General features: G+C 38.2%; 4 protein-coding genes, 1 non-coding gene and 1 pseudogene across 9 annotated transcripts in view; 1 reads left to right on the forward strand and 5 right to left on the reverse strand.

The window, feature by feature from the left end:
* Window positions 1-6,680: 6,680 nt before the first annotated feature.
* LOC126598426 (uncharacterized) lies at window positions 6,681-12,857 on the reverse strand. Its single transcript, XM_050264796.1, has 16 exons — window positions 12,073-12,857; window positions 11,416-11,537; window positions 11,235-11,320; window positions 11,096-11,131; window positions 10,728-10,824; window positions 10,600-10,642; window positions 10,405-10,505; window positions 9,970-10,034; window positions 9,338-9,834; window positions 9,167-9,254; window positions 8,937-9,068; window positions 8,148-8,713; window positions 7,780-7,918; window positions 7,628-7,696; window positions 7,388-7,531; window positions 6,681-7,195 (listed from the first exon to the last, which is right to left on the reverse strand). The coding sequence occupies exons 1-16, from the start codon at window positions 12,288-12,290 to the stop codon at window positions 7,082-7,084; spliced, it is 2,517 nt and encodes an 838-aa protein (XP_050120753.1). The 5' UTR covers window positions 12,291-12,857; the 3' UTR covers window positions 6,681-7,081.
* A 27,260-nt stretch (window positions 12,858-40,117) lies between these two features.
* TRNAL-CAA (transfer RNA leucine (anticodon CAA)) lies at window positions 40,118-40,201 on the reverse strand. The gene has a single exon. It is a non-coding gene; the product is annotated as a tRNA-Leu (tRNA).
* A 310-nt stretch (window positions 40,202-40,511) lies between these two features.
* LOC126600504 (uncharacterized) lies at window positions 40,512-43,747 on the reverse strand. The gene is made up of 4 exons (XM_050267075.1): window positions 43,321-43,747; window positions 42,918-43,073; window positions 41,985-42,056; window positions 40,512-41,756 (listed from the first exon to the last, which is right to left on the reverse strand). The coding sequence occupies exons 1-4, from the start codon at window positions 43,471-43,473 to the stop codon at window positions 41,088-41,090; spliced, it is 1,050 nt and encodes a 349-aa protein (XP_050123032.1). The 5' UTR covers window positions 43,474-43,747; the 3' UTR covers window positions 40,512-41,087.
* Window positions 43,748-44,676: 929 nt separating this feature from the next.
* LOC126599067 (potassium transporter 3-like) lies at window positions 44,677-48,353 on the reverse strand (annotated as a pseudogene).
* A 1,177-nt stretch (window positions 48,354-49,530) lies between these two features.
* Window positions 49,531-55,002, reverse strand: LOC126599917 (calcium-dependent protein kinase 1-like). 5 transcript variants are annotated; one of them, XM_050266391.1, is made up of 9 exons: window positions 54,224-55,002; window positions 53,312-53,455; window positions 52,703-52,855; window positions 51,915-52,030; window positions 51,557-51,724; window positions 50,917-51,044; window positions 50,706-50,805; window positions 50,075-50,172; window positions 49,531-49,917 (listed from the first exon to the last, which is right to left on the reverse strand). In XM_050266391.1, the coding sequence occupies exons 1-8, from the start codon at window positions 54,906-54,908 to the stop codon at window positions 50,089-50,091; spliced, it is 1,578 nt and encodes a 525-aa protein (XP_050122348.1). In that variant the 5' UTR covers window positions 54,909-55,002; the 3' UTR covers window positions 49,531-49,917; window positions 50,075-50,088. The 5 variants fall into 5 exon arrangements, with proteins under 5 accessions (XP_050122348.1, XP_050122347.1, XP_050122345.1 ...); XM_050266390.1 differs by having other exon boundaries at window positions 49,531-49,924; XM_050266388.1 differs by having other exon boundaries at window positions 50,050-50,172.
* Window positions 55,003-70,713: 15,711 nt separating this feature from the next.
* LOC126599510 (aluminum-activated malate transporter 9-like) overlaps window positions 70,714-72,089 on the forward strand; it is a 4,198-nt gene continuing 2,822 nt past the window's right edge. Inside the window, exons 1-3 of the mRNA XM_050265899.1 lie at window positions 70,714-71,261; window positions 71,823-71,963; window positions 72,083-72,089. The exon at window positions 72,083-72,089 is cut by the window's right edge and continues 269 nt beyond it. Coding sequence (XP_050121856.1) covers window positions 70,952-71,261; window positions 71,823-71,963; window positions 72,083-72,089 — 458 coding nt within the window. The 5' untranslated portion in view covers window positions 70,714-70,951. The remainder of the gene's footprint in view (window positions 71,262-71,822; window positions 71,964-72,082) is intronic.

Genomic DNA, 72,089 nt, shown 5'->3' on the forward strand with positions numbered 1-72,089 from the left:
GGAAAAGACAGGGAAAAACCATGATATGGGATACTCTTGCTCTGGTGTGGCTTGTTTGCAGAGGTATTATTGGGGGGGAAATAAGCTAAGTATTTCGAGAGACTCTGTTGAGAGTGCCCTATCGAATATGAAGAAAAGTTGAGCATTTTTTTTATTTGCAGGTCTGCCTGGCTGTGGAGGATGAAGGTCGACATATATAAGAATTGTCCTAACAGGGAGTAGTAACGCTATTCCTTTACCCTTCTCGGTCATAGCAATGTAGTGGGAGCTGCAAGATTCACGTGTTTTAACTTTGTCAGAGCACTTTGAAAAAGTGGTATATGGTATTTGGAAAGTTGATGTTGCGTGTGAAGAATACAGACAAGTTTTATCCAAGGAAATCTACCTCTCGAAGTTCAAAGAGCAGTGCCTCTTCGATTTTCGAACAAGCAATCTTGTCGGGGATCTGGCTCTCGAGATTCGGAGAACGGTGCCTCTTCGATTTTTGAGAAAGCAATCATGTTGGAAGTCTAGATTTCGAAATTCAGAGAGTGGTGCCTCTTCGATTTTTGAGAAAGCAATCCTATTGGGAGTCTGGCTTTTAAGATTCGGAGAGCGGTGCATTTTTTATTTTTGAGAAAGCAATCATGTTGGGAGTCTGGCTCTCGAGATTCGGAAAGCGGTGCCTCTTCGATTTTTGAGCAAGTAATCCTGTTGGGAGTCTGACTTTCGAGATTCAGAGAACGGTGCCTCTTCGATTTTTGAGCAAGCAATCTTGTTGGGAGTGTTTTCTCGAATGTGAGAAAAGGTTGGGCATTTTTGCCAGTCTGCCTTGCCACGAAGCACGAAGGTTGACACACATAGGGACTTTTCAGTTATCAAGCAATGGTGTTGTTCCTTTACCCTTGTGGGTAATAGTAAGGTAGCTAGACCTTCAAATTTTATGTGTCTAAACTTTGTCAGAGATCTTTGGCAAAGTTATCTGTGGTACCTAAAAAGCTGATGTTACGTGTGGAGATTGTAGACAAATTTTACTCAGGAAAATCCATTTCTCGAAATCCGGAGAGTGGTGCCTCTTCGATTTTTGAACCAATAGCCCTGTTGCCCTTTCTTTTATATGGGCACCAATTGTGTGCAAGAAGTACGTTCATAGAGTTATTGCTTGTAGGAATTTTTCCCTTATTGTTCTACTTCAGAGATTTATTCGACCTCATTCCTCCTTTATCATTTTTGAAAATGTCTGGCCTATCCAACTAACTTGAACTTTGGTGAAGAGGCAGCCATGCCTCCTCAAGGCAATATATGGCACCTATCCTTCTTATCCCCTACTGGTCTTCTTACCGTTGGGGACTCTGTGATGAAGAATGATATGACCGCTGCGGTGGTGGCCAAGAACCTTCTCACTCCCAAATATAACAGGTTATTTTTTAAACGGTCTGATGAGTTAGCTGTTAAGGATTCTCTAGCTCTCAGTGTTCAGTGTGCAGGTTCTGTGTCTAATACGGCCCAACGCTTATTTGCTCAAACCCACCAAGTTGAATCATTAGCATCTGAAGTGATAAGTCTCAAACAGGAGATTAGAGGCTTAAGCATGAGAATAAACAGTTGCACAGGCTCGCACATGACTATGCTACAAACATGAAGAGGAAGCTTGACCAGCTGCAGGAATCTGATTGTCAGATTTTACTTGATCATCAGAGGTTTGTGGGTTTGTTCCAAAGGCATTTATTGCCTTCCTCTTCTGGGGCTGTACCGCGTAATGAAGCTCCAAATGATCAACCTTCAGTGCCTCCTCCTTCTGGGGTTCTGCCCAGTACTGAGGCTCCAAATGATCACCCTCCGGTGCCTCCTCTTTCTAAGGCTCTGCCGACTACTGAGACTTCTCCTGAGCAACCTTTATAAAGACTCCCTCTTGTTTGTTTATTTTGATTCATGTATATGTACATATTTGTAACTTGTTATGTTAAATACACCAAAGCCTTCTTCACTAAGTTCTTTGAATTTTTTCTTTTGTTGAAGTTTTATGAGTGAAGCATGTAGGTTAAGGTAGTGCTCCCTTAATTTCCCGAGTGAGGAAAACTTCTCGGATGGATACTTGAAAGATCCAAGTCACTGAGTAGTCGTGAACCTTCCAAGTACCGAAGTGTAGTAACATATGTTAGGAGTCCCCCAAGTCTCCGGTCGAGGGAGTTGACGAAGGAGGTGTCTTGCTAGTAGCCAAGTTTCCAAAGTAACAAAACTTCACCATTTTCCTTTCTAAGTGGTAGCCCAAAACTCCTCCTTCATATATATTTGTTATAAAAGTTGTTAGGCCCAAAGAAGATGAGGCTTAGGCAATTTTTTTTGTTTTTAATTTTCGAATTTCCGAAAAGAAAAAAAAAATATATATATATATATATATTTAAGCTTTATAGGTGAAGCTTTGTAGGTGAAGCTTTGGTGTTGAAACTTTGTAGGTGAAGCTTTGCTGTTGAAGTTTTGTTGGGTACCATGAATTGATTTTGCTTCACACTATCTTGATCAAGAGTGTGTGAAGCTTTTGTAGGTGAAGCTTTTGTGTTGAAGCTTTGTAGGTGAAGCTTTGGAGTTGAAGCTTTGGAGTTGAAGCTTTGTAGGTGAAGCTTTGGAGTTGAAGCTTTGTAGGTGAAGCTTTGGTGCTGAGCTTTGGTGTTGAAGCTTTTGTAGGTGAAGCTTTGGAGTTGAAGCTTTGTAGGTGAAGCTTTGGAGTTGAAGCTTTTGTTGGCACCATAAATTGGTTTTGCTTCACACTGTCTTGATCAAGAGTGTGTGAAGCTTTTGAGAATTGTAGTTGCCCTCCATTGATGAAGCTTTTGTTGGCACCATAAATTGGTTTTGCTTCACACTGTCCTAATCAAGAGTGTGTGAAGCTTTTGAGAATTGTAGTTGCTTTCCATTGATGAAGCTCTTGTTGGCACCATAAATTGGTTTTGCTTCACACTGTTGATCATCAGTGCGTGAAGCTTTTGAGAATTGTGGTTGCCCTCCATTAATGAATCTCTTAGTGGCACCATATATTGGTTTTGCTTCACACTGTTTTGATCAAAAGTGTGTGAAGCTTTTGAGAATTGTAGTTGCCCTCCATTTGTTGAAGTTGTTGAATTTCCCAATTTCCTTTTTTTTTCTTTTTTTTTATGGGGAAAATTAGAAATTTTAAAATATGGAAAAGACAACATATACAAATTTTGCTTCTACACTGTTGAGCAAGAGATTGTGATGCAAGCCACACCTTGTAGTAGTCGAAGCTTTGGATGAACCATATAAATTGAATTTGCTTCTAACAGTCTTAATCAAGAGTCTGTGAAACTTTCTATGAGTTGTAGTGTTTGCATTGTTACAGAGGAAAAATGTCTGAAGCAGATGCAAGAGGGCTGAAGAGCTTGATCTTCATATACCATGCACTGAAGCCATTGTTGGCTTGCAATAAGACTTTGGTGGTGACTATAACTCTTGTAAGGCATAAGTGCTCCCCTAGTTGAGTTGTAAAGCTTGAGGGTTTTTTATTATTTGTGAATGCTAGGAGTTCACATGTACAAGTTGTACCACTCGTTTTCTGGTTGGTGGAATGAATGGTGAGTTGCTTTCATCACTTGGTTGGTGGTACGAAGGTGAGTTCCTTCATCACCTTTCATCACATTTCATCACCTGGTTGGTAGCACGAAGATGAGTTCCTTCTTCACCTGGTTAGTGACATAAGTGGCAAGTTGCCAAATAATATTAGAGTACAAGTTGTACATTTCATCACCTGGTTGGTGGCATGAAGATGAGTTCCTTCTTCACATTTTATCACCTGGTTGGTGAGAATAAGGGCAAGGTGTCGAGGCACATTGTAGCAAGTGTCGAATGACACAAAGTTTGTTGAACTCTTTCGAAGCACAGTTGGCTTATGTATGGATGTATTGGAATGTATGATGTTTATGTATGAATGTGTTGGAATGTATGATGTTTATGTTGATTGACATAAGTGATGCTTATGAATGTTTTGCTATGCATGAAAGGATCCATGCTTTGGATATGTGAACCATGTTGGTTGTAACTCTTAGTATCACATACTTTGTGTCAAAGTACGCATATTGAAGCTCTGAGTTGGAGTACAGGGGTAGGTCATCATAGACCAAGTGTTCCAGTGCCAGGAATGCAAAAGACTCAGAAGAAGTTGTCTGAATTCCCTCTTCTTTAAATATTTGTCGAATGGCTTGTGTGACAAAAGATCTCAAGCGGTTGAGAGTCAAAACATTTGTAATGTGTATGCCTTCTTATAATAGCATTTCCTTTAATACCTAGTCCTCCACTTTGAAAGAGTGAGGCTTGGCCCCATAGTCATAATAGTCGACGGTACGTTCACCCCTAGTTATCTTGATACGAACTTTTATCCCTCTTGTTGTAATGGGCTTGCTGAGAGTAAAAATCCTTCCTCTTACCAAAAGACAAATACATTTGGTGACTTAGCAAGTAGCTAAATGAGGCAGGAGATGATGCAATGGGTGTTTGAATGGCCAAGATCTCCTCACTTGGTAGAACTTGACTTCCACTTCCTACTTGTTGATAGGGGTTAACCATATGGGGGTTCCTTTGGTATGTCCTTGCTTCGGCGGAGACGTGGTTGTAAACCTGTGCCATCACCTCAGAGTAAGTCTTCCAAGTGTTGGCATTGATCATGTACTTGAAGAAACAATCACGTAGGCCTGCCGTGAAGGCTTTGAGGGCAGTCTTGTCATCTGCCTCAGCGCAGCGAGAATACAATCATGTAGGCCTCTTGTAGTGACTTGTCCGGCTTCTGGTGAATAGTGTACAAGTCATCTGTAGAATGTAAGCGATCGGTCTAGAAGATGTGTTGAGAGACAAAAAGTTTCCTTAGTTCCTCAAATGAGTTTACTGTCTCGAGTGGAAGACGACAATACTAGTTTAGAGCTCCGCCAAAAAGGATGGAAGGGAAGAGAAGGCATCGCTATTCGTCGGTGTGTATCTGATATGCCATGGTGGACTTAAAGTGGTTAAGGTGTTCAATCGGGTCCTCCCTTCCAGTATAGAGTTGTAAACCAAGCTTTTGTTTTATCTTCGCTTGAAGGGGGTGTCGAGGATCCTCCTTGTGAGAGGGCCAAGCCTAGGTTGGTTCCAGTCAGGTATCTCGGCCTGACGTTCGGCCTTCAACTTGTTTACTTCTTCAAGGAGCTGTAAGACAATGGGGTCCTAAGTGGAGTCATGTACCACTGGAATTTTCTTCCGTAAGTCTTCATCGTCTCTTGGAAGTAGGAAGGTTTGAGCAAGAGCGTGTGATTTTTCCGTGGACTTGCCGTACTGACTTCTAGGGCGAGTTTGTCGGAATACCTTTGAGTCCTCTGTACCTTCATGTTCCTCTAGGACCTGTCTTTCCTTCCTTAGATGGGCAGCTGGCCTAGGTCGTGGAAGGGGACTGAGTTTTTCACAAACCCTTGGGTTATTGATCTTCGAGCTTATGTGAAGGGGATTTTCTCGACGTTGCTTTAGGAAGTCTCGGCAGTCACGATAAACGACTTTCGATCATTCCAACCCTTCTGCAAGGAGGTGTCTTCCTCCATTTCTTCTGCTTCGAGTCGAAGCAGCTGAGTTGAGAGAAGTCTCATGTTGATCAATATTTTGATGATTAGCACGCTCCTTATCAGGGATACCCATGTCGAAGAAAGGTGACCCTCTGTGTTGGGGGGGTTCCCAGATGATGGTTGATGTCTACAAGGGCAACAAGCTTGCGTGTTTGAGTACACCTAGTTTCGTGGAACGTCTCGAAAAGCTTCTCATATTGTTCTTGGAGGATCTCATTCTTTATTGCTATCTTGTTGTTCTGAGCCTCCATCTCTTCGACTTTAGCTTGAAGAGCGAGCTTCTTTCCTTTGTTCTTTCGTTGCTTCACACTAAGTGCAAAAGGGGTATCATTCTGTGTGCCGTGGCTTCCTTCTCTCCCTATGTTGGAGAGGGATGCCTGGTCAAAAGAGAGTACGAATGGTGGAAACCAGCTTGACACAGCTAAAGAGAGTGGGAATAAGTGTCTTTCCCATAAACGGCGCCAAATGTTGATGCATAAAATCAGTGAAGACTTTCGTACAACAGAAAGTGTCAAGTTTGTGACCTTCGCTAGATTGCTTCAGTCACTAGATAAGTATGTAAATGGATAGAGACAGGGAAGCAAACACAAGATGTACGTGGTTTACCCAGATTGGCTACGTCCACGGAGTAGAGGAGTTCTCATTAATTGTGAAGGGCTTACACAAGTACATAGGTTCAAGCTCTCCTTTTGTGAGTACTAGTGAATGATTTAGTACAAATGACATTAGGGATTATTGTAGGAGAATGATCTCCTTTTATAGAAGAGAGTTTCTAGCTTTGTTTTGGTCTTGACACGTGTCATGCTATGATTGGCCTTTGATGTTGACACGTGTCGCCCTATAATTGGCCTCTTGGTGTTAACACGTGTTGCGCTGTGATTTGACTCCTAGTTGGAGGGAAACTCTTGTTGATCCTTGACGGTATAACGTTGACCGGTGCTCAGTAGTTTTGGGATTGGTTAAGTATGGTACAAACAAACTCGCTCGCGGAAAGCTAAGAAAAATTACTCAAATTCAATGGGAGGGGGAATGCCTAAGCCACACAATCATGTACGTCTAAAACAAATCAGTAAAATCAGAATGTCCACAATTTCTCTGCAGGAATTTAGCAACAAAGAAACAAATGAAGAGAAATTAAGCTGTACATGGTTACATACATCTAAACACTCAGCGGCGTTCCGCCTATTAGTATTACATATGAAAACAGTAGTTCACAACAATCCAGACACTCGTTGTCACGCCTTATTCCCAGAATTCGGCAGCAAGACAAAACACAGTTTATATCCGAGCATTCGTTCACAAACCACAGGCGAATAATACAATTAATACAAGATTTGGTCTCTTCCACATCCTAATACAGCCTCACGGGAAATGCTTCAGTCAAATTCTGTTTGTTAATGTTGGTCACTCACTTATCCGTGCCAGGACGAACTGAAGGAAGAAGAAGGGTGATCACTGATACTCAAAACTAACCGTGGAAAATGTACAAGTTTTTACCGCCAATCTCATAGAAAGTAAGTTAGCTTCTCTTTCTTTCGCGATCCCCCTTCCCCATAGAGATCGTTCCACTGCTTCAATTCGTTCATCATGGATCCCTCAGAGGCAAAGCTAGCTGCAACCTGCATTCCCAAGAACAACAAATAAAGCTGATGTTTGAATAGACGAAAAAAGAAAAAATCTGAATGGCAACCCCTGATGCGGCAGTAGGTCGGTGAAAAAATTCAAGTACATGGATAGTGCATGTAACAAAAACCAAAGTGGATCACTCCAAGGCGAAACAACTCGAATGGAAGTTAAATTGGTGAACATACCTGATTCTTCGCCTGCTTGAAGTCTTCCATGTTTAGGGGCCTGAGGGTGATGACTCTTTCCTCTTTAGGTTCTTCTTCTGATTCTGGGACAGCTTCTGGATTCCGTTCTCCCAAAGCATCTTGTGCAGCTCTCTTCTTTTTATCCTAAAAACCAAAACATAAAAGTACACAACGATAATCTATCATTGAATTTTAGTCACTCCAGCATAGAAAAAGCGGTCATGATTTTAACTTTCTTACCAAATCCTTTTTGCTCTCCGCCTTTATTAACCCCCTAACTGGCCGATAGGCAGCTGTTGTACACAAGTTCTGCTCAAAGTAATATCAGTCAATCAGACCTAAGTATACACACAACTTCTTAAACTACAGAACATATAATCAAACATGCTGGCCTTAAGATCACTTCCACTAAACCCTTCAGTCATAGTTGCAAGCTCCTTGAGGTCTAGTCGTGCTTCCACCTTCTCTTTCAACAACAGAGTTCTCAAAATCATTTCTCTGTTCTCCACAGTCGGTAGCCCCACCAAAATTCTGTTTTAACACTCAGTGTTATCATAAGGATAAAAAAAAATAAAAGATCGTGTGAACAATTTTCATGTTGCTACTTCCATTGATGGCACCACTATATCTCGCTAACATTCACTGCAAACTTGTTTTATCAAATTTGTCTTGACAATGTCAGTTTGTTATCCTGAACTACATAATGATAAGGTTAATTAACAGAATATATGACAGCATTAAAAGTTATAAAAATGCTTACCTTCGTTCAAAACGCCTGATGATTGCTTCATCAAGGTCAAATGGTCTGTTGGTTGCAGCGAGAACAAGGATTCGATCTCCTTGACTACTCAAGAGCCCATCCCAATGAATCATAAACTCATTTTTTATTTTTCTCATGGCTTCATGCTCTCCAACTCTTGTTCGCTGTCCAAGCATGCTATCAACCTCGTCTACAAATATAATGGTTGGAGAGACTTTGGCTGCGAGAGTGAACAAAGCTCGGACATTTTTCTCATCTTCGCCAAACCACTTGGAGGTAATGGTAGACATGGATACATTAATGAAGCTTGCTCCAGCCTGCCTAGCAATGGCTTTCGCCAGCATGGTCTTCCCACTTCCGGGGGGACCAAATAGCAGTATACCTCTACTAGGCTTTAGTAGGCCTCCGCTGAAAAGGTCTGGTCTATGCAGTGGAAGCATTACCAATTCCTGAAGGGATTCTTTTATCTCATCCATGGCACCAATATCAGCAAATGTTACGCCAATCTCATTTGCTGGTATGACCTCTGGTCTTATGCGCTTCTCAAATTCATCATCGACTTCTGCCTGTTAAGTAGTACACGGTGATTTCTCAATATCAGTAGGGGGAAGACACAATCACATATATAAGTACACTGCAGGAAGCATGTCGACTCCCTAAACGACATACAATCTATGAGTAGAAACACTCAAAAGCCCATGGCATGGACTTTTATGTTTTCTGTTAGTAACTTAGCTATCAAGCACAATACATAAAAAAAAAGAAACTACAAGAAGATTGGTGACTTACAGAAGCTCTTGATACTGGAATTGAATTGTCAGCTTCCATTTTTGCTGCTGCAGCTGTTGTCTCTGCAGCAGTAGCAGTGCTTTTGGTTTTTGTTTCTGTCGTCACACCGACAGACACTTCAGTTCCTCCTTCCTATAATTAATGGATGAACAAGAGAATGATTAATCTAGTACTCCATATGTTATCCACGAGTTATAAAATAATACAATTACAATAATCGTCCAACATACCTTAGGCACTTCAGCCTTCGCTTCCAGCTTCATTGTATCTTTCCCACTGGATTTTCCCTCTTGGAATATGCTTAATCCATGGGACAAACTGATTTACAGAGAAAGTGGTGAGTACACGGAATGTACATAGTGAAAAAATAATTATAGGTATAAATTAAAAAACAGCCATACCTATTGGAAGAAATGATGAGTTTCCCATTTCTGTATTCAGGATCTTTGTTATTCATCAAATGATAAGAAACTGCTGATACAACAATTTCTTCTATGCAGTTACTGAGATCAATTGTGTCTGCGATACAGATCGAACCAAGATCATCACAATCAAGATCATTAGCCGAAAGTACTTCCATGATGTGGTTTTTGTTATCCTGAACCTGAATCATTCTCATATCCTCCTCCAGTTGAGTCTTCCAGCTGACAAGATGGGATTCATTTTCAGGGGGCCTGATCTCGATGTTGTAAGGGAAAAGAGCAGTAAGCCTCTCCTCCGCCTCTCTGTTGTCACCACTGAGATCCACAATTCGTGAACCAAGGATCAACACGGCTCCAGATAATTTCTTCAACATTTTCTGGAACAAGTTATATATCGTTTGCGATCTAGATAAGAGCTTGTCAACGTCCCTAAGATACAGCACAATGGGACTAGTACTTGAGACGAAAACCAAAACCTGAAAGCAAGTAAAAATTCATCTCACCAATCAATATCCACGACAGAGAAATGTTTGAAAGAAGAAATTTTGTTTGTATAATAGGCTCTTGACTGCCAAAAATCTTAATATAGCAGAAAAAACATCACTCATTACCCTGTACAGGGACTGTATAAGAAGCTTTTCATCAAACGACCAGCTGCTTGCGCGCTTAAACTCACCTAGGAAACAGAAACGGTTTAACAGAAATCAAAAGAACAAAACAAAGACGGAAAAAAGAAAAACTTGAAACCACATAAATTCTTAGCGTGAAAAATGTATCGTAGGGCATGTGGGTAAGCTAGTGCAAAGGATCACGATGTCAAAACTGATTTGCAATTCCTAAATAATTTTCTTAAACAAATTTTCAAATAGAAGTTCCTTTCTTTTGTTCTTCAAAGATTCAACGAACTTCCATCACAACCACTAGATCAAGTCATACGCTTTAGAAGGCGCACTGCAAATAGATTGTAATATGTAAAAGATAAGAGTAAAGAACTAACAGCTAGCTCTATCTTGCAATATTATTTTTTTTCAGTAATAAGAAAGAACCTGAATTTGCAGGAGTGCTCTGTGAAGCAAGGTTACTAATATTAGCTGAAGCTGAAGCATTCCTACGAAGCATGCAAGGCTTACAAGAACCTTCTAGCCCACTGCAAGTGCAGGACAAAAGTACAGTTAAAATACGATCATTTTCAAACAACCCTTTAAGCAATCAATCTCATTTTCTAACAACCCTCCCAATACCTTGATCCAAGATCCACACCGCTGCTTTGCCTTCGTAAAGTGCCTGAAAGCGGTTTCCTGGTGAGTGCTATGCCAGAGGGTGCAGAACCATACAAAGCTCTATTTGTAAGAATAGTTTTCAACAATACCTTCTGGTGGTTCCTCCCTTCGCGGAAAGAGTGAAAATGATCCAAACAGGCCAGACAACCGCTCAAGTGCCACCTCTGAAGTAGATCTTTTAAAAGACTACGGCAGATATGATAACAACTTATAAGTATACGAATAGCTGTATGAAACCCACGTCAAGAAAATTTGGGGCATGATAATGTGAAGAAAACTCGTTTAAAACTAAGATCTCAAAGGGATTGGAAAAAAAAAATTGCAGCATCTTATCAATTTTCTTGGATGGCTATGGATGTAGTCTATGTTCTGTCGACAACATAACAGCGAACTTAATAGTGCACATTGTATATTAACTTTCACAGAACATACTGGAAATACTTTGGAGAAAGCTTACAGATGCTTTGTTGGTATTGCCATATTTGCTCTGAATCTGCACAATCCGAGTAGTTATAAACATTAGCGGTAGAAAAAAGCACGGACAGACACATATGTGTATATGTATATCCATATTATATAAAACTTCCCCCACTCACCTTTAGAGAAAAATCCGTCACGTCTAAGAGTAACAACTTCGCTTGGAAGTAATGGGATAAAGCCTTGGCAAGTTGTTGGTAAAGTTCTTGAAGATAAAAATGGAGGCAGGAAAGAGACAAAAGAGTGATTATAATGATAGTACATGTACAAACATGATACTAAATGTTGCAGATCACAAACCAGCAGGTCCTGAGAGCAGAATAGCCCGACTTGCAGGAGATAGATTGCGAGTGTACTTTGAAACCTCAGCTCGCTTAAGATGCACATAGGCAGCACTCGTTATCAAAGCTCGCGTCTGTTCACTGTAAATTCATTCATCAACCTAAGTATGTTAAAACATAGAAAACACTACACCATACAAAACATAGAAATATGCATCAAGTTTGGTCTTCAAATTGTGTGCTCGCGCTAAGCATGCATGTCCATGAATCGTACAATGTCACATGTCATGATCCCAATTTTGTGACCAATTTGAGTACCTTATATGTTGAAATCATGCTAAATACACCAACTTTAATCAATATTCATCAATTTTTTTTTAGTCACTGAAACCAAATTTCTAAAAATCACAAATTTGCAAAAATATCTAATTTTGTATTTTTTTTTTAATGATATAATGATATATTTACGCTATTGGCAATCCAAACACTTCGCAGACAATTCTAAGCAAATTCACACCGTGGACTATCCATAATAAACTAATATCGAACTTGCTATTCAAATAGCGAGGAATACTACGTACTAGGCCGTTATTAACTAGCGATCTAAACCCTTCAAAGAATCATAGAAAACAAGATATAATCGAAAATAACTGAAGAATATAGGAATGGTGGTGACCTGAGGTAGTAGGGGAATTGGTCGAACGTGACCTTACTGTCTCTTCCATCAACGATCTGTCGTAGCAACTCCTGCTCCACCCTATCTGGCGTAACGCCGTTGGACATCGTGTCGTTTCCGGTCCATTTGCTCATCGTTTGCCCGGAAGCCAACCCAAGCCCCACTCCCACTCCCATCCCCACGCCCAAAGCCGACAGCAATATGCCTTTCTGCTCCATCTCTCTCTCTCTCTCTCTCTCTCTCTCTCTCTCCCTTAATTTCTCGACACTCTAATCTATCAAACAACGTACACAAATCGCAACACAACCGAAACATTAAAGTTTCGTCGCTAAACACATCAAATTCGCCACAAAAACTCAACCACTGCAATTTTTTAATATTAACTGCTATACCTTACCACCTTTCAGAGTCTCAGAAGAAAATGATCAAACCCCACGAAAAAGATCAATATTTTTCCCACAAAAACGCTCAAAAGCCAAGGTTTCGATATTTTACCAAATAAAAAAACTTGAATATAGTTTTCTGGGTTGTATAGAGAATTGAAGAAAACCCGAAAAAAACAACGAATTTTCTCAACCTCTGATATTTCTTGCTCTGTTTTTTTGTTGTTTCTTTTTTCTTTTTGTTGTCGCGTGTGATGGGGTTTGTATGTATGTAAAGAGGAGAGAAAAGGTTCGGTGCGAAAGAAACGGATCGCCGGGAGAGAAGAAAAAGGTGGGTTGATGGCGGCGGAGAGAGGGCACCGAGTGGTGGTGAAGATGTCTCTTGTTCCCACTTTTGCAGGACTGTCCCTCGGTGGTTTTCTTCAAGTTTTTAAATACAAGAATGGTGGGTGTCACTGTTTTGTGATTACGTGTCCAGTTATGGAGGGATTTGGTTTCGGTTTGGACAGTTTTATTATTGTTTATTATTATGGTTCCTAGGGATTTAAAGAGTCTGACGCCCACTTTAAAATGTTTAAAAAAATTCATTTGCATCCAAAATCTTTAAATAGTTGAATTAAGTGTTTAAAGCCGTTTCGTAGAATTATATTTAAGGAAAAGAAAAAAAAAATTTGAAAATTTTAAGTTTTAACGATAAAGATAAAATGAATAGTATTATGATTGATTTTTTAATGTAAAAATGTAATTTTTCATTAAAATGAATTGTACGGTACCTAGAACTTTTCGCTAAAGTTCTTTTATATTTATATTTTTTTTTCAAATAAATATTTTAATAGTTTTGAAGCTTCTCTAATCTTATAAAGGTTATCAATGTTGAATTAAGGATTTAAAGTTTCCTTGTGGAACTATATTTATCTATTTTTTTTACTTCAAATAAATATTTTAATGGTTTTAGATTTTCTCTAAGCCTTCCAAAGATGATCTATAAATAATATTCTAGAAAATTGATAGTTCGATCATAAAATACATGAAAGTGGGTCTCCAAAAATGTGTGTAAGTTGTAAAAAAAATGTGGTGTCATATATATGTATGCCTTCTTTAATTTTTTTTTAATACATCAATATTTTTCTATTCGGCTAAGCCACACAAAGAACAATCTAATTTGGTGTCGAATTCTTCATTGATAATATTCGAACCTAAGACTTCTCACTTTTAAGTGAAGAAAAATACCACCAAATCGTAGTACTGAACAACATATCTTCTTTAATATGAATAGTCATGGACTTCGAAATCAATTTGTTTCAGTAGTTACTAATTTTTCGTCACAACCGTATTGGCTTTTTTTTTTCTATTTAATAATATATTATTAATTATTTTTCTATTTTTTTAGGTTTTACTTGTTTTAATTATTATTATTTTTATTTTTTGTGAATCTCTACTAATTAATAAAATCTTTTTTGTCAACCAAAAGATTGTGAAAAGATAAATTAGTCTTTTATCATACAAAAAAATGACGGGCAATAAAGTAATTTTATAGGTTCAAATTTTACTGTCTTTTATAAGTCTACAGGTGATATTAAAATACCTCCAATATTAAAAAAAAAAACAAAAACCTCTCACTCCCACACTTTCACTCTCTCTCCCTCTCTCTCTCTCTCTCTCTCCTTCTTATTTTCTAAAAAAATGAGTTCATACACACAAAGTGTGTAGCCAAATGCTAGTATACATGTAAAATAATAAACTTATAAGTGGTTTTATATATATATATATAGATATATATATATATATATATATATTATGAATTTAATTATTTATTTAACATCTTAACGAGAGGAACAATTTTATAATTATTAAAAGATAGATGCAGCCTAATGCACCCAAATTGCCGAAGAGGATAAGTTTCAATAGTAAATGCACTTGTTGAGAACTGGTATACCCTTGAAGTTTGGACCTCTCTACTAACTGCACTTGTTGCGTACTCGTACCTTGACCCTTGAAGTTTGGGACCCTCTTGCTTATGGATTCATGTAAGGGTGACGTTCGACGGTTGTGATGAACTTGTTAAACCTTAATAATTTGGCACGTAGCTATGATTCACATGTATCTGTTCGATGCTGAACGTAGCTGTGACACTGTCTGATATGGGTCGCCTGTGTAGTGCACAAGTTGGAGGGAATTATCAGACATTTGAGTTATGCAATGCATGCATGTTTATGTTGTAACGTTCTTATGTTATTTGGAAAGCGATATTAGGAAAAAGAAGGGATTCAAACGCAAGTTTTCAACTGCAAGTTTAAATCACGTGAATTACGATGTTTTGCATGTATCGTTGTATATATGCTTATTCAGTTGCTAAGCCATTTTTCTTGTCAAGAATTATGCCAAGCCCATATCAACATATTCTGTTTTCAATAAAATCGCCAATAAAAACTATTTGTGATGTTCTGAGATATACGATACTCTAAAGTAGCATAGAAAATCTTACTAGCCAAACCGCTTCGAATAAGATATGCATGGAATTGAAGTTCAGTTTGACCAGTTTCTCACATCCAACATTTTGCATGCTAATCACCATTCATTATGGAGTACAATATTGACTGGCAGATAGGTTTTCTTCGCTTAAGTTCTTTGATTTGTAGAAGGCCAAAATCGTATGGTAATGCTGTTAGAAGTAACGAAGCTATACTATCTCGGGAGACCACTAGATATTAACGAAGTTGTTGGAGACACAGACTACTACAACTACTTCAGGTCGATACGTGACTTTGTCGCTTTTTATATACATGAATTCTTGTAGGTTGAGCTCATCCTTCCTCCCTTTTAGTGTATAGGTCATATTGTTTGTTCAAAAAAAAAAAATCTTCAATCCGTATTGTATACAAAAACTGTATAATACATACACATTTTTATTGGCCGAAAAGTTCTTCAATTGATAGTTTAAATTAAGGGTAAAAGACTGTTTACTACCCTCATGTTTTGTGGTTTTCAACATTTAGTACATCAAGTTTTTTTCGTCTCAGATTCATACCTAAAGTGTAAATTTTGGAACAGTCTCATACATCCATTAGTCAAACTGTTAAATCTACCGTTAATTGTGAATTCTTCTGATTCTCCTTCTCCTGCAACTTCTTATGGCCTTAATTCTTATGGCGAAGTGTCTCATTCTCCAAACACTTCGATTGCATCAATTACTGTTCAGAATGTCGCTGAAATGGTTCTAATTAAACTCAATCGTCAGAATTACATTACCTGGCGTAGTCTGTTTCTTCTTGTTTTATTCAAGCTTCTAAGGCTTATCAATGGTGACGATCCTTGTCCATCAGAGTTTGTTCATGATTCTTCTGGTTCTCGAATTCTCAACCCAAATTATGACGTTTGGTGTGAACATGATCAAATTCTAACAATTTGGACCAATTCTACACTTGCTGAAGATCTTCTTCCATTGACAATTAGGATGGAAGATTCGCGATCTCTTTGGCAGTCTCTTGAGCGTCGATTTGCTGGTGCTTCACGCACTCATGTCCACAGTCTTCGATCCAAGATCTAGACGATCCAAAAAGGTGACTTTTCATTGACCGACTATCTCAATTCCATTAAAGAAATCTTCGATAAGCTGGCTGCTGGTGGTGAGCCGATCTCTGAGAATGATCTTGTTGCTTACGTCCTTTCTAGCTTGCCTGATGAGTATGAATCCTTTGTTGATTCCATCGAGACGAGATATGAATATGTGAATGCTGATGAACTTCACGGTCTTCTCCTCAGTAAAGAAATTTCTCTCTAGAAACGTAAGATTCGATCCTCTTCCTCCTCATCCTCTGCACTTTTCCATGCTTATACAGCTCAGCAAAATCCTTCTGGTTCCAATTCTTTTCGAGGAAATTTTAGAGGAAAGTTTTAGAATCGTAATCGATCTAATCAGTATCGTAATTTTGGTGCTAATTGTAATTCTGGTGGTGTTCTTGGACCTGCTTCGAATCAGAATCGATCATTATCGTTTTTCTCTGGACATCCTAATCCATGTCGACTGTGTAATCAGCATGGTCATGTTGCTCTCTCTTGTGGTCGTCTTTCACAGTTTGCGTCTCAAGGATTCAATAACACTTATGTAGGCATGTCTGCCATGACTAGTTCATCTTATCCAAGCTATTGGCTCACTGATAGTGGTGTTTCTCATCATGCAACTCCTGATCCAGCATCTCTCAACTCAGCAATTCCATACATCGGTTCTGAACAATTGTTCGTCAGTGATGGTAAAGGTCTTTGCATTTCTCATACTGGATCTGCACTTATTCGAATTGCTAATGCTGTGTTTAAACTAAATGATGTTCTTTTAGTTCCTCAAGCATCTCATAACTTGCTATCAGTATAACCATTTGTTCATGACAATTGGTGTTCTCTGACATTTGTTCATTTTGGATTCTATGTCAAGGACCTAAGAACTATTCGATGACAATTTGTTCATGACAATAGGTGTTCTCTGACATTTGTTCATTTTCAGTACATAAACAATCCTTTTGTTCTGATTGTCAATTGGGAAAGGCCTTTAGACTTCCATTTTCTGTTTTGCCTTGTACCTCTACTCGGCCATTTCATATCATTCATGCTGATGTATAGGGTCCTTCCCCCACTCCTTCATGTACTGGATATAAATACTATCTCATTCTAGTTGATGATTTCACCAAATATAGTTGGTTATATCCTTTGCATTTCAAGTCTGATGTCTGTTTTGTTCTTAAAACTTTTGTATTGAAAGTTTAGAATTGGTTTGATAGTAAGATTCAATGCCTGAGATCTGATTCAGGGGGTGAGTTTCTAAATTTTGTTTTCCAAGATTTTATTAATGCTCAAGGTATAATACATCAATTGAGCTGTCCCTACACTTCATAGCAAAATGGGTGTGCAGAGAGGAAACACAGGCATGTTGTGGAAATGGGTAGGACTCTGTTATCTCACAATGGTTTACCTTCTAAGTTTTGGGTTGAAGCATTTCAAACTTCAGTGTATCTCATCAATCGGCTGCCATCTCAATCTTCCTCTTGTCCCTGGGAGTTATTATTCAAAGCTGCACCTAAATATCATACTTTGAAAACTTTTGGTTATCCTTGCTATCCTTGGTTACAACCCTATAGTTCTAACAAACTAGATACAAAGAGCAAGCTCTGTGTATTTTTTGGGTATAGCTTGAATCACAGTGGGTACGGATGTCTAGATCCAGTTACCAACAAGTTGTACATTTCAAGACATGTTATCTTTGATGAAGCTTTCTTCCTTTTCAAGTAAATTAACTTTTCCCCTACCATTTCTCCAATATCATCCACTACATCTTTAGATTCTTTTATTTCTTTCACCATACCAGTTCCTTCTGCATCCCCTTTACCCACTGTCTCCAACTTCTCGACTACATCTGATTTACCAATTGCATATCCTACTACAGTCGCACCTACCACTGCTCATTCTCCTCTTCTAGCATCTACTACTCACCCTACAGATATTGCTACTTCAATTTCCTTTCCCGTTAATAATCATCCCATGGTTACACGATCAAAGGCGGGAATACACAAGCCTAGAGTGTTCACTGCAACCAAACATCATCTGCCTTCCACTGTTGACTCTCTCACAGTTATTCCTCCTACATTAACCACTTATCTTCAGGCTTCTAAGAACTCAAACTGGTTGGCAGCAATGAAGGATGAGTACCAAGCTTTGCAGTCCACCGGTACTTGGGAATTAGTACCTCCTAATCCTCAATACAATTTGGTAGGCTGCAAATGCGTGTTTAAACTCAAACACAAGGCTGATGGTTCTATAGAGAGGTACAAAGCTAGGCTCATAGCTAAGGGTTTTCATCAACAAGAAGGTCTTGATTTCTTTTAGACTTTTAGCCCCATAGCTAAACTTACTACAATTCGAATTCTTCTCTCTATTGCAGTTACATATAATTGGTTTGTTCATCAGTTGGATGTGAGTAATGTCTTTCTTCACAGCTATCTCAAAGAAGATGTATACACGGTGCAACCTCATGGGTTTATTGATCACACTAAACCTTACCATGTTTGTAAACTGAAGAAATCTCTCTATGGTTTAAAACAGGCACCCAGGGCCTGGTATGAAGCATTTTATAGTGTTATTGTTTCATTGGGATTTACCTCTTCATCCTCTTATTCTAGTCTTTTCATCAAGTGAGATTCTACTATTACCTTTATCCTAATGTATGTGGATGATATCATCATAACTAGGAGTTCAACTACTGTTTGTCAGTCCATAATTTCCAAGTTGCAATTTTTGTTTCTTATCAAAGATTTGGGAGATATTCATTATTTCCTAGGCATTGAAGTTCACAAATCCTCTGCATGTCTCTTTCTTCATGAATCTAAATATGCCTTGGATTTGCTAAAGAAAACAGATATGTTTGGTGTCAAACCTTGTTCTACCTCAATGGGTTCAGCCAAGTTAGATCATTCTAGTTCTATTCTTTCCAATCATACATTTTATCGGTCAACTATTGGTGCGCTTCTATACTTGACCTGGACAATATCTGATCTGATTTTTACAGTGAATCAAGTTTGTCAGCACATGCATTCTCCTAGAACTATACATCTACAGGCTGTCAGGAGGATTTTAAGGTACCTAAAGGGTACAATTGACTCAGGCTTATGGTTCAAACCTGGAAAACAGTGTTTCACAGCTTGGTCTGATGTTGATTGGGCAGGCTGTCCAGTTGACAGAAGATCTACTAGTGGCTATTGTGTTTTCTTAGGTCCTAATTTGATCTCTTGGAGTGCCAAGAAGCAAACCACTGTGGCACGATCTTCTACTGAAGCAGAGTATCGGTCTTTAGCCAATACTGCTGTAGAAATCACTTGGGTGTGCAAAATCTTACAGGATATTTCCTTTCCTCTACTTCAAACTCCTGTGATTTACTGTGATAATCAAAGTTCTATTGCATTAGCTAAGAACTCAGTTTTTCATGCTCGAACAAAGCATGTCGAGATTGATTATCATTACATCTGAGAGAAGGTTCTTCAAGGTCATATCAGTGTTCATCATGTTGCTACTCTCTTCCAGCTTACTGATATTTTTACTAAATCCTTACCTTTGCTACTCTCAATCACAAGCTTTCAGTTTGTTCTCCTCCCTTCAGCTTGAGAGGGTGTGTTAAGGATATTGAAGGACCACCTACTAACCATGAGCACAATGTATTAGAATAGTACTCAGATACTTAGCTTAATTGTTAAGTTTTGGTTTGTTAGAGTTAGTTGTAGAAGAATGCTTAGTCAGCATTATTATGTATTCATGTATATATATATATATATGTATGTATATATATATATATATGTATGTATATATATACTCTGTACCTTGTGAATGAATTAATGAGAATATTTCTTCAACAAACACTATCTCTCTCTAAATATTTTATCTCTCTAAACTCTTTCTAGACTCTTGATTTCGTATATATTTCTAATCTTCAACAATTACAGCTTCCCTAGCTAGCCTTTCTTGTTGATCTAGATTACGGTTCAACTGTATGTATAGCACGTCATTGAATCTGACTTGCATTTATTCCTTGCACCAATTAATGCAATGAATTAATTTCTAGATAAAAATCAACAAAAGGATATTAATGTCCTTTTATAGACCTTTTGGTTGGCCCTTCCCCTTTTTCCTCTACCACCATGCATTGTAGAAAATGGAATTAACTTGTTTAATCATGATAAAGTGGAGAATATCAATGAAAATTTATCAAGTTACATCACATGTGCATTGATGCCTTCTTTACAAGGACAACAGGATTAATTGGAACCTTTTGCATTTCACATTGTGCAATGTACGACAATATCATACCTCTTCAATTTAGTTGCACCTTTTGGTATCTTTCTAGATTTTTTTCCCTTGCTGCAACCCATAACTTCTTTTAATGCTAAACTACCATGTACAGCTGCCCTCATGTTGTTATGAAGTATTTAACACAATGTCTATGCTCTGCATTTGGCATCAAATTCGTACGAGTGTTGCCTAACCCCTTCTGGTTATCTGTGATGAATACCCACACATTCCATCCACTATACCAAATCTCTCTTAAAGGATATCTTGAAATAAGATCATCCCCATAGTTCTACACCCTTTTATAAATCACTTTCTATATGCACCAAAGCATACAGACATTCTCTCAAAAAATAGGATCATCATCGCTCATTCTAGTCTTAACTAGCCCTATACTCCCTGAATTTTACCTCTAACTCTTCACCACTAGTAAATCTTCAACTCTTGCCTCAAACAATCTTGGGCTTTTATCTGCATATGCACTCCTAGTATCCCCTTCATAACCTTCAACATCTAAATGACCAGCATCATGGATATTTGAGAAATCAAAATCATGCAAAAATCCATCTTCATTAGCATTGACGTTCACATAATCTACTTTACTTCCATTGAGCTCTTCTACAACAATTGGAGTAGAGGCTTGACTTTATAAAACCTAGACTTGTGATTTTTCAGTAAGGTAAAGCACAACTATTTTCTTGAAGATACTATTCCAGCAAAATGAATATGGTTGCCAACTTTATTTCCCTCCCTCATTGTCCCTCCTCCCCCCCTCCAAAACGGCTTGCCGGATTTCCATCGAGGCCAAGTATATTGCGGTTTCGGCCAAAGTAAAGGTATTTTACATACCCCCTGAGCCTTACCTTCTATCCATGTGTTACTGTGCTTGTATATATTTGTTGGGATTCATGAATGGGATTTGGATCTGGTGACCATTTTTTGGTTCTGCGTCTTTGGTGAAGAAATCTGGATGGTGTGCTTCTTGTTGTGGGTTTGGTACTTTTGTGCTACGATGTCTTGTTCATTTTCACCACTCAATCGCTTTCTCTAGTGTTGCCGCTTTGGTATCTACTAGCAAGACTTTCATGGCGGTGACCGCGGGGGGCGCTGCTTCTGCGGTCGGAAATTAGGGATTTGGGTTCCCGTTTTAGTTTATTTAATTGGGTTGGGTTTTATGTATCTGTTTCCCCCCAATGTATTAGGGGTTATTTTCCCTTCCTTTAAGTTAGCCTGTAACCTACTATCGGATTAATGCATTTATCTTTTCAGACAAAAAAAAAATGACAGTAAACTAAATAATACAGAACTTAGTTAAATTTACCAAATATACATACAGAAATTGACACAAATAAGACCACTTTAGTTTAAACAACCACCAAAACCCTCAAATTGTGGTAAAGTCAGCGAATCTCTCCACAAACCTAAAACAACACCGTGAGACCACAAACTACGTAAAGTTATTTTTATCCTTGATTAAAACAAAAAAAAAACGTAAAAGTATCAAAGAAAGAGCTAAAAGGAGCAAATGTCATTTACTATGTATTGGAGGTTCTCCACCATCTCTAAGCTGGAAGTCCATCTCCTTAGGGTTTTTGTGTATTTTGTGCGAATCGAATCCTTCGTTATGCACAAAATCTTGGTGAAAGAAAAAAAAAAATCAGAAACCCTAACTTTCAATTCCAAAGGCATGAGATTTTGAAGGGGATAAAGGGGGATGACAAATAAGAAGAATAATTTACCCTTAGATCTAACGGCAAAGTAGATGAATTTCTTCAAATCCAACTATAAGGGTTTAATTGGCTTATTTAAAATAGCTCATGAGGTTTATTTATAAAATAAAAACAGTAAAAAAATAATAATTTATGGGTCAATTTCGACTGGGAACAATAATTCAAGTGGTCAAATGACAGTTTACTTGAAAAAAAAAATGATTTGAAGCCTGACCATTGGATACCATACAATGGTCATTAGCTCTCTTTATGGGAAAAGCCAGCACACATGGCAAACAAAGGTGGGGCTAACGTGAATTGGCATGCTGCTTTGGGCTGATCAATGAGGGCGGCACCATTGAGTACTCTCTGCAAACAGGAAGAACCTGATCACACAAATTTGGAATAAAGAACACCATGCTTGGATTGATGAAAAATCTTGGTAAGGAGTTTAGCAGGTTGATCATTGGAAGAAATATAACAAATTTGGTGACTACCAAGTGCCACTACTTTTCATGAAAAAATGATAGACAAATCCAATATGACGTGCAAGAGTATTAAAAACTGAATTAGAAGGGAGATATGTCGCAGTGTCGCACTAAGATTATCAAATTGCAAAAGAACTAGAAATAATAAGAACACCAAACTTGTGTAGGAGGAAACAAATCCAGGTGCTTTCGACACATGCATGAGAAAGAGAATGATATTCCAATCAATACCAGAGACATGATCGACTGTTTTTTACAGCACTAGGATCAAGATTCCAGCCATGATAACGAGGTAGCCAATGGTGGAACAACGAGTGTTTAGACAACCAGCCCAATCAATATCAAAGTTGATAAATAAGGTTGTAGAAGCAAGCCAAGCAATCAATGTGAGGCCAAAATCCAAACTATATTTTGACATAACTGAAAATCCGTTTGGTGACAATCATATGAGTAGTGTGAGGTTAAATCATAAATTGGGCAACTGTATTAATGACGAAGGAAATATCAGGCGAGCGAGAGTGAGATATTATACAAAGCCAACCAACTCGCGATACGAAGCAAGAGAAGCCGGGACGAAAAGTTTGGTAGCAAGTGGCGCAAAATCATGTTTGCATGTAAGCATGACAAATACTTTTTATTGATTGGTGTGAATTTCAATAAAATCAAGTGTAACCTATAAGTCCAAGAAATAACTGAGCGGACCCAATTCTTAGATGTCAAATTGTTGGCCAAGAAAAGATATGAACTGAGTAAGAAGAGCATTAGCGCTGCATGTGATAACAATATCTGTTAAACCTGATATGTTTATGTACCATTAAAACACCATTGAACTAACCTTGAGAAGTCATCTTCCTAGCACGGCAAGGACTGTAATTGCAGCAAGCTTTCCCCTTGCACCCTAGACTTTAAAGGTTGGTCTTCTGCACACTTACCACCACTGAATTACTCGAACCTATGAGGAGTTCTCCAAGTATGTGTATCAATGGTGTATGCAAGGACCTTCCCTTGGTATTTATACTATTACAACCCTAGCATACATTCCCATAATCATACGCTAGGATTCCTTATTGTTCAAGAATATAATCAACCAAATCTCAATCCAAATAGGATAGTATCAAGAGCCCTTATTCTCCAATTATAACCGGGTTATATACCTTTACTTGGAGTCCAAGTTATAGCTTATAACTAAACCCTAATCACACTTACATTCCACATCAATCCTTGTTAACTATATTAACCTATTAGCCGTTGGATTAGAGTCTAACGTCCAACATTTTCCCACTAGGTCAATTAGTTAATTCAAGAAAGAACTTTAATGAATCCGTAAGCATGATTCTTTATTAGCCAATGGATTCAGTTAAGCTAATAAGCTTCTTGCACACTACTTGCCAATGGATTCATTCAGAACTATCAGAGACTATTAACTTACATGAGTGTTCATGAGCTCTTATAATCACTGAACAAGATCCTTACTTACATGAAATAATCAATCACAGACTTGATACAGAAGTGAGCCACATAACCATGAGTCGAAAACATCAACTCCATCACTTCCAGGTCCACTTAATCAGTCTTATTTATGACTGCTTAATGCTTCCTATGAAGCTTTCAATCTGTGAGAATAGCTCACATATATTTTTTCTTGAAAAATTCAGTACATATGCCAATTAATCTCTCGGCACTACTAATTGCAGCTAATAACCTTTTGCTGCTACATTGTCTCACTGTAATACATGTCAGTTGCTTATGATATTTGAACAACCTTTATTTCCAACAGAAAAAAAAGAACTATAACTATATTGAAACAATGTATGAATTACTGAAGTAACATCCCTCTATTAAACATTCAATTCAACCAAGTACAGTGAGTGGCTAAACACAAAACCAAAACTACTATTTACTATGACGATAATTACCAATATGCATAACTATGCTATATATACTACCACTACTCCCACTAGTTCAACAAATCTAGGGTTGCAGTCACTCCCATACTGACTACATGTTTATGAAAAACTGCATTTGGTAATACCTTAGTGAGTGGATCAACAAGCATTGCATGAGTGTCAATGTAATCAACCTTGATCTCTTCAGACTTCACTTTCTTTCTTGTCAATGCATATTTGGTGTTCAAGTGCTTAGTTCCAAGAGACCTTTTATTATTCTTAGCATAAAAGATAGCAGCTTTATTATCACACCAAATTTAAACAAGCTTTGCAATTGAATTCATGATCTCAAGACTGCTAATGAAATTTCTCAGCCATATAGCCTATGATGTAGCTTCATAACAAGCTACAAACTCAACTTGCATGGTAGAAGTGACAACAGTATCTTGTTTCACACACTTCTATGACACTACCCCATTTGCCAATGTGAATATATAACCTAAAGTTGACTTAAGTGAATCAAGGCAACCTGTAAAGTCTGAGTCACTATAGGCTACTAGTTCGAGTTTTGAATCCCTCTTGTATACTAGCTGATATTCTTTTGTTTTCTACAAGTATCTCAAAACTTTCTTGGCAGTTATCCAGTGTGCATTGCCATGGTTAGGCTGAAACTTTCCCAATATGCTAATAGCATATGCAATATTAGGTCTAGTACATAATTGTGTATACATAAGACTCCCAACAAGAGAAGCATAAGGCTTACTAGCAATTTTTTTCTTCTCAAAATCAATTTTAGGGCACTGATCCTTACTGAGCTTTTCTCCCTTTGTCATGGGAACATCATAGCCATTCAAGTCTTCCATGTTGAATCTTTTAAGGACATTTTCAATGTGTGCTTTATGTGATAAACCATGTAGTCATCTCCTTCGATCCATTATGATATGAATATCAAGAACAAAGGTTGCCTCTCCAATATCCTTCATCTCAAAATATTTACACAGAAATCTCTTGGTGTCACTTAGCAGTACTGCATTATTACATGCTAACAATATGTCATCCACATAAAGGACGAGAAAAATAAAATAGTTTCCATTCATTTTCATGTAAACACACTAATCACTAAGACTCTCTTCGAAAGCATGAGATGAAACAACCTCATCAAACTTCAAATATCATTGTCTCAATGCCTATTTTAATCCATAAATGGATTTGTTAACTTTACAGACCAAATTCTCTCTCCCTTCTTAAATGAAACCCTTTGGTTGCTTCATGTAGATCTTTTCCTTAAGGTTTCCATTCAAGAATGCAGTCTTAATATCCATTTGATGCAGAAATAGATCGAACTTAGCCACTAGTACCATGATTACTCTAAAAGAGTCTTTTGTAGAGATTAGGGAGAAGGTTTCATTGTAATCAACTCCTTCTTGCTAAGTATATCCCTTAGCTACAAGTCTAGCTTTGTATCTCTCGATATCATCTTTGGAATCTCTCTTAATCTTATAAACCCACTTGCAGCCTATTGGTTTACATCCTTGTGGTAACTCAACCAACTCTCACACTTTGTTTTTATTCATGGAGTCCAATCTTGATTGCATAGCTTCTTGCCAATGTGCATTATTAAGACACTTAATTGCCTTCCTGAAGTTTAGTGGATCATCTTCTTGGCTACTGAACTCAACCTCTTGCAAATACACAAAGAAATCATCTGAGATTGTAGGCTTTCTTGTACGAGTGGATCTTTTGGTTTCCATGTACATAAGCTCAAGGTTCCTTTCTTGAATGGCTGGTGTATTATTCAACTGCACAAGTTCTACTGCAATCGTCTCTTCTTATTGAACAACTTGTGTTGGTTCTGCAACTCAGTCACCTTGCACTGGAATTGGTACAACAACTTCATCTGTCACAGCATCACCTAGGTTTTCTTTTTGTATTGCTGTGGTCTTTTCATTCCAGTCAAGATTCTCCTACAACTCATCATCATTAGCTTCTTTAATGAACTTGGCTCTCCCAGTTTCAATGAATCTTGAAGTATGATTAGGACAATAAAACCTCTAACCCTTGGTTCTTTATGGATACCCTACAAAGAAGCATGTGATTGTTCTAGGGTCCAGCTTATTCTCCATTGGATTGTATGCTCTTGCTTCATGCATCCCCAAATTCTAAAATGATTTAGCACTAGTTTTCTGTTAGTCCACAACTCGAATGATTTCTTGGGGACAGAATTGCTAAAGACCATATTTAACAAGTAGTTTGTAGTTTTGATTGCTTATCCCCAAAGAAAGGTAGGCAGTTTTGAATTACTCATCATACTTCTCACCATCTCCATCAAGGTTCTATTTCTTCTTTCACTAACTCCATTTTGCTCAGGGGTGCCTGGATTGGTATATTGAGCAACAATTTCATGTTCTTGCAGAAACAATGCAAAAGGACCAGGCTGTCTTCCAGATTCACCGAACTTTCCATAATACTCTCCACCCTTATCAAACCTTACTACCTTGATTTTGCAGTCTAATTGATTATCCACTTCTGCTTCATAAATTTTGAAAGCAACAAAGGCACTAGACTTCTCAGCCAACAAGTATACATACCCAAACCTAGAAAAAGTCATTTGTGAATGTAATGAAATACTTGTAGCCATCGTGTGTTTGTGTTGGAAAAGGTCCACAGATGTCTGTGTGGATCAGTTTTAGCAACTTTGTACTTCTAGTTGAACCCTTCTTCTTGTTGTTTATCAATTTTCCCTTAATGCAGTTAGTACAAATTTCGAAATCACCATAGTTTAGTGATGGCAGAATTTGTTCCCTAGTTAATCTTTGCATTCTTTCTTTTGAAATATGCCCTAATCTCTTGTCCCATAACTTGGATGAGGTGTCGTTTGTTAGTGCTCGTTTGTGCCTTATTATGTTAACCACACTTGTTGGTATATTGTAGTTAAGTTTGAACATGTCACCAACCAATACTCCATCACCAATTAAGTTAGAACTTCAAAATATTGAAAAGCCATTCTCATTAATATCAAACTTAAACTTTAATTTAACAAGCCTACTAATTGAGACTAAGTTCCTTCTCATGGAAGGTATATAAGCAACATCAACCAAATCTAGCAAAAAAACCAAAAAATAATTCAAGCCTAACTACTCCAATGAACTCCACTGCAACTCTAGCTCCATTGCCCACGAACACTGACACCTCATCCTTGTTTGGCACCCTTTTACTAATGTGCCTTGCAATGAGTTTGTCACATGAATTATAGCACCAGTATCAGGCCACCAAGTATCATAAGATATCTCAACCAAGTTCGATTCAAAACAAACTAAAATTTTATGCAGCATACCTTTATTTTTCTTACTCTCCTTGTTTTCTTTCCAGCGTTTATACCTAGTGCACTCCTTTTTCTAATGTCTTATCTTCTTGCAAAAGAAACATTTCATTCCAACACCCATATGAGTTCTCATATGGTTATTGCCCTTATTGACCCTTCCTGCAGACCTTTTGTTGTTTTTCTGTGGAAGGTTGTCTTTCTCATTAGGAGGATTGATACTCTCCATTGCATTGACTTGTTTCTTTCTTTTATCTTGTCGAATATTTTGCTCCTCATGCACACAGATAGCAATCAACTTGTTCAGTCCCATTTTTCTTTCTGAGCTATGTAAGTACTCTTCCACTGAGAGTACTCGGGAAGTAAGGAATTGAGGGCAAGATACACTAGAAAAGGGTCATCTATTTTGATGTTAAGTGCATTGAGCTTTGCAGCTACATCAATGTGCTCTCTCACATCACCACCAAGGTATTTAGTGGTTATAAGAGTGTTCATGAGTGTTCCAGTTTCAGTGTAACTCAACCTCTGTTTGGTTTTTCAAGTTTAATCAGTATCAGTGCAAAATATATAAGTTGCGTAATGGTACAACATGAAAGCCATCCACCTTTGTTTGGCAATTAACTTTCACAGCTCATGCATCTTATACGTTCTCATTGAGCTATTAGTAACCCAACCAATGTCAATTAGTCACACCTTTATTTAGGGATATAACCTCATTGTTATGGCTACTTATACAAGCTGATCAATTTAAATCTTGAATTTTTAGCAATTCTTGAATGATTGGAACAAATTTGTTGTGTTTCAATCATTCAATTACATCTCAAAAAGATTGGTCATGATATAACTTTCAGCATGTTATAAACCTTAAAACCTTCAACTATCAAACATGCTTACCAAACAAGACTTCTACACCAAACAATTTCTTAGTTTTAATAGGACAAAGACAATTCTTTACATCAGTCATGTATGGTAGACAGTTTAGGGTTTCTGTGGATGTAAGCACAACATTCATGGCTCTTGTTTGCAGTTCTTTTATGCATATTTGATGGGTGCATATTTTCATATATTATTATCATATATTTCCTTTGGATTTTGTATATATGAATGGGTTAAATGCACTAATTTATATTGTTTTAATTTATAAGCATTCAATACGGGAATTATGTGAAAAAGAAATGAAAATGGAGATTTCAAGTGTCTATAGTAATTTCAGTGAAACAAGAGGCTAACTAGCTGCACAAAGACATGTTCATTACAACAAGAAGATGAAACCGAGCAATTTTGGAATCAAATAGAGATGGGAATGCTATTAAATGGAATTTAGGAGATAACTTAATTTCTAGCTTTTATTATTTCCGTTTATTTTTCATTTTCTTTGATAAGGACTTCAAGTCCATTAGTGATAGGATTTTAGTGGAGTTTTAATTGGATTTCAATTAGCCCTTAATACCCTTGTCATGGGTTTTATATTAAGGAGATCCATTCTCCTTGTGAAAAGTAAGGATTCAGTCACCAAAACAAAACATTATCATATTAGACACAGGGGCTGCAGCAAAGAAGGACAAGAGGGAAGAGCTTTTCTAGTTTTCTTTTCTTTTCTAGGGCTACGATGTAGCCTGATCATGAATACTTAATTATCTTGTGGCATTGTTATCATCATGTTTTTCATCTTTATTGAGTATCTTTTGCTATTCGTAATGCGCTTGATTTTTATTTAGATGCTTGATCACCATCTAGGTTTAAATTAGGTTGAATTGATGCAAGTTAGAGTAGATGCCATACTTAACTTGGGTTTAGCTTCTTGCAATTGATACCATAAACACCTATTTGTAGATGTCATGCAATTAGGGTTTGTGTGATTTTCTAATGATTTTCATAGAGCTTAATGGGTTCTTACTTGTTTAAATTTATCTAGATGCCATAGAGGATTAACATGTACGGATACTTTTGGTGCAACCAAATGCCATGGCCGTTCAATAATTTAGGGAAAATCGATCATCAATATTGGGGAACTACTTGAGCATAACATATTAAGGGAAGTGAATTCGGATACCCTAGGTCTCATTTTCTTATGTTTCAATTTATAATTGACATGCATTTTATTTTCAAGCTTTATTTTATTTTAGTTTAATTTCAAAATTTCATATGTTTTCCGTTAAAAGCTTCTCCATTATAATTTGTTTCAATTTAGTTAGTAAGATTTTTAGAATCAATTCGATCTCTGTGGGACGATATCCGTTTTTCAAAGCTATACTATCATCCGATTCGTATACTTGCAAGCACTAAAATTCGAGACTTAATGAAGTTAATTTTGGTTATCTAATTTTCGCAACAATATTACTTAGTCCTATATTTAGTCAATATTATTATAGATATGCAAGGAAAATATCTCAAGACTTCATACATGCAAGTATTAATCATAGCAGCGGAAAAGAAACTAGAATTGAAATTTAAAGAAATATTAGTTCATTCATGTTGCATGCATGATTTCAAGTATGTCAGTTCTTTATGGATTTTAATTACATAAACTAGGCTCTGATACCAACTATTAAGCCTAATATGTTTATGTACCATTAAAACACCATTGAACTAACCTTGAGAAGTGATCTTCCTAACATGGCAAGGACTATAATTGCAGCAAGCTTTCCTCTTGCACCCTAGACTTTAAGGGTTGGTCTTCTGCACACTCACCACCACTGAATTACTCGAACCTATGGGGAGTTCTCCAAGTATATGTATTGGTGGTGTATGCAGGGACCTTTCCTTGGTATTTATACTACTACAACCCTAGCATACATTCCCATAATCATACGCTAGGATTCCTTATTGTTCAAGGATATAATCTACCAAATCTCAATCCAAATAGGATAGTATCAAGAGCCCTCATTCTCCAATTATAACCGGGTTATATACCTTTACTTGGAGTCTAAGTTATAGTTTATAACTAAACCCTAATCACACTTACATTCTACATCAATCCTTACTAACTATATTGACCTATTAGCCGTTGGATTAGAGTCTAACGTCCAACAATATCATCAACATATAGTAACAAATGAATAGGAGAGGAGGCAACACTGAAGAATCAGCTTGACTTTGCCAAAAGCCAAAGAAAAACAAAAAGGAACTGATCCAATGGAACCCCGCACAGGGTTTTGCTTAAGACCATATAAGGATTTTTGAAGATGACAGACATAATGTGGACAAGAATGATCTATAAACCCTTGAGGTTGAGACATAAACATCTTCTTGAAGACAGCCATGGAGGAATGCTTTTTTCACATTTAATTTTAAAAAAAAAAGGGCGTATGCACAAGAAATAGAAAGACTTAAAACAGTGCGAATAGTGGCTAGTTTGGCAACATAACTGAAGGTCTCAAATAGTCAATGTCGGGTCGTTAATGAAAAGCCACAGCCACAAGGCTAGTTTTGTACTATTCAACGGAACCATCTGGATTCCGCTTGATACAAAAAACGCATTTGCAACCAAATATAGTCTGAGCAGGTCGAGGCGGAACAAGAGACCACGCCTAGACATTAGTTTTCTCATTCATGGCATTGTGCCATTCCGAATGCTTAGAATCCTAAGAAAAACAAGTTAGCATTGTGCCATTCTGAATGCTTAGAATCCTAAGAAAAACAAGTGAACTTACCAGAATTAATAGATATTATAAAAGTAAAAGGAAGAGGAGACCGGATTGTGTCGCCGTTAGTGAAAATCTTAGGTTTAGAGATGCTGTCGCGAATGAGTGTCACCATGTATTGGAATTTGAAGGTGTACTTTTTATTATGAAGGAATAAAGTACAAAGATAGCTAATATAAATGAGCATAGAAAGAAGAAAGAAACAAGAAACACAAAAACAAGTTTTCCTTGATTTATGCCTAATCACCTAACAACTAAAGCAAAATCAGCAATCCCTTGAATTAAGGAGAATGACAACCATACTTTAGTAAGAATGACATCCATACTTTAGGTGTTAGACAGCACCCTCATGTATACACCCATGCTACCTACCAGTTAGGGTAAGAGACAAATAACTAGACTAGATCTTCTTCCAATACTCCCCCTCCAATTGGATCAAACGGGTTGATTGAGCCAAGCTTGGACAAGAGATGATGAAAAGAAGCAAACGGTAATCCTTTTGTGAAGATATGTACAAGTTGATCATGACTATGAAGGAAGTGGGTATCAATCACCTTAGACTGTACTTGATTTCGAACATAGTGGCAGTCAACTTCAATGTGTTTAGTTCGCTCATGAAAGACAGGGTTTGATGCTATGTACATCGCAGCTTGATTATCACAGTAGAGAGACATGGGTTGCTGATGAGGAAACCCTAAGTCCAATAACAGATTTTTGAGCCAAATAAGTTCACAAGCAGTCGAAGCCATAGCACGGTATTCTGCTTCTGCACTAGAGCGCGCAACCACGCTTTGTTTCTTGCTCTTCCAGGTGACTAGGTTACCTCCTACAAAGGTGCAAAACCCAGTGATAGACTTACGATCGAGAGCGTTCCCCGCCCAATCTGCATCTATATATCCTGAGATATGAGTGTGATTATTATTGCGCATGAGAATCCCTTTTCCAATGGAGCCCTTCAAATAGCGAAGCACACGATGAACAATCTTCATGCCATCCATGCTTAAAGCATGCATAAACTGGCTAACAAGACTCACGGCATATGCTATATTAAGACGAGTGATAGTTAGATAAATGAGTTTGCCGACCAATCTCTGATAGTACTCTATATTGGGAATAGGATCACCGTGAGATTGCAGCTTTAAGTTACTATTCAAAGGTGTGCGAGCAGGTTCACAATATGCCATGTTGGCCTCACGAAGAAGATCAATAACATACTTACGCTGATTTAGAAAACAACCCTTGTGAGAGTGTGCTATCTCGATCCCTAGAAAATATTTAAGAATGCCGAGATCTTTGATGGCAAACTTGTGATTGAGATATTGTTTAAGAGCACTAATCTCTGACATATTATCACCTATTACAATGAGATCATCAACGTAAATAAGCACCACAAGTTTACCCGATGTGCTTGAACGCACAAATAAGGAAGAATCAGCATTGCTCCGACAGAAACCAACTCTTTCTAGAACATGACTGAGCTTGGCATACCATGCACGTGGACTTTGCTTGAGACCATAAATGGATTTATGAAGTTTACATACCATTTCTGGATTGTTTGATTGAGGATGACCTGGAGGCAGTTTCATGAAAACTTCTTCCTCAAGCTCACCATGCAGGAAAGCATTTTTAACATCCATTTGAAAAAGAGGCCATGCATTGTTAATGGCAACAGATAACAGCACCCGCATAGTGTTCATCTTTGCCACGGGAGCAAATGTCTCCTTGTAATCTACTTCATAGGTTTGAGTAAATCCTCGAGCAACCAAACGAGCTTTGTTCCTTTCAATTGTGCCATCTGAATGGAATTTGGTCTTGTATACCCAACGACTTCCCACAACCTTCTTTCCTTTGGGAAGTTTCACTATAGTCCAGGTATTGTTTTCATTAAGAGCTTGAAGTTCTTCTACCATAGTAGCTCTCCACTCACTGTGTAAATTAGCTTCTTGAAAGCTTTATGGTTCATATGTTTTAGTAATTGCACTGAGGAATGCAGCAAAGGAGGATGAAACTTTGCTGTAATTAATAGCAGAAGTCAAGGGATACCTGACATTGTAAGTTACGTAATCATGTAACTTGGATGGAAGTTTCCTCTCACGGGGAGGATTTTGACGAACTATGAGAGATTGAGTTACTGGAAATTGAGCAGTTTCTTGGTTGGACAGACTGCTTGAAGGTTCTGATGAGATAGGTTCTTCAGGGACCACCAGTGGAAAATTCTGTAGGTTGCGAGAATCAACCTCATTCAATACCTTGTCCCTTGAAATATCTGTTGTATCCTCTTCACTTAGATATGGTATTGGGAACAAGTCAAGCAAATTATCCCCCTCTCTAGAATAGTTCAAAGGTTGAGTGAAGTAAGGCATGGTTTCTTCAAATTTCACATCTCTTGAAACAACTATTTTCCTAGTTATTGGATTGTAGCATTTGTAACCCTTTTGAGTGGATGAATAGCCTACGAAAATACATTTGGCAGCCCTTGGATCTAGTTTGTCACGATTTGGTGCTTGTACGTGAACGAAGCATGTACATCCAAAAACTCTCAAATGAGATAGATTGATCTGTCTATCTTTCAAGACCTCATAAGGTGATTTAAAATTCAATATCTTACTAGGCAATCTATTAATGAGATATGCAGTAGTAAGAACACCTTGTGACCAAAATTTTTTAGGCACATTCGAGTGAAACAAAAGAGCTCTAGTTTTTTCAAGTAGATCTCTATTCTTCCTTTATGCTACCCCATTTTGTTAAGGTATCCCAACACAACTAGTTTGATGTAATATACCATGTGTGCTTAGATAGTGAGACATGTTATGGGACATATATTCGGAGCCATTATCTGATCGTAAGACATGAATGTTTGAAGAAAATTGTGTGTTTACAAGTCTATGAAAATCTTGAAAATCTTCCAGCACTTCACTTTTTAATTTCAAAAGATACAACCAAGTGATCCTTGTGAAATCATCCACAAAAGTTACAAAATATTTGTATCCGTCAAATGACTCTAGGACTGGTCCCTAAACGTCGGAATGCACGATTTCAAAATGATTACTAGCCCTAGACAATGAGGAAGCGAAAGGTAATCTAGTGGACTTAGAGAAGTGACAAACATCACAGGAACTTGTAACTTTGCACATGTTTGGAAACAAAAAAACAAAACTTTATCAGAAGGATATGTAAGTCGTTGGTGCCATAGTTGTTGTTCTTGAACCAAGCTTGAAGTGACTTGGAAAACCTTGGGAATTTGGACATGCTTGGAAAGGTAGTAGAGGCCATTTAAGAAAAAACCTTCACCAATCGTCTTCTTGGTGATGATATCCTGAAAAACCACAATTTTTTTGGAGAAAATAGCAAGACAGTTCAATGAGTTTGTGATTTTTCCAACAGACAAAAGCTGAAAAGGGAATGAGGGAACATAAAAAGCCTCAGACTCGACATCACTAGAAATCAAATGTGTTTTTCCTCTCCCAACAACCATAGCACCCTTACCATTAGCAACTGACACTTGAATTTGGACATGAGAGTTTTTCAAAATTATGCAAGTTTGTAGACTTGTTAGTCATATGATCAGTAGCTCCTGAATCTATAATCCAATAATCATGCACATTACCTACTTTGAAAGCAGTTGAGAAGGTTTTTAAGATACCTGGAATATCTTGTTGTGTCACACCTTCATTTTCAACCAAAAAACCAGTAAATTGCCCAAGTAGAGCAGCTTGTTTGTTGTCACCTTGACTAGTTGATCCTTTATTTTCTCCATGACCTTGTTTCTTGTGAAGGAAGGCAGCAAATTCATTGATCAGGGTGGCTGGATTGGAAGTGAACTTCTGTGCTCCCTCGGAATGAGTGGTGACGGTATGATTTGCCTTGTAGGATGAGTTGTGTGAACCTTTAGGGAAACCCTTGTGGTTGTCCCTAGAAAACTTGGGCCTTAGTTCAGGATGGAGAATCCAGCAATGATCTCGTGTATGTCCACCAGTATCACAGTAGCTACATTTCACAATAGGTTTCTTTCCTTTGTAGCCCCTCTCTTCACTAGTTTTGTGGTTAGAGAGATATACCCTAGCTTCGGGTATATTTGCCTTTAATTCCACAGTCATGATCTTCCTACGAGTTTCTTCCCTTTGAATTGTGGCACACACACTTGAGAATGAAGGAATATCAGGATTCATGAGAACATGACTGCTGAGATCTTCGTATTCAGAACTTAGACTCGTAAGAAGTTGAAATATTTTGTCTTCATCAGCTCTCTTGGTCAGCACGGCAGCGTCAATAATGTGTGGCCGATAAACATTCAACTCGTTCCACATGGTGGTTAACTTCCCAAGATGCTGCACAAATGAGTTCCTTCCTATTGTAGACTAGCAATATCTTTTTTTAACTGGAACACTCGAGCTGCATTATTCTGATTCCCATACATTTCTTTGAGATTTTTCCAAATGATGCAGGAGGATTCAACATAGCTGAAAATTTCTGCAATCTTTCGATCCATAAAATTGAGTAGCCATGACATGACCAACTGGTCCTTGCACAACCAATCATTGTAATCTGATGAGGACACATCAGGCGCTAGAATAACACAATTAACATAACCAAGTTTTGATTGTCCTCCCAAGGCAAGAGTGACTGCTCTCTCCCAGGGAAGATAATTGAACTCATTTAGTAAGACGGAACTGAGACGTTGATTTGGATTGACATCAACATCTAAATGAAATGAAGATGGCGCAGCATGCGAGCTAACTTATTCGCCATGCACTGAACTATCTTCAACCATGATAGAGAATCAGGAAAAACTCACAGATCTCTCAAGAAACTACTCAAAAATAGGTCGATTAAGATCACTGCTCTGATACCATATTGGAATTTGAAGGTGTACTTTTTATTATGAAGGAATAAAGTACAAAGATAGCTCATATAAATAAGCGTAGAAAGAAGAAAGAAACAAGAAACACAAAAACAATTTTTCCTTGATTTATGCCTAATCACCTAACAACTAAAGCAAAATCAGCAATCCCTTGAATTAAGGAGAATGACAGCCATACTTTAGTGAGAATGACAGCCATACTTTAGATGTTAGACAGCACCCTCATGTATACACCCATGCTACCTACCAACTAGGGTAAGAGACAAATAACTAGACTAGATCTTCTTCCAAAACCATGGGATAAGTAAAATGTGTGACTAATGAGGGAATAACCAAGAAGGGGCGGCTGGGCACTGATAGTGGTAGGGACATAGGCTACTAAGGTAGAGGCGTACTGGGTTGCGCGTTAGATTAGACACAAGGGGCAAAATCGGCTAGAGAGACAGCACGATGCATGCGCGGGTATGACAGAATCTGAGATGAGAGGCTCTGGACTAGGTGGTTCTGGGATGTAGGTGGGAGCACACAAGATCAGAGGTGTGGTCAGTGGCTGGCATGTGACGAGGTGTGGTCAGTGGCTCTCAGTGAAGACATAAACTCGTGGTAGAATTACGTTGGGTGTGGGCTAGGATGGGCAAAATATCTGTGGGTTTGGGTAACCGCGGTTACCCGTCCATTTAAAGTTCACGATTATGCTTATGGATAACCGTTTAGACGAACATGGGTATAACCGTTTATCTGTGAAATTTAAATGGGCGGTTATGGGTATTATCCGCGATTATAAACGGGTATCCATCAGTTATAGGTATTACCCGCGGTTATAACGGGTATCAATTTACCCATTTAATTTAATATATGTAAAATTACCCATTAATTTTCAAAATCTTTTTTTTTTAATGAAAAGAATTGTTGGAGGGATCGATTTTTGACAATGATAAAGTGCCTATTTATACATTTAGGGTTGATGAATTCATATGTTTTTTAAATGTTAAACTATTTCGTGGTCATAACTGATTATGTTAAATTAATTTATTCAATTGGTTATAGGTATTACTCGCGGTTATAACGAGCATCCATTTATCCATTTAATTTAATATAATAGTTATATCGGTTATGGGTATTACCCTATGATCACTTAATTCTGTTGGATTCATGCTAATTGGTGTCGATGTTCCTAAATAGGATACTAATTCAATTTATACATTTCTTTTGTATGCCTCTTTTGGTAACAACGAGTCGATGAGACTTTGTGATTGAATGCTAAAGCATTAGTGTTCAAAAGTGTTTAGTTTCGGAATATTTTGAAGCTTTGAATCATCTAGTATTCAAGATAATGACTACTTTTTGTTTTTAGAATCTTTACTTTGTAATCATATGGATTATAATTAAAGACATGCTTGGGTGCAGCAGAAAAATATCGTTCATAAATTATTATTTCAATTATTGGAATTGTATGAGGACTTAAATGATTAAAATAGAGAAATGCTTACTAAAATGTACCTACAACGATGTTTAATTATCAGAAAACGAAAATTATGACAAATTTTTCTTTTGTAATTTTCAAGTTGTTAAATAAAAAAAACAAACAAACATGTAGACGGATGAAAAAAATGGGTAAATGGGTAAAAATAAAATAAAAAGGATAAACGGGTTCAAAAATGGGTAAACGGGTAAATGGTTATGGTTAAATGGGTAAACGGTTATGGTTAAATGGGTACACAGTTATGGGTATGGTTAACCATTTATAAACGGTTATGGGTATGAATATAACCGTTTATACAATTACCCAATAGGTAAACGGTTATGCGGGTATGAATATAAACCGTTATGGGTAATTAACCGTGGTTACCCGTCCGCCATAACTGTTGCCCATCCCTAATGCGGGCTAAACAGGTGTGTGTTGTCCAAATGAGGAGGGTTGGTGAAACGGCCCAGTGTAGCAACTTGGTGTAGTCACAACCTGTTTGGGCATCAAGACGCTGATAACTCTTATTGTGAGTACTATAACTTATGAAGGCACACGGCTTAGACTGAGGCATATGGTTCATGATGAGGAAATCAAAGACATCCAAAGACACAAAGATGTGAGTCGGTGAGAACATCAGTAAATAAAACATAAAAACGAAAACCACTAACAGAAGTAACATGTGAAATCCACATCAAAATGAATAATATAAAATAAAGAAAAACCACAATTATTATTAATTTAATCAAAGGGTAGTTGAGTTGGTTTGCGCACAACCCATATAAAAATATTTATCTAATTTGACATCAGGACTTAAACTAGAACATAAACAAGACATGACATTTTGTGAGAGCAATTCCAGCGTGTGAGCCACTCCCCCAGGCTATTCACTATTTAATCCACCCAATGAATAGTAATTATCTTTTGCATCTCCACTGTTGCACTTGAATAGCCCTGGCAATACGCAATAAAATATTAGTTTTTTTTTAAATAATACAAAATAATTTTATTTGTAATTTCGGATAAGATTTTTAATCGTTCTCGTTGTGTTACGTGTCATTATCTAAAAAGTTATAAAATAATACAAAATAATTTTACTTGTAATTTTAGATAGAATTTTTAATCAGTCTCGTTGTAACACTTTCTATTAATTTTTTTTTTCTAACATGGTGCAACACACCATTCCAACACCTTTGTTTTTTTTCACAGGTGCCGATGCACCATGCCAAAACCTTTTTTTTTTTTTTTCTTCTTTTCACATGGTGCCAACGCACCATTTCTTCTTTTAATCTGTGTTTTTTTTTCTTTCATTTTCAAGCTCAGGCAAGGCCTCAGCAGCTCTCTCTCCCTCTCTCTCTCTCTCTCTCTCTCTCTCTCTCTCTCTCTCTCTCTCCTCTTTCCCCCAAAAACAAATCCCAAATCGTGCGATCTGGGCACGTGAGTGGAAGGAGGGGATCGCGAGTGCGTGGAGGCGAAGGCGGTGTGGGATGCGACGACAACTGCAGCGGAGGAGGGACCGGATCTCTTCCATTTATCTGTGGGTGTATCATCAGTCTCGGCTACGAACTCCGGCAAAAGCCGTTGAGTTCGAAGCCAAAGTTTTACATTTTTTTTATTTTTTTATTTTTTTTTATTTTTTTATTAATTTTTTATATTTTAATTAATTTTATATTATGGCTGACGTCGTCCTAACGTCAGCCCACGTCACATGGAATTCGGGGTCTTGGACTGGCAATCCCTGCCGGGCCTGTTGCTCGGGCCTCGTCTGTCCCTTGGGCTCCCATACGCTGGACCCTATCCCCTCCAGCAATTTGGCCCTGTTTGCTGGCCTGTCCCCCGAGCAACCTCCCCCGCTGGAGTTGCTCTGAAGGATGACCAAGTCTTTGGTGCCATGTGTATGAAGAGATAGCTGCTAAAGCGTGGAAAACACTGGAGATTGAAGACGACAATGCTAGAGGGTAAAGCTCATCCTTACATGGCCCTGAAAATGGTAGAAACCAGTGCGTAAGTCATAGATAGATAGAAGTTAGGTCAAAAATAAAACAAAAGTAGAATTTTTATTTTTATTTTTTGGAAAACAAGCAACTAAAAGAAGAATTTTGCAGAATTCAAAAATTAGAAAAATATTGCGGATATGGAATTTAGTGGGACCTAGAGTTATAAGAATTGTACTAGTGTGAAGAACATTCATTGAATGACCGATACCCAAATAAATTTTGACGGACCAAGATAGGGTTGCGGTGTAGTAAGAGTGGAAGATTGACCCATCATGTGAAGAGTATTTGGTTGCTAAATTCTAAAACTTGGGTTTTATGGTAAAGAAGATTACATTGATCGATTTTTCATTTTTATGAATCATCTTGGTGAAGGTTGGTCAATTTCAGAAACCGTTATCAAAATCCAATTATAATGGCATCTCCCATTGGAGATGGTGGCTTTCGGTAAAGAAAAAGAGGATAAAATAAATGTCAGAAGTGGGATTTGAACCCACGCCCTCGTTAGAGGACCAGAACTTGAGTCTGGCGCCTTAGACCACTCGGCCATCCTGACTTTGCATTAATGTTTTGATAGACTTACTTAAACTTCTTCTAAATATGAAACGAAAAATCAAACAACTTTGAAACTTTTCTTCTTTTAATATTATTTTTAATTTTATTGATCCTACCTCATTTCCAACTCACATCTTTCACATGCCACCTCCTCTCTTTCATTTTGTTCTGTGTAGTTTTCTAATATCCTAGTTTTTGGGTGAACTTTCCAACACCCTTCTTGTTTATGCTCTATATAAGAAGTCCTAGTATTATATATTTTATACCATTGGGCATGACATGTATATTGTCGAACTGTGACTCCAATACCGTAGCTTTAAATCTCATCCCGTTCATTTCACGTCCCAAAGAATACAACTTGGTATTGTAGATTGTAGCGATATAGATATAGATATCGATGCTACATAATACACAGACAAAGAATGGGGGGTTAGATAGTTTCTTTATAAATCAATAGTGTCTAATCTACAGGCCAGTGGGGAAGAGAAATTAAAAATAAGAAGACATAAAAAATCAGACAAAACAATCCAACGAAACTACAAGAGCCTGCTTTGCTTTGCTTGCTGTCTTGGAACATCTTCTTTCTTTCTTTCTTTTCCCCTTGGTTATACATCTTAAATATGAACAAGGTATAATGCTGACCTTCTCAACGTTGGACGGACTTGAATTCGATGGTCAACCTCTGCGACGTAACTACGTTAATTTAGTGGACTTCAACTGCATTCTGCTGAAATTTTCTTAATCAACATCATCGCTTAAAGAAAGCAAGCAGCTAGTCTTGTAGCCTCTAATCTCCCAAGGGAATGCAAACCACAGATCTGGATGGATGCTTCTGTTAAAATGGGATTGGCCACCGATGAATGACTCCCAAAGTACATTTCTTGTGATTATTTCATTAAATCTAAAAATACGAAGCCATTCCAAAGACTGTGCAAGAGCATCGATGGTAATAGATTCCTTGACCGTGCGAATACAACGCCCATCACCACCCCAAGGAAAATAAGTGGTAGAATCCTCTGTACATTCCAATGTGCTAAAGCAAATACAACCGAGCTCACCAATACTGCAGACCATACAGGCATGTACTTGGTTAAGGAAGGCAGCAAGAAACCCCTGAAGAGTATCTCCTCCCACATGGGAGCACACACTGAAACTACCACTGCATACATTGCCATTGCCACTGGATCACGTGCCATAATTGCTTGCTCAACACTTGATATTGTGACAGGGGTGGACGGCAAAAGAGGGAGCAGACTAAGGTTCAACTGTGAGAGCCGATTGACCAGGGGAAACATAAGGCATCCAAGAGCAACATCCAACTGCCATGTCCCTTTCAAGCTAAATTTAAACCAATCCGGAGGAAGAGGGCGAAAACGAGATAAGCAGCGACAAATTATCGTAATTCCAACAAGACCTTCAGTTACATCAGTTACCAGGCTAAATAAGGCTTGTCCTCTATTTGTTAATGATTCCCTGCTGAAACCTGCCATGTGAGCTGCAAATGGAACCATCCAAGAACCTATGAAGCAAAAAGCAGCAACCCATAGTAGCATGACCTGCATCATGTATATGTCATATCAACTTTGCCAATAACAAAGGGCAACAGTCTCTTTCTTTATAAATCCTAGTTATTAGACACCTTATCTTCATAATATTTCTTTTTTTTATTCCTCCGTAAAAACTTATCCTTTAAAGTAGACGATGGATGTGACAGCTTGGAATCCATGACTATTGCCTAGTTGCATTCGATTTGAAGTTTTACAATACATAAATTAAACACTTACCTGCAATATGGTCTCTGCTGACCAAGGCACACTCCAACGACTCCCAATTGCCCTAGACACTGCATCTGCAGCCTGAGATATAAACCCCCAGAAAAGAAGAAATGAGAACCTTGATGCCTTGGATATGTTTTCCAGATCAAAGTGATAAAAGTGGTTACAGGATATTTCCTGCCACATTTATAACATTCCATTCTTGTGCGTGTGCGTGCATATATCATTTATTTCACTATATCGGCTAAGCAACGAGGAAATTGGAATCAACATATTAGTTTTTTCACTTCAATTTTCTTGACAACCATTGAAGCATAACTGCAAAGCGAATGTAAGATAATCTGCTGTCCTAATCATATACCCTATTATTAGTTCCAGTCCTTATGGACATGTGTTCCATACAATCAACCTACCTTAGGTGTTTCGCTCACAAGGCCCACAAGGCAATTCGCTCACCAAAACTAACATACCTGAAGAATTATACAATTTATCCTCGTTTTAGAAACGGCTACTGCGGGTTGTTACTGCCTAATATTTCCATTAAACAACCATAAACTCAAAGTGCATAAACTTCGTCAGTCACCTTAGTATCTTAGTATAATTCAACTGCAAGTGTGAAAGTTAAAGAACTCCTTCTAAGTGATGTGGCGAATATTGCAATAATATTGAACACTACAACCTTGATAGCTTATGCTTTGATATAACACTAGTACCTTATGTAGATGGATCAACAAGGCAGTTCGCCAACATGTCAGAAACTAAACTTCAACCTAACTGGTAAGCCCTAATAATTTCAATAATATTATCGAACGAAATCAACGTGTTCTATAAGCTATTCACCATCCAGTTGCTTTACATACTACACGAACAACCCGAGATTCTGAATGAATAAGCAATAAAGCAAATATGACTTTGTAACCGGAACAAAGAAAGAAATATGACCTCTCGAAGAGCTACTCCCCAATCCCTTTTAACCACCTTAGAATCATCAAACTCGGACTTGACAACTTCCTCGGGCACCAAGTGTTCAATATATTCCGATTTCGGTGTATCTGAAGAGAACTCCTCTTGCCTAAAGCATGAAATTCTAGTCCACCTCTGCAGAAAAATAACCCGGATATTTAAACTTCCAAATACAAATTTAACGGTATAACATGGAATTAAATTTTCAATTTTTCATGCGTTTGTTCTAACAATTACTTCTATGAACAATCGTACAGCTCAATTAAATAGTCAACAGGAAAAAGGACCAAAATTTGTCCATTTTTCGTGCATTTTCTCGGCAACCAAACACTGAACAAGGTGTAAACTATCAACACGAAACAGGAAATCCAAAAGTGGCTACCGTATTGGAGGGTCTGGATTGAGATTCGAAGATCCTAAAACTCCGGGAAATTGGATGCAAAGCTCCGGGTCGGGTCGGAAGCCTAGCTCCGGGGGCGGAGGAATGGAGGAAAGGGCGGCGGATAAGGGAGTGTGAGCAAGTGGAGCTCAACATGTTGTGAGCGAGTTGTTCAGAGCTCCGGATACCGTTTGCATATCAGACTGGATTGCGAGGTGGTTTGTTTGTTTGGGGATTTGAATTTCCGTTTGTTTGGCAGCTGGGATGGAGGAGTTTTGCCTAATCCAATTCCCAGATTCCCAGATTCCCAGAAAAGAGACAAGGGGAAATGGGGTTTCTCTCTCTAGGAAAGAATTTGAGGAGAGAGAGAGAGAGAAAGAAAGTTAGGAATTTGGTACTGCCCGGCTGGCTGCTGAGCGTGTAATTTATGGGTTTGGGGTGTGTTTGGATACAGGGATAAGAGTGGTTTTCCAATTCCCTGAGATTCTGCGGATTGAGGAAATCGGATTTATTACAAGTTGTTGGTAATATCTTAATATCTTATTTATTAAAAACTGCATTTGTCGTTATTTAGTACTACTATCTAATAGTATTTATTTTTAATTGTAAGTGATAAGTGTTAAGTTCGATTCTCGTCGGAATTGAGGAAATGGGATTTATTACAAGTTGTTGGTGATATCTTATTTGTTAAAAACTGCATTTGTCGCTATTTAGTACTACGATCTAATAGTATTTATTTTTAATTGTAAGTGACAAGTGTTAAGTTCGATTCTGGTCGGAATTGAGGAAATGGGATTTATTACAAGTTGTTGGTAATATCTTATTGGTAAAAAAATGAGTAGTATTCATTTTGCTAAAATAAATAAATAAATAAACTGCATTTTGCCAACCTGTTCATAAAATTAAATTAAAAAATTATCTTATAGAAGGATTAAAATTAAGGAAAACTAATGAAAAGGGCTTGAAAACTTTGAGTTTTAATGATAAGGACAAAATAAAGGGTAAAGTGAATAGTACCAGGATTGACTTTTTAGTGTAAAAATGTGGTTTTTTGTTAAAGTGAACAGTACCTGGTGCTTTTCGTTAAAGTTCCCTTAAAATTATGACAAATTTGATAATTGGACTGGATTGGTCTTTTCATTTCCAGACTGGATGGTTTGATTGCTGGATTGCTGGATGGATTGATTGCTGGATTGCTAAAAGATTAAGCTGGAAATAAAATATGGGATTAGGAAGTATGAATTTGTGGACTTTTTCTGGTTGCTTTTGCTTACCCTAAAACAAGGGTGCTTTGATTTGATTTGGACCCTTTGGCTTGTCTTATCTACCACAATTCCTCTCTGTCTACTGTCAAAAATTTCAAATAAATGATGTCCTGCTTTCTTGATAAGAGTTTGACTCTCGTTTTTCTCCTTTTTTCAGATGATCTATTGTAGGCCACGTTTGAACCGCAATTGCAGTCCTATGCATTATGAATGAGTTCCATTTCGCCTTTTAAGTATGCGTGACCTATTACATATGCTACCCGGCATGCTTTGCTTCCACCAGTTCCTGGAGCTGTTCCTTTAGAAGGGAGTCCTTGCATTTTGCATCCAGCAATCCATACCAACCCTGCCTCCAGTAGTTGAGCTTTAGCGCTTCTTGCTCATAGATGGCCTGCAAGTTCTGCAGCGCAGGACACTTGGCGCTGCTCACAATGGCTGCAGAACTTGAACAGCTGCTCTCTCCAAGGCCAGATGTTTGTGCCATAACCAACACCGTGCCAAACTTCCCATATGTCTTTACAACTGCCATACAGCGATACATCCCATAAGATTTGGGTCCAATACGACCAACAAGATACCTTTCTTTCTGGGGAACATAAGGAACAGGAACAGTTTTACCGCAAACGAAGGCAATCACTTGGTAAAAGCGCCAGTAGGTTGGTTAAGAAATGAGTAAATGATTCTGGGACTCCGGTAGACAACTCAGTGTAGATGAGGCTGATTCTAGAGACCCTAACAATGCCAAGACTGGGACCCAGCGTGAGCATTGAAACCTCGTTATGCAAGTCATACAAATACTTCTTCTGCGTGCCATATTGCCAGTGATACATAACTACCACGACGACTGCAGACTTAAACTAGGGGAAGCCATGTACCTTTGAGGATTCTCACACACAAAGATGAAAGGTAGACGGCTTCAACTGAACCGAAAAGTTCACGAAATAAAAAGGGACAGCATGAAACCCTGATGCCAAACAAGGTTGATGACAAGCGATGCCAGCCACGTCGTTATGACTGTAACAGCCAAAAATGCAATGCCTGATATTAGAAAGGCAGGATAAGCTTTCATTTACAAAAATAAAGAATAAACATGACATATTATTTTGACTATCAACAACAACAAAGCCTTTTCCCACTAAGTGGGGTCGGCTATATTATTTTGACTATCACTTGAACAAAATTTACTATTATTTTGACATCACTTGACAAAAATTATGAGTCCTCGTACTTTAGCAATGGAACATATATGGTTCAGACAGTAAAACACTTCTATCATGAATTTATATCTACTTTGCAGACATGCTCGTCAATAAGGAGAACAACAATATCTTATAATTTTTTTTTTTCTGAGCAAAGCTAACATACCATAAGCATTTGCTATACGAATTGTGTCTCGAAAACCAATTGTGACAGCCAAACTGAGGATCATGAAGAAACCAACTCAACTCAGGGATGTATATCTGGCCAGGTATCCATCTCTTTGTATGTACAACCTTGACTACAACCTTGATGCTAGGGAAACATCATATGGCATTGCATTACTTGACAACTGAGAATGTGGAAGAGATAACAGGTTGACTGGCAACAATGGCGGCCAAAGGTGCAACCACAAGTACTGGCCACAATAAGGGAGCTACAGAAAAGATATGAGCATTCTTTAGGACAAATAATAGCAACTCTTAATGGGAGCTGCAAGCTGTAAACTATGGACGCCAGTGCATCCCCGAATCAATATAATCATCCAGACAGCAAGTTGGCTTTGAATTTCTAGAAGCTTAATTGGAACAGAGGAGAAAAAGCTCATAGATACTGCAGATAGATTTCTCAAAAGAAACGCAGCTTGTCCCATGTATTGAAGTATTAGGCAAGGGTAAATCACCAAAGAATATGCAACCTGCGCACAGCAACACATGTTAGTTTTCCCCTTGCCACCTAGAACTGCTGATCTAAGCTACAATAATCAGAAGCATGACACAGAACTAGTGGAGTAAGGTGAAGCCAGCAGGGTAAAATTCAAACATAAGATTCACTTTTCAAGTACGAACGGGTTCAATCAGATCATGAAACAACACTATTTGACTATACATAATGGTGAAGGTGTCACATTCTTTAAAGTATAAAACAAAATTTTCAGATTTCAGAAGTTGTTTGAATAACAATTCATTGGACAACAATCAGAAATGAGAGGTACAGAACTTAGAGATACTCTTGCCGGTTATGGCTGCTCTTCAGAACGAGAAAAAAAAAAAAAAAAAAAAAGCTAGACGAATTGTGATTATTACGATCAAACCACGAGTGCTTTTCTCCCGACATATCAATCTCCATGTAGGTTAGACCAAGCCTATACCAGTGTATATTTCTCCAAAAAACAAGTTTCATAGTTCTATTTCATTTCGAAACACATGCAGAATATAAAGGTCGTACCCAGTGCACAAGGCTCCCGCTTTACGCAGGGTCTGGGAGAGGTGAATGTCGGCTAGCCTTACCTCCATTTATGGAGAGGCTGCTCCCAAGTCTCGAACCCGAGACCTACCGCTCATGCAACGTCTAAAAATAACTACACATCCCTACATAAGTTTCACTTATAATGGCAAACGTATTTCTGTCCAGTAATGTTAAAACCTGTTTTTTCAAACCATGATGGTGAATCCCAAAGCAATCAACCCTGGGTTGCAAAAAGTTGAAAACAATTGAAAACGAACAATGGTATTATTTTTCATCGCTACTTCATGGTCAACCCAGAGTGTAGCACCAACAGAAAGACATAATTTGGCCAAGATCCGCAAACATGGCTTCAGTTCCTGGAATCAACAAACATTGCACGATCATGAGAAGCAAAAGCTAATGGAGAAAAAAATGCAAGTACTCTACTTACCACTCACACATAAAAGAATTCCTCCAAGAGAAAGCCAGCCATCTTTTCCTGTCGTCTGGAAGACTCTGTAAATATAATATGGAGAAAGAGCCTGATATACTCTTGGATTCCACTCAATGATATTGTAGATTCCAACAGCAGCAATTAACAGTAGCCAAAGGATCATAACTGGAGTGAATATGAAGGCCAACTTGTGGATGCCATGGTGTTGCAAAATAAAAAGGGCAACCAATAAAATACAGGCAACAAGAACCACCACACCTGGGTTGTGTAGAAGTGTTAGCAGCTAAAATGGCATGAGATAAATTTTACTGAGTGACGAAAAAATTTCATGTGGAAAGAACTCACCATTATGAAAATCCATTTCTTGGAATTTAGCCCTTCAACAGATGCAAAGACTGCAAATGAACGGACACTTGTTAGCACAGGTTGTTAAAGAGAGAACAAATGGCACACAGAACCATGTACGAACCTACAAAATCAATCGTTCCAAGTCCCATTGAAATATATGGAATATTTGAAAGGATCAAAGATGTTCGTCAAACAAAGAAAATTCGCCCGATACCGCAGGCGACACAAATCACCAAAGAAGCTCCACATAAAACTATAAGAAGTAGACAGGTTTTTGCAATTTTATGTCTCTCAATAAACCTTTTCAATGGGGAAGTGGGCCTGTTTGTATTGGAACAACGGGGCTAGTGATACGTAGAGATCTCCTCATCAGATGCCTGATAATTAGGCAGCAAACAGAATTTCGCATTTCTGCAAAGGAGGGCCTATAATGCAATAACGCCGCCTGCAAATGACCCAACCAATACAACCTTAAATCCACAAAACAAGCAAAATGGTTCACAACATCAGTGAGGACAAGTGTAATCACCTATTACCTTAACCATTGTCGTTGCTGCTCAACATGACGATGACACATTTTAGCACCGAAATAAGAGGAAGAGTCCAAAAGATAACTGTAAACACCCCAAATATCGTATCCTCGGTTTGGTAATTGAGCAACCCTCCCGAAAAGGTAATTTTACAAACATAAAGAGGGGGAATGCTCAAAACACCGAAAAGAAAACCGGAACTCCTATACACGAAAAGGGCATTTTGCCTACATTGACCTCTTCTGTTAACCTGTTTAAACAACACACAGTGCATAAATTTTCAATCTTTAAAGCTAAACATAAAACATTTAACTAATTAAACACAATTCTAGCAATGCACACAATCAATTTCTCTATTCGAACACTAAATTTCGTATCCCCTTTCTGTCCTTTGCTTACAATTTCAGTCCAACTGAACTAAATTAATGAGGAATTTAATGAAGCGTGACGAAATCAGGAATTTCGCATAAACTAAGGAATGGGTTGGATTACACGGAATTTTCTTGCATTTTCTGGGTGAATTTTCTCGAGAAACAAACAGAAAAGTGAGGTTTTTACCGTGGCCAGCCGGGGATGGACCTCGACAATCCGCTCTGCATCCTCCTGCTCGCTTGAACTTCAAGAAAATGACGAGAGAATCGAAAAAAATTTTAAAAAATGTAGAAAAATTAAAAGATGAAATGGATCGAATTCAAAAGAGTCGAACGTTGTAACGGAGATCTAAATCTGGCGGGGTCCCCTTCGCCGCCGGGATTTTCTCGGTGTTTTCAGTTTTTATGTTTGAGTGGGCCCCCCAAAAAGTCTGTGGGGTGCTAAAGGTTTATTTGCAGAATCGTCCTTTGTTATTTACGAAATAACACTTTTGGCACCAAATTAATTAAGCATCCTTGTTTGGCAAGTAACGAAAGAGAGGCTTCTGCTATATTAAAAGGGTTACATCATAACGAAAGTTATGCAACAATGGGTGTTTTAGGGTTTAGATTGGCTGAACCAAAGCCATTGTCTTCCTTCTTCAACAAACCTCTCTTCCCCCTCTCAACTTCGCCTCTCATCGTAACAAAAATAACATAACAAGTGTAAACGCCACTTCTGTTCATCAGTCACATGCTCAATCCGCTCAAGCCCTAGCTGGTTTTGCATTTCTTTCTTTAAGATACTACTTGTTATCCAATTGGAGTTGCTAAACCTTGAATTGCTTGAACCGGTCATGAACCAAATAAAATAATCTAGGCAAAATCCAAATCCAAATCATTACATTTCTAGCTTCTCCAGCTTTTGATACTGCCTTACTCATAGTCTGGTTCAAGAGCCAACCAACATTTTCAGTTACAAGGTAAAAATTGCGAAATAGATGAAAAAAATAGGGGGGATAACATAACTTTATTCAATTTGTTTTCTTTAACATGTGGGAGTTGGGGTTAGAGAACCCGCTTATGCTAAATAGAATGATACCCCCAGAAAAAAAAAAAAAAAAAAAAGGCCACCTAGCCTGGCGGGTGCCTGGGCGGGTCTAGATGGGCGCCAAGGCAAGTCTCTGGATTAGTCGCGGCCCCCCCCTACAAACAGCAGTAGTATTATCCTGCAAACTAACGTAATCGAGGTCAACTCTCCCGCTGAAGGGCAGGCCAAGGACTTGCTAACCAGCTAAATTGGGTTTGTAAGTTATATATTATATCTAAAGGGGTAACAGGAACCCGTAAAATTAAGAAACCTGGTTAAGGCAGCCCAGAACATACAAACTGTCTTCAATTTATTTTCTTCTTCTATTTGTGACCAACTCAGGATTGCCTTTCCTCATCATGGCTGCAAACTCATCATAGTTAATCCTTCCATCCTGCAAATAATTTCGGAATTCGTTAACTGCGGCAGAAATCAGGGCTTCAAAAACTCATAATATATAAACAAGAACAAGCTGGTACTAGTCTATCGCCTTGTTCGTACGTACAGTGCAATGGTGTCACTATGAGATGATAAGGTGCAGCCAGTGACAGGATTTCTTTTTTTTTTTTTTCCATTAAAATTCACATGTTTTGGTATAGAACACGGGAATTATCTTATCGCCCTGTCCCCTTATAATGCCATTACAGTTTTGGTGTCAGGTATCAACAACAATTTTGAGGCCAAAATCAACAGTGCAAGCAAAGTCTTCTGCTCGACATGATATTCAATATGTTCCTTGATGTAATTGTTAATCTCCCATGTATGGTAAATAGGAGGAAAATAGTGATATCAAAATTGCACACACACACACACACACAAACATAGATAGATAGACAGATAGATAGAGAGAGAGAGAGAGAGAGAGAGAGAGAAGAAAATACGTATCTATATATATATATAAGTTACGAAGATAGATAAGGTACGTACACAATCTGTGTCAACTTCTGCAATGATTTCCTTGATTGTTTTCTCATCACCCATATTATACTTCTTAAGCGCTTGCTCCAACTCTTCCACCGTGATGTACCTAAAATGAGAAGAGGTCAAAACATATTTTTAAATCGTGATAGTTTGACATAAATTGAGAACAGAAAAACACAGCTATAACTATGTTACTGACAATGAAGTAAACTGTTACCCGCTCTTGTCTTCGTCAAAATATTCAAAGGCTTTGTATAAATGATCCTCTCTTTCCATTCTATTCATGTGCATGGTAGCTGTTATAAACTCGATGTAGTCAATTGTTCCATTTCCATCGACATCAGCCTGAAAATGAAACCAGAAATTTTCAACCATCTAGGATTAGGGAACTGATCATCCAATTGAAGAATAACATATCAAGTATCTTAACAAGCCATGCAGCTAAACGATGTAGACTGAGCTGATTATAGGTTAACAAAGACTGCAGCAGGAAGTTTGGAACAACAGTTTGTTTAAAAGTAAAGAAATGGATGAGTAAATGTGAAGAGAAATGATGTTTCAAAAATAATTTTGAAGTGGTATTTCCTCTCCTCACTCACTTTCCTTAAAAAATGGAGAGATTGGAGGGGGAAATGATATTCGCATTATTTTTAACTACTAAAATGTCAACTAATGTTTCCTCACAACTTTTCTCAGTAACTATTCAGCACGATTAAGAGAAATCCAAAGTCTCTTCTCTTCTTTTTTTTGTTTCTCATATCTTTTCTTTCTCTTCTCTATTAACTAAAAAAATTACCAAACACACTGGAATCGTGAAGCTCATGTTGGACTAAGAGTAAGAAGACTGGAGATATTACCGCTTCCATCAACTGTCTCACTTCAGACTCAGAGAGCTTGGTACCCATTTTCGGAAGGCCAGCTTTTAACTCTTCATATGTAATTGTTCCACTGTTATCTGTGTCCATGGATTTGAACATTTCCTTCAAGCCTATGATTTCTTCTTCAGAAAGATTTTCTGCAATTACCTGCAAGAAAGAAATAAAGCACAACTTTATTCAATATTTGGTCAAGAAACAAGCTTGACAATACTGACACATTTCTGTCTCATGATATTGGCTGGACCAGCACCATGCCCGAGCCCTAGGATTCATTTCCACCAGCCTCATTTCAGTGCATGAAGAGGATGCTAATGAGGTTGACAAAAGATACTCTCACCTTCAATGCTACTTTCTTGAGTTTGTTCATTGCCCTGAACTGTTTCATTCTAGATAGAACAGCACTATCAAGAGGTTTATCAGATGCATCACCATCTTCCCGCATCCATGGATGACCTGCATAGTGTTTTGAGCAGTTCAGAAACTGTAGAATATTTCAAGCCAGATGCAATAAAGACTAAGAAAAAGCATCAATGCATGGAGAATGTTTAACACAGGAAGCATGAAAATCTAATAGCAGGAACAAGCAAACATAATAAGTCAAACTACAGAGGGAACCGAGATAGCTAGCAAATATAATAATGATACTACACCTAACTACTCAGAATAATTATTAATTACCCAACACTGTATCCATTGAGCTTCTTCGTACTGTTCTCTTGATCCTCCACTACTTCTGATGAACCATATGGCTAGCCAGATGAATTGTGACCAGGAGCATCTTCATCCTTTAATTTGTTAATATGATGCCAACAAGGAGATGATATCATATGATTCCTAGAGCATGATCACAACTACAAGTTATCCAAAATAACGCCCACTTCTTCAAAGAGAAAAGTAGGCACAAAAGTTCTCAACCATTCCATTTTTATACTTTTTTGGTTTTGGGGAGGAGGGTAGGTAGGGTAGCGAGAGGGAAAGGCATGGGAGAGTGAATCATCAAGAGTTATAGAAACAGTAAAACAATAAATGAAAAAAAATGCAATATTTTAAAGTATTCCATGTCTACGAAATATGTCACTGTGAAACTTATTCCATGTCTACGAAATATGTCACTGTGAAACTTACTCAGGACGTCAGCTGCTGTAAGTCGTTCCTTAGGATCAGCTCGGAGCATTTTCTTCACAAGATCTTTGGCACTGCTGGAAATGGAAGGCCAAGGATCAGACACAAAGTCAAGATGTCCCCGAAGGATAGCATCAAAGATACCTTGTTCATTCTCTGCGCATGAAATAAAACTTAGAAAAGTGGAACTGATGACCGCTTTAAGTGGCAACTTGTACCAACATGATAAACTAAAAATGGGTAATATCCTAAAATTCTTGCTGCTTCTGAGTGTTGACTTAATGCAGACTTCCAGTCAATTCGCTTATTAGGGAGGATGAAAAGTAATTATTTATTACTCGGTTTATTAAAGTAAAAAACTTCAACCTATCAGAATTGAATGAAAATAATTAAGCTAATCAAGGTAGGAAACCATCATGAGATTTTATAGTATCAGCCGAGAAACAAGTGACGCATTCATGAAGGAATGTATACATGGATGGGAAAATCCCATTTTATGAGTAATAGTTTTCCGCATTTCTACTCACTAATAGAAACCACTCCATGGCAATTGTTAAAAAAATAAAAATCTCCAAATTCAGTTGCTCTCAAGGAAGAAGAGCAGAGCCATACCTCCCCAGAATGGTGGGACCCCACTAAGTAGAATGTATAGTATCACCCCTGCACTCCAAATATCAGCCTCAGCTCCATAACGACGACGCAGCACTTCAGGAGCAACATAATATGCACTTCCCACAAGATCCTTAAATACATCTCCTGCACTCGAAAATGAACTGTAAAGTCCTAGTTTTGTATGACAGAAAATATGAGGGCAAGGAACAAGTTTCCAAATTCAAAATACAGAGATATAGGAGTAACGACACTCGGTCAAGTGGCAACCCTAACATGCTTATTAGTTATTCATGATTTACAAGCAGAGTAGGCATGTACGATTTTGCACTTTTTGGTGCAATGAGCGAAAAGGCAAGCAATAAATTGTACCTAGTAATTTTCTAACCACCAGAACAAGATGCTTGCCTCCCAACAATAATTTGATATTCGCATAAGCATTTGGGACGAGCCCAATCCCGAAAGAAATTAACCGGAAGTAGTAATATAACTCATGAAGAGCAGGGGGCTTAAACCCTTCAAATTCCTAATCCAGTATTTTCTTCACAAGTTTGTCAGCTTCGTGAGATTTTTTAGTGTATCCAGAATACGAGCTGGTACGTCACGTGTACAAGTGGAGGGACACTAAAAAGTATATAGTTCCTCTCCATTACGATTTACGACACGTGGTATTTCAGTTCGTGTTTCGGGTACATGGAAAAATCTTTGTCAGCTCCAGCTCAAGTTCCTCAACCAAATAAATGCAAATGCTGTTCCACGGAAACCGATTGCTTTACGAACTATGCAATCAACAAACAAGTTGAAACAAACGCATTGCTTGTTTCGGACTTTCAAGATTTTAGGAGTTTTATACAAGAGATGTTAAATCCCGCACAAAAGTACACATGAAATTCGCACCACCAAAGTTGAACGGACCTGGCTTAAAGAACACCGAGAGCCCGAAATCGGTGGCCTTGAGCGGCGAGTCCTCGTCCTTGCTCAAAAGCAAGAAATTCTCCGGCTTCAAATCCCTATGCATAACCCCCATCGAGTGACAGTAGTGAACCACGGTGACGATCTGCCGGCAGAGATTGGCCGCAGCTCGCTCGGAGTAGTGGCCTTTAGCCATGATCCGATCGAAGAGCTCGCCGCCGGCGCAGAGCTCCATGACCAGGTTCACGGAGTGGCGGTCCTCGTAAGCTCCCTTGAGCTCCACGATGTTGCGGTGCCCGGTGAGGTGGTGCATGATCTGGACCTCGCGGCGGACATCCTCGACGTCGTCGTGGTTGATGAGCTTGCGGGTGGCGATGGATTTGCAGGCGAACAGCTGCTTTGTCTGCTTATCGGTGACGAGGTAGGTGACGCCGAATTGGCCGCGGCCGAGCTCACGGCCGAAGGTGTAGGAGGACCGGACGTCTTCCATGGGCCGGCCCAGGACCCGGCCGATGGGACCGGTGCCGGAAGCGGAGGTGGTGGTTGGGGGTGTGTGGGGTTTGGGTTTGGATGGGGCGGAGGCATTGGGAGGGAGGATGCGAACGGCGCCGTTTGATGGGCGGTGGTGGTGGTCGGCGGGGTCTTCGGCGGAGGAGGGGAGAGTACCGCTACTGCAGTTGTTACCCATTTTTCGGTCAATTGGGGGTCAACGATGTTTTGGGAGGATTTGGGATCTTAGGACAGGGAAACGAAAACGGCGGGTCGTTTTAGTGTTAACGGCGTTTGGACGGAGTGGTGAGTGAAAGGGGTTGACCACCAACATATCTATTCGAATTTAATAATATTTTATTTCTTCCCCCTACCCCAACAAAAAAGATAAGGGAGGGTTTGACATTGATAAAAGCGTTTCTATTTTTATTTGAAAAGAAAATAAAAATTAGGTTTTAAGTTGGATTGGAAATTATGATTTTTCCTAACATAAAATTTTCGGGCCTGTCCACTCCAAATTTATCTTCCTTTTTTTTTTATCTTATTTGAACGGTTACGATTAAGAAAGTGAAAGAAGAGGGGAGAAAAAAAGAAGAGAATCCTACTCTAAAATTTAGTGTTGGAACAAACTTGAATCTTATTCGAGATTTGAAGTTCTGAAATTCAAGGAATTGGTGATAGGTTGTGGTGGTGGTAGTGATGATGGTGAGTGATAGTGGTGGTAATTGTGAAGAAAGTAACAAGGATGACACTCATAGGTGGGTTTTTATTTTTTGTTTCTAAACTCAGTTATAAAAATATAGAAATAACAACTATTTAAATGAAATTTAAACTTAGAAATTTGACGTTCGAAATTTTAGGTTTTATGTTTAATACGCTCCAACTCTGATATCTTATAGATGTCGAAATCGACTTGTGTTGACCGATACTTATACCCAAGGCAAGACATGCATTGATGATCTAACAAGTTCTTCGGTGATGGAAACATATTGGAAATGGCGAGCCAATATTTTTGTAATGTCTTCAAAGCCAACAAGAACCCTTGTTTTCTTCAATTCATATTGTTGTGGCTCAAACACGAATCTCGTCCGGTACATATAATATTGAAATATGGAATGGTGCACTGTCTTGGAGATCCACACGGAAATTTTAAAGTAATGTGACACTTTTTTTTTGTCATAAAATAGATTTGTTGGATTAGATATAAGATTAGAAAGCTGACAAAATTCAAACTCACGCTTTTTTTTTCTAATTATTGGCTTGAATCAAGTAAATGAAATTAACTGCCATAATTAAACATGGGTATGTAAGAAACTAAAAATAATGTGTGTTTGTCATTTATTTGTATGAATCCAAACTGAAAATTTGTGTAAATCAATTTATAAATTCTAATTTTGTCCAAATTCAAAATATATCTCCGTTGTTCACACGAAGGATAAATTACACTAAGAGGATAGAAGAGAGTTAGAACCCGAGACGTCATAATTAAACAAAAATATGTATTCATCAGGACAATCTATCACTTTGAATCCATATTAACCCTATTATGTGAGGGAACCTTGCACATACCTATTGGTTACCTTCTCTTCCTATCTCCTCACAACCTATCACGTTAAGAAACAAGGAATATGCACCCATGCAAGTTATTTCTCTATGTACATTTGACTGCAAAATGTCATTTCTCATTAACTGTCAATCATAGTTCGATACAACTAATGAAATATATCATATAATTAGTAAAGATTTTTTTTTAATACATGTTAAATCTAATTTGCGTATAAAACAAAGGGTACGCGCACCTAAATATTTTCAAGTTTTTTGCCCCATATATCAAAATCCCAATCATGAGCTCATCCATGTGAAATTCATATCAGATGGCCAAATAATCAAATATTTAGCTCATGATTACCCAATCTCATGCATCATGTTCTACAATATAAAAGTTGTCAAGGACTTTGAATTAAATTCAAACATATATATGGTAACTTAGAGCTATATTTTCGTGAAACTTTCCACCTTAATGGCCTTATTCATATAAATAATACATATCTACTTCGATCAACTTGGGGTGGTGGTGGGAGGTGGTCCATTAATTTGCATCTCCAGCAATCCTCTGGCCCCTTCTAGATGGGAGTATAGAATAGTCATGGATCCTAATTTCAATCACCTGGGCATCCAATTCCACCATGTGATAGAGTTTATTTCCAACACAAATTGATAGTTCACGTGTAATATGACGCAAAAGAAAATGTTCTCCATCTGTTTCTAAACATCACATTATTGGCGTCGGTAATCTTTAGGAAAATAGGAATGTAAATATTGTATAAATATTAGAGTTTTTTATTAGGAAGGATATCTCTTTGTGTTTTTTTTTTTTTTTTTTTTTCTGAAAGAACAAGGACTGTATGTACTTATAAACCAAAATTATGCAATACATGAAAATTAAGCCGTAAATTTCTATTTGGCATATGAGCCTAACCGTAACTCTAAACAGTAAAATAAAAAAATTAAAAAAACCAAGTTCTACCGTGCTACTGCTGTTGCTGCGTATTCAATCTTGCAAATTCATGTTTCTTGCTACATTCTTTGTAGCAAAACCGAAACTGTGGGAGTATTGCTTGATGTGCTTTGTGGTTGTGACTATGCGTGATCAATGGCAGGTGTTAAAGAAGGATCATGGCTGAAATTGGAGGGTGGATCACATGGGTCGACCAACAACTCAATTTTGAGTCCGGTTGCAATTAGAGTGATGCTTCTAGCATACCAAGTACCGTAAAATTTAATGGATCAAATTATACCCTTTGGTCCAAAGTATTAGAGATGCATATTGCTGGACATGGAAAAAAAGGGGTTCGTGACTGGAAGCATCAAGGAACCCAAGGAAGAAAGTGCAAAGTATGAAACATGGGAAACTAGGAACGCTATTGTGAAAGGGCGGTTGATTAATTCCATGGATCTTACCATCATGGGTTTTTTCATCCATCTCCATACTGCTAAGGAAGTGTGGGAAGAAGTTGCTCGAACATATTATGATGGGTCTGATATCTCTTAGATTTATGAGTTGAAGGTAAAGTCGTTCCGACTTCGACGAGAAGGGCGGCCTATTGGTGTATATTATGCCGATCTTAAAGCTGTCTGGCAAGAACTAGATCAAAGAAGACCAATCAAGATGGAGTGTATTCTGTAGTGATATTTTGAGAACTCAACCTCTACCATCCGTCGAGGAAGTGTTTTCTATTGTTAGGCGGGAAGCACAACGCCATGCTACTATGATTAGAGGAAGTACCATAGGAAATTAAGGAGGAACCCCGACACCCTCCATGGCTGTGGTGTCACAGCCACCTTCTTCTAGCCAGTCCTATGGCTCGTTGTTGTCAACAAATTCTCGCCCATTTACTCGAGAAAATAAAGATGATTTGAAGTGTACTTTTTGCGATCAAACATGTCATACGAAAGATACATGTTTTAAAAAACATAGAGTTCTTAAATGGTTCCCTGAATTGAAGAAAAAATTGTGTGCAAATGAGCAAGCTGCTAATGGAGCAAGTGGGAGCCATGAGTCTGTAGCTGTTGCCACACCAAGTAACAAGGAGGCCATGCCCACTCAACGAGATCAAGTCAAACTTTGTTGACTATGACCAATCCCAGTGAATCATCGTCCAATACAAGTACTGTTGGATGTGTTCTCTTAGCCTCCGATACTGAGCATCATACAGGTTGGATTCTAAACTCTAGTGCAATTGATCATATAACATTTGATAAAAAGTTATTTACGTGTATGACAACAACTCGTCGAAAGTGTGTAGCAACGGCGAATGGCACCAATGTCGAGGTTATTGGGGCAGGCACTGTGGACCTCACGTTGTCCCTCTCTCCTTACCATTGCTTGCTTGTTCGATCATTGTCTCATCATTTATTATCTATTCCCTAAGTCACTGAACAATTGGATTGTGTTGTACTTATGTATTCGTTTTTTTTTTTTGTTTACTTTAGGATATTCATACCAAGTAGATAATTGGGTGTGGCACTAAGAAAGAGCGGTTGTATTATGTGGATGGCATCGTTCCTGGCAGAGCTAATGCAATTCGAGCAACCCGTACTAGTAATCTGCAAGAAGTTTGGTTGTTGCATCATCGGTTAGGGCATGCTTCGTTTGGTTATTTAAGGCGTATGTTGCCTAGTTTATTTCATGAAATAAAAGAATCAGACTTGCATTGTGAAGTATGTATTCTTGCGAAGAGCCATCGTGCTTTATTTTCTCCTAGTATGAATAAAAGATTGCTTCCATTTGATCTTTCGCATTCAAATGTCTAGGGGCCTTCACCTATTAGTACCGTTTCAGAGGTTAAGTGGTTTGTTACGTTTGTGGATGATTGCACTCGTATGACATGGATAAATGTGTTGAAACTAAAAGTGATGTTAGTATGATTATTCGGTCTTTCTCTCAGATGGTTGCTATTCAATATTCCTCTGTTATTAAGATTCTTCGTTCTGATAATGGAGGTGAATATGTTAACTATGAGCTATCTTCTTTTTTCCATGATCAAGGAATCTTCCATGAAACGACTTGTCCTCACACTCGACAACAAAATGGGGTTGCAGAAGGAAAAAATCGTCATATTTTGGAAAATGCTCATGCATTGCTTATTGGTATGTTCGTCCCTAAGCGTTTTTTGCCCGAAGTCTTCACATACGCAATGTATGTAATTAATTGAATGGCATCACGGGTTGTAGAATTCTGTACTCCACTACAAGTATTGATGGAACATGTTCTTGTTGTATCTACCAACACTCTTACTCCTCGGGTGTTTGGATGTGTTGCCTATGTTCATATTCACAAGATTCATAATAGTAAATTGGATCCCTGTGCTCTTTGGTGTGTCTTCATTGGATTTGCATCCCAACAGAAAACTTATAAGTGCTACCACCCTGAAACCCGACACATGTATGTCACAACGGATGTTACTTTTTGTGAATCGGAATATTTTTATACTCCAGCATCATCACCTTCCAATCACAAGGGGGAGAATGCTAGTATTTGTGATCTTGATGGTGATTTTGGGTGGTTGGATGTACAAGACGACATGATAATTGCTTCAAGGGGAGTGCACCGTGACAATGCCATGCCAACTGTGCAGTAGAGCCTCGATCCCTTCCTACCGAGACTACTGCAAGTGTTCAGTAGTTGTTTGCCGAAGAATAATGTTCTCCACAGTAAGGCGTTGCCAAAAGTCCATATGCTGGCGTTCAGCCAGCTTTTACCAAATATATAGCTCCACCGTAGGTTATCGCCGAACCTAATACTAGTACCACCGAGACTCCTGCCGAGGCTACTTCTTCCCCTCTCTTTAGCTCAATAGTGTCGTCGTCCAATACGTCTTCTCTAAATATCCCTGAGGTAAGTACTATTGATGCTCATGTAGCTAATGATGTTATAAGTACATATAAGTTGCCACCAAGGCAAAACTGTGGTGTACCTCCTGACAGGTTTTCTCCGGAAGGAAAAATGAAGTATCCAATAGCCAATTATATGTCATGTAAAAATCTTTCACCCGAACATCAAGTTTGGGTGAACAATGTGGAGTTAATTTAAGTACCAATTTGAGTGGAAGATGCTTTGAAGAATCAAGAATGGGCTAAAGCAATGGATGAAGAGATGATGGCATTACAGAATAATAAGACATGGGAAGTAGTGGAACTACCAAAGGAAAAAAACCAGTTGGGTGCCGATGGGTTTTCACAGTTAAATACAAAGCTAACGGATTACTAGACAGGTACAAAGCAAGGTTGGTAGCAAAAGGATATACTCAAATGTATGGTGTTGATTATCAGGAAACTTTTTCTTTGATAGCTAAGATGAATACGATACGAGCTCTTATCTCATTAGTTGCAAATTTGGATTGGCCATTGAAACAGTTTAATGCAAAAAATGCTTTTCTTCATGGACATCTGGAGGATGAATTATATATGGATTTTCCTCTAAGATATAATGCTAGGGGGAAAATGGTAGTGTGCTGATTGCAAAAGTCACTTTATGGGCTTAAACAGTCACCTCGTGCATGGTTTGGGAGATTCATTCATGCCATGAGAAAGAATGGGTATTATCAAAGTCATTATGATCATACGCTATTTGTGAAATGGAGAAACGATAAAGTAACATCCTTAATTATTTATGTGGATGATATGATAATAATAGGTGATAATTCAGATGAAATTGTCAAACTGGAAAAAAAAATAAAAAATCCTTGCTGCTGAGCTTGAGATGAAGAGTTTGGGTGATTTAAAGTATTTTCTTGGAGTCGAGGTTGCTCGTTCTTCTAAAGGTATTTTCTTGTCTCAACGAAATTATGTTCTAGATTTGTTAAAGGAAACAGGTATGCTTGGGTGTAAACTTGTGAATTCTCCTATTGTGGAGAAACATCACTTAGGAATTTATCTGGATCAGGAACTAGTGGATAAAGGCAGATATCAGAGATTGATAGGAAGACTAATTTATTTAGCTCACACTCGTTTGGATATAGCTTATGCAGTGAGTGTGGTAAGTCAATTTATGCACTCACCGAGTGTGGATCATATGGTGGCTGTTATACATATTTTAGCATATTTACAATCTGCCCTAGGGAAAGAAATTTTGTATAAAAATTTTGGTCATTTAAGAATTGAGGGGTTTACTAATGTTGATTGGGTAGGTGATGTGGCTGATAAGCATTCTACTTCTGGATACTTTACGTTCATTAGAGGGAATTTAGTTACTTGGAGGAGTAAGAAACAAAAGGTGGTGTCTAGGTCTTCTGCGGAGGCCGAATTTAGAGGCATGGCGCATGGAGTGTGTGAAGTTCTTTGGTTGCATAAATTGCTTTGGGGTCTTGGTTTCAAACAAAAGGAGGCAACAAATTTGTACAGTGACAATAAGTCGGCGTGAGAGATTGCAGAGAATCCGGTACATCATGACAGAATGAAGCATGTAAAGGTGGATCTACACTTCATTAAGGAAAAGCTTGAGAAGAAGATTGTGTCAATACCGTTTGTGAACTCAAAAGAGCAACTTGTAGATATTCTCACTCATGCCGTGTGTAGTAGGCTTTTTAGTGACTCACTTATCAAGTTGGGCATGTGTGACATCTATGATCGAACTTAAGGGGGGGTATTGGCATGAATAATCTTTAGGAAAATAGAAATGTAAATATTGTGTAAATATTAAAGTCCTTTATTAGGAAGGATATCTCTTTGTGTCCTTTTTTGTTTCCTTGAAGAACAAACAAGGACTTATGTACTTATAAACCAAAATTATGCAATACATGAAAATTAAGCCGTAAATTTCTATTCACATACTATACATTTAGGCTATCAATCAGAATCATTAATGATCCGATGTAATATGTGCTAGATATTTGATAAATGTTACAATTAATAATTAAGACTGTTTATACCATATTTGACCAATCTCGAAACTACTGAGCACCGGTCAACGTTATACCGTCAAGGACCCAGAAGAGTTTCCCTCCAACTAGGAGGCCAATCACAGCGCGACACGTGTCGACATTAGAAGCCAATCACAGCACGTGTCGACATCAGAAGCCAATCATAGCGCGACACGTGTCAACATCAGAAGCCAATCACAACACGACACGTGTCAATGTCAACATGAAACTAGAAACTTTCTTCTATAAATAGAGATCATTCTCTCACAATATTTCCTAAAGTCATTTGTACTAAATCATTCACTAGTACTCACTAAAGGAGAGCTTAAACCTATATACTTGTGTAAATCCTTCACAATTAATGAGAACTCCTCTACTCTGTGGACATAGCCAATCTGGGTGAACCACAAATATCTTGTGTTTGCTTCCTTGTCCCTATCCATTTACATACTTATCTACACTAGTGACCGGAGCAATCTAGCGAAGGTCACAAACTTAACACTTTCTGTTGTACCAAAGTCCTCACTGATTTTGTGCATCAACAAAGACCATAGAGAGAATTCAAAATGCCATGACTTATAGGTTGGAACCATGTAAAAGATTTAGTTAAGCAAATCAAATAGACACCAAAGTAGAGAAAAACTAAACAAAAGAAGTGAACCTTTTGAGTTTCTGTACAGTCCCAAACTTTTCGTGCTTCTGAATATACAGCAAACTGTAGTAATTTTCGTTGTCTTATCCTTGTGGAATCTGCAGATTTCTTTAGGTTGATAGAAAACATGAAGGTGCTACGTGACAAATGATGGGGTTTGAACCACTTGTGATCTCTATAATCCTTGCCTCTTTATCATAAAACATGGTTTATAATAAGTTCAGGTGATATATCAAGTTTCCTATATTAAAAAGCTATTTACAACTTAAATAATTAATTAAGTCTAGGAAGAATCATTGTCTGTGTCCGATGCATTTTGTATTAGTGACACAAAACAATGTTGGGATACAATGTTCAACTGTCAAACTAATAGCATATTCACGAGAGTTACCAAAGTTTTTTCTTTAAAAGTGTTCTTTGCTAACACATGTGGCACTTTTATGCTATTTAAAAGTTTGTCACTATGTTACTTAGTATTACGGTCTAATAGTATTCATACTCACTTGTAAGTGAGAGATCTTAAGTTTGTATCTCGGGAACAAATTCGCAACCAATTTATTCCCCACTCCATAGTATAAATTAATATATAGCCTTGTATCAAAAAAAAGTTTGTCTATCCAATCTACTCTTCAAATTTTAACTTATCTTACCATGTAAATATACAGGATCAGTTACTACTTTTTCATTTGCTAATTGGGTTGCTACATTGGTTGAAGATGCATTTTCCTGCACGGCATAACAAATTAATTTAACTTTGCTACCCAATTGCTACCTCCCTTGAATGCTAAAAATATCAAATATTGATCTGTAAATTATTGGGCTTAGGTTTAATATTTAACTTTGCTACCCAAATGTGAATCTGAACTATATTATTGCTAGACTATTATGAGGCTACGTCTACCTCTTTCTGTTAGTGTATATAATATCGTCTGTTTATAGAGCTTAGGTTAAATTTTGTGAGCTCATTATATAAACACTCACTCGCTTGGCCATCGAGTCAGCTACTCTTAATCACTTCTCATGGTAATGTACACGTAAATTATGCATTTACGTCATTTTATTCCTCGAATATATTCCTCAAGATGTAACTGAAATGAAGTGTATGGTTATAGTAATTAAAGAATCATGGCATATATTTCTACATATGTCAAAGTTAAGGAATAAATCAGGCATAAAAGGATGAAATATGATAAAGTAAAAGAGGGATAGCTAACTGGATACTAAGGATTATGTTAATTAAGAGGAAAGAAAGAAGATCTTTATGCTTAAATCATTGAGGTGAGGCAAAGGGATAGAAAAGCAGCCACCAGAGAATGCATGCTGAAGTCTGAAGATTATTAGGGATATAGAAAATTCTTTGATATAATAATTTTGACAACTTGTGCATATACCAGAACAATGAGCAACCATTGATCACCTATCCACATCCTAGGAAATATTCCTGCTGCAAAGAAAGATCGCAAAGAGGCTTCCTTGTGAAACGAGTTGTAGCTTCTGAGTTCTTTGTTCTATACAATATTCCTGTTGTTTCAGTTCACCTTTTACCTTCTAGGTAAATATTAAGGAACGTTCCTTTAACAAAAGTGATGACCTATTCAAATCCTTTTTTTTCCCCCTCAATACACATCACTGCTGATCTCAAGAGAAAAAGACAAATTTTCATTCGAGTAAATTACAGCAATAGTTTGTGAAGTAACACTGACCAAATTATCAAGGGGATTATAGAATAGTGTTTACTGGCCGTCTCATATATATATATATTTATCGTAAAGTTTTAGTTTATATCTATTTCTCAATTATATCTTACCAACACTGAATGACATGGTAAGCATGGTAAGTTGACGGTTCACTAAAATTAGCAATATATATAGGGAGTAACCTTATAATTAAGGGCATGCAAGGTTTCGTAAACTTTTCCATTGTGAGACGTTTCTTCTCATTTTCAAATGTCCCTTATGTGAGACGTATTTTCAAGTTTATTATGTGGACAACACAAATTGAGTAACTTGGAGCACGTGTAGCTGTTGAGCTTCAGACTTGTGCTAATATGCTCTGAAAACATAACAGAAGTTGAGGTTTCACCATGAAAACAACTGAATATATAACTTCTCCCCTCCAATATCAATGATTAAGATCCAACTAAGCAACTTACTAAATTAAGTTTGTGCTAGTTTTTCTCTCTTTTTAAATTCCACTAAGCCATTATTGCAATGTGTGTATAACTATAGAAACTAATAACGAAGGTTTTGTAATATGGTTGTAACTGATCACATGCATTTCAAGTCCCAGTTACCTATTTCATTTGTGGGATCATTAGACATATGGAAGAGCAGTGTGTGCAGTTCAAAGGTAAGAATAAGGATGACCTTGCGAAACGGTATGGATGATGGTTCCAAAATGATGTGTTAGGGGATAACTATAAGAGGTCCCTAGGTAAGCGGTTTGGTTTAGATGGATCAAAGGGATGGTCTATAACTGTGCCGCCGCATGTGGAGGACGGGGAAAGTTCGAATAATGCAACAAAGGAGCAGCACGGAGCGCTTGAGGAGTTTCCGGTGATGGCTGATAGTCACTTAACGAGAATCGTCGTAGGGGGGGCGATGGATGATGCCATCATCAATGATGATATTGATATCCCTGATTTGAATGCGGAGGTTGACATGGAGGAGATGAGGGAAGATTCTATAGCAGTTATGTCAGCTCAGCAAATCCCGTTAGATTGGGTAGAAGTGGGGTTGACCTTGTTTGGGTTTGATTTGAATGCATTGCCTGCAGCGTACGGGGATGACAGTCAGGTTTATTCGAACTCAGTAGGTAGGGGGATAGGTAATGCTATTAACAGGCTAGAGGTGAATTCTATTGGTCCCCGGGGTGGAGGTGAGATTATGTTGGGTCAGCATATGGGCTTGCTAGGGCGGAATAAGATTAGTAGGCAAAATGGGGTCTAGCAGTACCAATGGGTGAGAATTCGGGCTCAGGTTAAATCCTTTCAATCTCATGCCTATTATCGAGCATCATCAGAGAGTCAGGAAAAGGAGATTACGAAGAGGAAGACGTGGAGGGAGTCTCTCGTCGACTATCACACAACCTATTGCACGGGACCGTGAGGGTGCAATGTTCCCTGTGCTAAGAAAAAGGTTAACTCGAGAAGATGAGGAAGTGGTGGTTCAGTGTAGAGGTCGTAGAAGGTTAGATTCTAGTTCGGTGTTGTCCAGTTCATCGACAGAGGTTGACAGGGGTCAACCCCACTGTCAACAATGAGTTATATAAGTTGGAATTGTCAGGGGCTTGGGAACCTCAGGGCAGTTCATGCACTCCAACGTTTAATATCCAGTCAAGATCCCACTGTAGTGTTCTTGTGTGAGACAAAAAGTAATTCGCGTTACATTGACCGTTTACGTTTAAAGCTGAATTTTGATCATAGTTTTACAGTTGATAGTCAAGGTAGTTCAAGGGGGCTATGTATTCTTTGGAAGGATGAAATAAAGTTATGTTTAAGATCTTATTCTCAAAACCATGTTGATTTTGATATGGGTGTTCCGAGAGATATAGTCTATTTGATATTTACTGCTTTTTAAGGTTATCCAACCACATGTGACATGTATAAATCCTAGCGGCTTTTGGAGACTCTTATAGGCAATGATTCCAAACCTTGTTTATGCATTGGTGACTTTAACGAAATCCTCCAAGCCAATGTGCATGAAGGAGGCAATGTTTGACAAGAAAGACAAATGGAAGGGTTTCGAGATACGGTGGAGCATTGTCGACTATTGGACCTTGGTTTCTCAGGCAATAAGTTTACGTGGTTTACGACAAAATGAGGTGGAATCAAGGTAAGGTTGGATAGAGCTTTGGGTAATCAAGAATGGATGGAGTTGTTCCCTCGTTTTAAAGTGCAACATTTAAACAAGACTTCGTCAGACCATGTGCTGGTCTTGCTTAATTGGTTAGGACGCACCCCAATCCGAGGGAAGAAGTAATTTCGTTATGAGGAAGGTTGGCATATGTAGAAGGGTTGTACTAAAGCGATACAGGATGGGTGGAACCATGATGTGAAGGGCTCGCCAATGTTCCAGGTTACCGAGAAAATTAAGATGATGCAGATGAAGCTCAATAACTGGGCTCGTAGCAATGTAAGGTCGGGGCCAAGAGAGATTAGGGAGGTGGAGGATAAGTTTACGAGTTTGTTGGGACAACCATTCACAGATGAGTCTATCGAGCAGAAAAAAATGAGCTCATTGGAAAGTTAAACATATTGCTTGAACAAGAGGAGCAATTTTGGAGACAAAGATCGAAGAAAAATTGGGTTAAACTTAGGGACCGCAATACCAAATATTTTCATCAAAAGGCTAATAGGAGACAAAAATGTAACTGTTTATACGGGTTAATGGATGATAATGTGTGTTGGCGTGAGGATCGTAGGGGGACGAAGGAGGTTGTGGTGTCGTATTTCACAAAACTTTTTAGTTCAAATGGAGTGGAGAACTTTGATGATATTTTATGCCATATCATGCCTAAGGTGACGAAGGAGATGAATAATTCCATGGATAGCCCGTTTACTGATGAGGTGCAGTGTTTTAGATGCATCATATGAAAGCGCCGGGACCGGACGGTATGTCCCTGGGTTTCTATCAAAAGAATTGGAGTGTGGTGGTAAGGACATTTGTAATGGGGTTCGGTTTATGCTTCTATCCGGTCACATTCTACGGAAAATTAATTATACCCATGTTACGTTAATCCCCAAAGTCAAGGATGCTATGTTGATGACACAACCTTGCCCTATTAGTTTGTACAAAATACTGGCGAAGTTCTTATGAACAAGTTGAAGCTTATTCTTCCGCATGTTATTTCTCCAACCATAGTGCTTTTATCCCAGGCCGGTTAATTTATGATAATTATTTGGTAGCTGTTGAAGTTGCTCATTATATGCATAAACGGTCTTCGGGGTCCAATGGTCTTATGGCGTTGAAGTTGGACATTATTAAGGCATATGATCGTGTGGAATGGAAGTTTCTCGAGGCTATGATGCATCAATAGGGATTCTCTGATAGGTGGGTCCATATGGTCATGTTGTGTATTTCAACGATGACTTATTCTTTTAAGTTGAATGGTGACCCTGTGGGTTATATGCATCCAGAAAAAGGAATAAGGCAAGAGGATCCTCTATCCCCCTATTTATTTGTTATGTGTGCAGAGGGGCTCTCGGCACTATTGACAAGGGCAGAACTTGATGGAGATTTACAAGGAATCAAAGTTTGTCGCGCTGCTCCTAGCATCCACCATTTGTTTTTCGCTGATTATAGCTTTCTTTTTGCTCAAGGTACCGTTAGCGAGTGTCAGAATATTAAACAAGTGTTGCGAAAGTATGAATTGGCGTCTGGACAAGTGGTAAATTTTGAGAAGAGTTGTGTTTCATTCAACCCCAATCTCAGTACTTATGATAATTAGTTATTTTCTGACTGCCTCGAGATAAGGAGAGTGGATTTTCATGATAAATACTTAGGATTGCCGATATTAGTTCGGAAGTCTAAGAATGAAACTTTCGCGTATATGAAAGATAAGGTGTGGAAAAAAGTTACAAAGTTGGAGAGGTGGTCTTTTGAGTAGCGTGGGTCGTGAGTTATTACTGAAGACGGTGGCTCAAGCTTTACCTATGTACTTCATGCAATGTTTCCTGCTCCCAAAATTGTTTTGTGAGGAGTTGAACATGATGATAGCTAAGTTTTGGTGGAGTGGAGATCCGGGTAAAAGGAAAATACATTGGCTTAACTAGAGGGTTTTGTGTAAGTCTAAGCATGAGAGGTCTTGGATTTAGAGACCTTTATGCGTTTAACTTGGCTTTGTTGGCCAAGCAAGCATGGCGCTTTCTGCATGATCCTGAGGCCCTTGTGTATCGTGTATTCAAGGCCCGTTACTTTCCTACAACAAATTTTCTAGAAGCTCGGGTGACCTCTAATAGTTCATATGTTTGAAGAAGTATTGCAGCCTCAAGACCGATGCTTCAAAAGGGACTTCCATGGCAGTTGGGTGATGGGAAGAAGGTTCGTATATGGAAAGATAGTTGGGTGCCGAGGGAGTCTTGTTTCCGGATCTTGACCCCGCCATTGGTACATTGGGATGATGAGGCCATGGTGGAGGGATTATTTTGGTTGAAGTCGAAGTAGTGGAATGTTCAGTTGTTGAATGAGCTCTTATCTCAAGAAGAAGTGAATTAATTCGAGGGATTCATATTAGCTTACGGGGTATTGCTGACCCTTGGGTTTGGCATTATGAACGACATGGGAAGTTTACTGTTCGGAGTGCATATCATGTTGCACGAGGTCAAAATGTAGCTAATGGGGAAGGGGCAACAGGTTCTTCTTCTTCGTCTTCTAGTAATATTGGGGATAAGCTATGGAAGAAGTTGTGGAATGCTTGTGTTCCTGGGAAAGTGATGATTTGTGTTTGGAGTGCATGTTTGGATTCTCTGCCTACAAGGTTGAATCTTTGTAAATGGAGAGTGACAATAGAGGAGGGGTGTGTAGTTTGTGGTTGCCAGATGGAATCAACGGAGCATATCTTGTGTGATTGTCATGTAGCTAGAACGGTGTGGTTTTGAGGCTTGGTCTTACGGGTAGATTTTGGGCACTGAGAGACTTTTATGTGGTGGTTAGCCAATCTACATATACAGGGTCCTGCTTTGGGGTTTGATCTATGTCTAATGTTGATTTGGTCTCTGTGGAAGCATATGAATGAGGTTCTATGGAACGACAAGGCTCTACCTCAACTCGAGATTGTGCTTCGAACTGAAGGTTGGATGCAGGAGTTCCACAAATGGCATAAGCCATAAGCGAATAAGGTAAGATGAGAGCCTCAGAAGTGGGGGAAGCCTGCGGAGGGATGGGTAAAGTGCAACTTCGATGGAGCATGGAGTCACAGAGAAAATCGGGGAGGCTTTGGGGTGGTGCTTTGAAAGCAATTGGGAGAGTTTATTGTCGTTGTAGCATGTCCAATTGAGATGACCAATTCTGCTATGCATGCTGAATTCACTGCAGCTCGGCAAGCTATCCTGCTGGTCAAGAACCTTTACACGGTGGAAGTGAAGATTCAGTTTAAAGGAGATGCTGCTTTGGTATTGGCAGCCATGAAGGGCCAATGGGATGATGACTCTGTTTTTAGTCCCATGATAAATGATTTGCAATGTGTTCTGAAAGTTTGACAAGGTCTGTAGCCATGAAATATGGTTCTAATAGATGTAGAAATTAATTTGGGATTTTTTTTAAAAAAATTTTAATTTCAGTTTGATTAACCCTAATTTTATCAAAATAGTCTATCCATTATTTTTTTTCTTATCTACTCTAAGGTGATAGGGAAATGAGCTAAGCCTTACAATGTGCTAGCAATAATGTAGTTTAAATTTGCCTTTGGCGAAAGACCTTGTCAAACTTGAATGCACGTGATCAATTACAACCAAATTACAAAACCTTCCATATTAGTTTCTATATTAACATACACACACTACAATAATGATTTTGCGGAATTTAAACTTAATTGGTAAGTTGTTTTGCTGGATCCTAATCACTGGGTTTTATTTAGATAAAAATAATATGATAGGTTATAGGCTAGAAAAAATGAGTTTAGAGGGGAGAAGTTAAATTTTCAGAAAACAAAAATATATATAGATTGTCAGTAATACACTGATATACTTCTGTAAATACCACCTTCACGAGGTCGATATTTGGAAGAGAAAACGTGTTTGGCGATTGAAAACTGCATTTGAGATTCTAATTCTCTATCCATGCAGTGCAGGCTGTATTATTGTAATTAAGCATCTTTTTATCCTCAGGGTTTAGCTTCATTTTCTCTCTTTTCTATTATTGTCGTATTGTATTCTCTTCTTGTATATATGACATCCTGACTAGACGTACTTTTTAACCTACTTGCCCATCAAACATAGCTACCACCCCTCCTCTTTAAAACCTACTCTCTTCTCCTTTGATGAACACACCTCAAATCCTACCACTCAACTCTGTTCTCGCAGTTTAATTTGATCTATCTCCTCCCTAGTTCTCCCCGGCTTCTTCAAAAAGTGTTTTTTATTATAAGCGATTAATTCGACAATACGAGGCTCTTAGAGAAGGAGCACCTGATAGAAGAGTTTGGGGGGAGGCTATACTGCTTCATTGGAGAATGAACGGAAAAAAGGGTAGTAATAATATTGAGATTAACATCCCTTGTTCTGTGACCAAAGTCAAACAGCATGAATCCAGCAAGGGAGAAGAAGGAGGAGAAGGAGGAGGATTCTCCCTTAAGGCTTGGGTGTGGAACGTTTGGGAATTTGCCAGAGAAGATAGCAACAGAGTGAAATTCTCACTGAAAGTGGGGCTGGCCGTGCTTCTTGTGTCTTTGCTTATACTCTTCCGAGCACCTTATGAAGTTTTTGGCACCAATATCATCTGGTCTATCCTCACTGTTGCCATCATGTTCGAATATACAGTCGGTACGTACGTACATGCATGCATACATAAAAATCAATGCATGCAAGCATAAGCACATATATTTATGCCAATTCATACTGTACATGCTAACTACTTAACATCTAGCTAGCTAAGGTAACAATATATATGTGGATGGTAAAAAAAGCATATCCAACTACGCATGCATATTACGTGTGCATGTTTGATCAATTAGCTTATTAAATCATGGACGGTGATAGCTGATTTTGGATACCAATATATAATACCTATTACAATGTCGATATTTGATCAAATTGAGTAACATTGACCAAATATTTGTCAAACATAGTGAGGCAATACACCCATTAATTGTATGCCATACACACACACACACACACACACACACACACACACACACACACATACCATGTGTCAAGTAGTAACCCAACGCCAAACAAATTAAATCATGGACGGTGATAGCTGATATTAGAACCTGACACCAAGCAAATATTTTCTTTTCAATCATATATACTTTGATATGTAACCAAACCACTTATTTAGTTCATATATAGAAGCCCATGTAACATGTATCATTGTTGTTCTAGGTGCAACTTTTAACAGAGGATTTAACCGAGCTCTTGGGAGTTTGCTTGCCGGAGTCTTGGCCATTAGTGTTGCTCAAGTAGCATTAAGCTCTGGACGCGTAGCTGAACCTATCATCATTGGCTTTAGCATCTTTATAATCGGTATGTCGCACATCGAATATCACCAAATGACGATCATAAAAGCCATTCAAACACATAGAAATTGATCAAATTATCAAACACTTATTATTTTTGTTGGAATTAATTGATTATTTATGCAGGAACCAT

Source organism: Malus sylvestris, chromosome 14, assembly GCF_916048215.2.
Source record: "Malus sylvestris chromosome 14, drMalSylv7.2, whole genome shotgun sequence".
NCBI lineage: Eukaryota > Viridiplantae > Streptophyta > Magnoliopsida > Rosales > Rosaceae > Malus > Malus sylvestris.

Excerpts from the sequence above, each read along its gene's own strand:
- LOC126598426 (XM_050264796.1), bottom strand. The coding sequence starts at position 12,290 with ATGGAGCAGAAAGGCATATTGCTGTCGGCTTTGGGCGTGGGGATGGGA. Across the intron at positions 9,069-9,166 it reads CGAAGGCTGAAGTGCCTAAG|GAAGGAGGAACTGAAGTGTC; the intron begins GTATGTTGGACG and ends CATTAATTATAG. Across the intron at positions 7,919-8,147 it reads ATCAGGCGTTTTGAACGAAG|AATTTTGGTGGGGCTACCGA; the intron begins GTAAGCATTTTT and ends GTGTTAAAACAG.
- LOC126600504 (XM_050267075.1), bottom strand. The coding sequence starts at position 43,473 with ATGTTGAGCTCCACTTGCTCACACTCCCTTATCCGCCGCCCTTTCCTC. Across the intron at positions 42,057-42,917 it reads GGGGAGTAGCTCTTCGAGAG|GCTGCAGATGCAGTGTCTAG; the intron begins GTCATATTTCTT and ends TTTATATCTCAG. Across the intron at positions 41,757-41,984 it reads CAGCAGAGACCATATTGCAG|GTCATGCTACTATGGGTTGC; the intron begins GTAAGTGTTTAA and ends TACATGATGCAG.
- LOC126599917 (XM_050266391.1), bottom strand. The coding sequence starts at position 54,908 with ATGGGTAACAACTGCAGTAGCGGTACTCTCCCCTCCTCCGCCGAAGAC. Across the intron at positions 51,725-51,914 it reads TCAAGAAAGTAGCATTGAAG|GTAATTGCAGAAAATCTTTC; the intron begins GTGAGAGTATCT and ends TCTTTCTTGCAG. Across the intron at positions 50,173-50,705 it reads CAGAAGTTGACACAGATTGT|GATGGAAGGATTAACTATGA; the intron begins GTACGTACCTTA and ends AATTATTTGCAG.